The sequence below is a fragment of the Culex quinquefasciatus genome, chromosome 2, assembly GCF_015732765.1.
Source record: "Culex quinquefasciatus strain JHB chromosome 2, VPISU_Cqui_1.0_pri_paternal, whole genome shotgun sequence".
NCBI lineage: Eukaryota > Metazoa > Arthropoda > Insecta > Diptera > Culicidae > Culex > Culex quinquefasciatus.
Window position 1 is genome coordinate 110,443,404 of NC_051862.1, and position 72,089 is coordinate 110,515,492.

Below are 72,089 nucleotides of genomic sequence, written 5' to 3' on the forward strand. Positions count from 1 at the left end.
GAATTTACCGCAAACACCTTGGTTATCCGATGTGACGCTGCGTGAAACCCCGTTGAATCGACTCCGGAAAGTGTGGTGAACCGGTGGCCGTCGAAGTCCTTACCCGGTGATCGCGGAATTTTTGGTCGATCTCGCGATTTGGATCGGGCCAAAATAAAGAACAATAAGTGCTCCCGCGTGGCTAGTGCAGCTCGTCGTCGTTGCCGTCCGTATACACAACAACAGCGTTAGGTCGTCTCGACACCGTCATCGACGATCTGTGTGTTGTGCCGCGAAGAATTGTGGACGAAAGATAAATCGTGTAGTGCACAGTGGGTCGGAGAGAAAAAATATAGTGGAGCAATTCTCTACGATTTGAAAATTTTGAAAATATTGTTTTCGAAAAGATCGGAAAATTTCACAAATGTTTCATATTTTAACATTGAAAATCGGACCATTAGTTGCTGAGATATCGACATTGAAAAATGGTGGGCTGTTTGGGTGAGACTTAGAAAACATCAATTTTCCTGTTTTTAAACCTTTGCATTGCAATATCTCAGCAACTAAAGGTCGTATCAACAAAGTCCGAAGAAGCAAAATATAGAGAATTTTCTCAGCTTTTCAAAAATATTTTTTTTCAAAAGTGTGCAAACATGTGCACTAATTTTAAAAAATTAAAAACTGCGAATATTTTGAAAAAAGTTACATAAAAATTGCTATAACTTGAAAACGGTGCACTTTATCAAAATTTCACTAAAGTACTTTTTGATTGCAAATTCAATTTTACATCGAAAAATGAAGTTGAAAAATTTTTGCGACCAAAATTTCGATTTTTTGAAAAAATCAGTATTGATTAAAAAATTCATAACTCGGTCAATGATTTTTTGCACAACCTGGAAATTTCTGAAAAGTTGGCATTTTATGTCCTCTAAAGCATATAAAAAAATTTAAAAAAAAATAAAAATAGTGTTTTTTTGCAAATCAAGTTTTAGTCATAAAAAGTTAAATAAAAATATCACCATATTTTTTTTACCGTGTATCAATTTTTTCCAGTGTAGTCCGTATCCATACCTACAACTTTGCCGAAGACACCAAATCGATCAAAAAATTCCTTCAATAGATACAGAATTTTGAATTTTCAAGCATCATTTTTGTATGGACAGCTGCCAAATTTGTATGGAAAATTATATGGACAAACTAATGATGCAAAATGGCTTCTTTGGGCATACCGAAGGCACCAACAAAGTTTCAGTCGGATTAAAAAATACAAAAAAAATCGAATGACCGAAATCCTAGAGAACTGCTCAGTGGCAAAATAAAATCAGTGAAAAGTTAAAAAAAAAATACTTACAAATCAGTCAAATAGTAAGCACTGCGTGCGTGTACCAAACGAATTGGGGGTCCACGGCCTCGAAGTTGAGGCGCTGCAGGAGGTGTGCTGGAAGGGGAAGGACCACCGAGAGTACGGAAGTTATACTATGTGTTGGAGCGGCGGCGATACACACGAGCTAGGGACAGCTTTTATAGTGCTGGGCGAAATGTGGAAGTGCGTGATTGGGTGGTGGCCAGTCAACGACAGAATGTGCCGGTTGAGAATCAAGGGCCGATTCTTCAACTTGAGCATCATCAACGTGCACAGCCCGCACATGGGAAGCGACGCCGATGACAAGGACGCTTTCTACGAGCTTCTTAACCGCGGGTACAGGAAGTGTCCAAAACACGACGTCAAGATTGTCATCGGCGACTTGAATGCTCAAGTTGGCCAGGAGGAGGAGTTTACACCGGTTATTGGGAGGTTCAGCGCTCACCAGCAGACGAACGAGAACGGCCTACGACTTATCGATTTCGCTACCTCCCGAAACATGGCCATACGTAGTACCTTCTTCCAGCCCAGCGTCCTCTACAAGTACACCTGGATATCACCAAACGACACGGAGACGCAAATCGATCATGTTCTCATCGATGGTCGGCACTTCTCGAACACAATCGACGTCAGAACCTACCGTGGCGCGGACATCGACCCGGACCACTACCTGGTGGTGGCAAAGCCGCACCAACGCCTGTCTGAGGTCAACAAGTTCCGGTACCGTCGCCCGCAGCGGTATAATCTGGAGCGGCTCAAGGATCCCAGTACACAGGAAAAAAAAGTGTAAATTCACCCGGCACTGAAATCATGTTTTCGACGTAAATATGCTCAACGTAATTTTGAAATTCCATGTAAAACGATTCATTGCTTTCAAAGAGCCTTGCTGTAAAATGAGTTTGAATGTAATTGATGAATCTCATGTAAATTGATTTTGGTTTCTGCTAAATCAATAATTTGTAAATATAAAAAACATGTACATTTATTTCAGATGTTAAATTTTCTATTTGTAAACTCGTACAGCATTTAAATTTCAATTGCAAAGAATGCGTTGCGAATGACAGTTCAAACGGAGGACAAAAACAAATCAGTTCACACAGCTAAAAAAGTAGTAATCCAGCTGCGTGTAAAAGGCCTGGGTGTAAAATAAATATTGCATTATTGTATGCAATTTTATACGATTTTACACCCTGAAATATGTAGCCCATCAGTATGGGAAACCTACTTGACCGAAATGTCAAGCTCATATATGCGTTTATCCTTAAAGCTTTTCATCGGTCTGATGGCCGAGTGGGCTAAGGCGCCAGTCCTTACTGTTGGTGCTGGGTTTGAATCCCGTCGGTTGCAACTTTTTTTTTGTGATTGCAAAACATGTACATGCAGTGTGTAATATTAAGTGTTTATTGTGACGAAAGTGATGTGCATGCTTTTGCATGCGATTTTACCATCGGATTTTTTGCTGTGCAGAGTTGAGATGTTTTGTGAGCGGTGAAGCGGAAGTGTTTTCACAACAAATGCTGGAATTTGCTCAGGTTTGTTGCAATATTAATAAATAATGTAAACAAGTAGTAATTCGAGTGACACTTTTCTTTAGGCTCATCAACACTGTTAATACGAAATGCATCCCGTTCAATTACATTACACAGATTAAAAAACGGTAAATTAACATCATTTATGATGTACCAAAAGTGCACGTCATTAATGATGCGAATTTACATCAAATTCATTGTAAATTTAAATGCCTTCCGATTTAATTGTGCTGAACAAATAGCGCTTCAGAAAATGTAAATTTCCGATGAAATCTACGTAAATTTACCGAATACAAAAATTTTTTTTTGCCCCGTTGAATCTAGAATCTGATGTAATTTTCAAACGTTTTTGTAATTCATGGTTCAAATAGATAAAATTCTAGCTTCTCGAGCCGTTGATACCTTTCTTCAAGGAAGTCGCCAAGAACCTCGCAGTGAACTCGGCGTTGTCCACAGTGATTTTGTTTGATGTTTAATTATTTTTATATTAAACTAAAAAATGTAGATTCCCGGTCCTAACTTGGTCTCAGCACCTAAGAGGACTTAATAAAAATAAGTTTGTGAAAAAAATAGATAAAATTCTAGCTCATTTTGGACAAAGTTTGTCTGCCAATAATAAACCACGTATTGATCAATAATAAAGTTAATATGTCTGTACTGCTAAACAACACAAAACGTTTGAAAATTACAACAAATAATAGAATCAACGGAGCACTGAACATTTCTTTTCAACAGCAAAAAAAAACTTAACTGTCTACCTTACGCAAGTTTTTATTAAGGAGGTGATTTTACAATACGGAATGTACTCACCTGTAAATTACTTCGAAAAGGGCGAACCGCGAGTCCAGCTTCCAGCTCTGGACATAGGGTATTTTAACCATTAGTGGACCCCCTAGTAGAGCCGAAGCACATTTTTCACAAATTTTCAATATTTTAAGCACTTTTTCATAACCCTTTGTACAAAACAAAGAAATCTGAAGTCTTTTGAACAATTTTGGCTATTTGTTTCATCAGTTATTTGTTTTTGAGCAGAAAAATAGCCAATTGAAAAAAAAGTTTTTTTTGCCTGTATAATATCTCAAACGTTCGGCACTACGAGGCGTAAGAACCGCGGGGAAACCTGCAGGGACTTTCTTTGCATTAAGAGCTATCCAAGGTGTGGTAGACTGCGAGGAGCAGTAACCAGCTCGGAGCTCGAAATAAAGTAGACAAGTCGCCTTGATGTTCCAGCCGAAAAGACTCCCTTTTTGTTTATTTGAACTCGGGTATTTATACTAGTCAAATTTGTTGCATCACATGTAATTTGAGTGGTGACACTTACGTGCTACAGTATAGACTTCTGGAGTTGGCTTGTACTGGGTTGAACCCTTGCGCTGGCTCAGCAGGAGTCAGCGTCCCGGCCAATTGTCGATGAACCGAAATATGGTTCCAAAAGGCTATACGCAAGCATCAGCAATTATGCTTGCGCCAAGTGGTTCTAACTGTGTGTGGGCTCTACAGCCAGGCAGGGTTTGTGTTTTGAAAGACAAAACCTGGTCTTGTTGTGCGAGGTCCGGGCATGGTAATAAAAATGGAAATTAAGTGTGAATGGGTATGTTGGGAATGCAGTGGTGTTCAGACTATTACACCTTCCCCCTTTAAAAGAATAGTTTTATGAAGTAAAATTATTCTTTGCCATTCTCCAGTAGCCATTTACAATTTATTTGATATATTTATGAATTTTTGTTGTTGTGTGTTTGCTTTGTTACATTGTGTTTTGTTACATTGTGTATGTGTATGTGTATGTGTATGTTGTTTTGTATCCGAATTTTTCACTTCCGCAGTCTATTGCTAGGAAAAATTTACCTGTATTGTTGATGCTAGGCTCGGTGGTTTATTTGATTATTCTATTTTTGTGCACTATTGTTTTCTTTTTTGTTATAGGTTCTTCTAATTCGCAATTCGGATCTCTGATTTGTGTGATTCTAAATGGACCTTGATAAAATGAATCTAGTTTTCTCCTATTTTCATTTTTTAGATAAACCAGATCGCCTATTTGTATGTGGATAGGATTAATTTTTTTATTACAAATTTGAGTTTTTTCTTGTTTTTGCTGTTCTAATATTGACTTTGTTAAATTTTGGCTCTTTTGTAATCTAAATTTCAACTCATTGTGGTATGCTTCTAAATTGTAGACTGGATCTAGATTTCTTTGATTATTGCTATGTGGTAAGTTTGCTTTAACACCGAACACTAATTCATAAGGTGTGTACCCATGAATAGTATGTGGAGTTGTGTTGTAATTAAATTGATAATATTTCAACCAATCATCCCAATCCGATTGATGCTCGTTAACGAAACATCGTAGGTATTCGTTTAAACACCTATGATTTCTTTCAAGAGCACCAATGGTTTGTGGGTGATAGGCAGTTGCAAAAGTTTGTTTTATTTTCAATTGTTTGCAAATCTGACTAAGAACTTCGTTATTATATTCGGTACCTTGGTCGGTTTTGATTTCCAAAAAATTTCCATAAATTAAGATGAAGTTATCTACTATAGCTCTTGCTGTAGTATTAGCTTCTTTGTTTTGTATTGGTGCAAGAACTATATATTTAGTTAGTTCGCACTGAATTGTTATTGCATATCTGTTGCCGTTGTTGGTTTTTGGTAGGGGTCCTACTGTATCTATTGTAATGATTTCAAAAGGTTTACTCGGAGTTGTTGTTATTATTTGTGGTTCTTTAGTATGTTGTACAATTTTATTTCTTTTACACAGTTCGCAGGCCTGAACGAAAAGTGTAATAGAACGTTTCATTGCTTTCCACCGGTACAGGTCTCGGATCTGTAGGTACATTTTAGTTTGTCCTACGTGTCCTCCTGTCGGTGTATTGTGGAAATTTCGTAAGATTTCTTGAATTTTATTTTTGTTATCTACATACATTGGTGGTTTGTATATTAATATTTGTAGACTTTGCAAAGTTTTATTAGCTACAATTTTAAATGTAGAAGTTGTTACTTTTTTGAAAATTTCATCTTCCGTTGAAAGAGATATTCGATCGATTCTCATTTTCTTTAATTCTTTTTCAAGCCTTGAAAGAGTCATCTCTAAAGTTGGACTTTCATTTTCTGGCTGAAATGGGATTTTCATCATTATTTTTTTGTTTTTATAGATCTGTAAGGTGTTATTGACAACACGTAAAGCGCATAATTTTCTCGTGTCATTTATGTTTTCAACTGTATAAGCCGCTTGATAGGTGATACTAGTATCAACCTGCGTGCTTTGCATGCTTTTCGTTTTCTGCATTGATCTCGTGTTTACTACGAGCATTTGCATATTTTGTAGTTGTTCACTTGTTATAACTATTCGTGAGAGCGCGTCCGCACCCACGTTTTCCTTACCAGCTATATATATTACATCGAAATTGAATTCTCCTAAATCCAAACGCATTTGTGTCAATTTGGATGTTGGGTCTTTCATTCCGTATAAATGTACAAGTGGTCTGTGATCAGTTCTGATTACAAACCTATTTCCGTAAAGATATGGTTTGAAGTAGTTAATTGCCCAGTGGATTGCTGTTAGTTCTTTGAGAATAACAGACTTATTTTTCTCACCAGGTGTAAAAGTTCTGCTAGCGTAGGCTATCGGTCGATCGCCTTCACTAGTGATTTGGGATAAAATTGCTCCACAACCGACGTTAGAAGCATCCGTTGTGAGAATAAAAGTTTTGGCAAAATCAGGGTATTGTAAAATTTTTGGTGAAAGTAGTTTGTGTTTCAGTGTGTCGAAGGCGAGTTGACACTGAACAGACCAGTCAAATTTGCAATTCTTTTTACATAACTGGTTTAAAGGGTGAGCAATTGTTGAAAAATTTTCAACGAATTTTCTATAGTAGTTACAAAATGCGACGAATCTTCGAACTTCGTCAGCATTCTGCGGCACTGGATATTTAACCAGTGATTCATATTTAGAATCATCTGGGAGTATTCCTTTATCTGTGACTTTGTGTCCCAGATAAGTTACTTCAGATTTAAAAAATTTACATTTTGAAGGATTAAGCTTCAAATTGTAATGTCGCAATCTTTCAAAAACAGTAGTTAAATTTTTAATGTGATGTCTCATTGAGCATCCTATGACAATAATATCGTCAATATAAATAAAAGCTACTTCAGGAGTGAGACCTGCCATTGCAATGGTCATCATCCTTTGAAAACTATTTGGGCTAATGTTCAAACCAAACGGTAATCTTAAAAATTGGAAGTGCCCAGTATCCGTGGAGAATGCAGTAAATTTTCTACATTCCTCCTCTAAAGAATCTGGTGAAATCCAGATGTCAAGTCTAGGGTGCTAAAATATTTAGCTCTTCCTAGCTGGTCTAAAATCGTATCTATTCTCGGCAATGGAAATTTATCTGCCAATATTTTTTTTTTAACTGACGGAAATCAACGACTAATCTCCATTTCTTAGAACCATCACTTGATTTTTTGGGCACCAATAAAATTGGTGAATTATAATTCGATACAGATGGTTCAATAATTTTGTCATTTATCATTTTTTTAACTTGTTCCTCAATTATGGGTTTTTGTGAATGTATAGTTTTATAATTAGGGATATATACTGGACTAGGGTCAGTGAGGTTAATTTTTTGTTCATAGAAATTATTTGTGGTTAGTTTTTCGTCGGGTAAGCAGAAAATATCCGAAAATTTTGTGATTAATTGTTTTAAAGGGTCGTGTGTATAGTTTGGAATTTCATCAAAATTTATTTCTTCAATTATGTCTTCAACTCTGTTTTGGTTGTTTAGGATCAATAATTCAAAATTCCTTAATTATTTTCTGACGTACATTCAATTTTGCAGTCCATAACCAGTAGGGTGCCCAGAATATGGGCAAATGTTTCAAAACCTCGCTCCACAATCCGAAAACTGATCCCTAGGGTATTCTAAGCCTCTGTGCAAAATTTGAGCGAAATCGGTCAACATTAACCCATTGATACTCGGGCATGAAGTTTGTATGGGAAAAATCGTCAAAATGTATGGAGAAACGGCACAGTTTCGTAATTCTCCCTGTAGGTGGCGTTGCAAGTGTCCAAAATTTGCCAAACGTGATATTCTTATGTGAAATTTAATGCCCAACAACTTTGTAGAAGAGTGCAAGACGATCCGAGTTAACCCCAAAAAGTTATTAGCATTTTAGTGAAGTGGTCTCCAACCGACATGGCCAAAGGGCCTAATCCGGTATTGCCACTAAGGAAAGCAAGCATAAAATTGTAATTTTGGGATATTTTTTGTCAAACAAAGAAAACAAAATCAACAAAGTATGAATTAGACTAAATCGATCCAGCTGAATCCGAATTTAAAGGATAATAGGCGGAATTTTCAAAGAGACGCAAGACATTCAAGATGGCGGCCAAGATGGCGGCTGTATAGAAAAGCCTAAACACAAAGGGTATTGCGACCTGCAATCGACTACTCAAATTTAACTAATCTTGGGGCTCTAAACACGATTAAGACCACTACAGACTTCCAAACAGACAATGTTATTCAAACTACCCAAGTAACATTTTTAAACCAACTAGCCACCACCAAGTTTTATTAGGGGTTTATTGTAGCATCTTGATTGCCTAATAGTTTTATTTGGGCATTCACCGCAACCAACAAGCAAGAGCTAATTAATAGGTTCTAACAGGGTTTTATGCCTCGGACATAAAACCGGGTGGAAATAAAAGCCGACTGGCTTTCAATAAGGTTTTATGAAAGTTTTAACAGAGGCTTGAAAACCAGATGGCAATGCCATGCCAAACGGTTTTATCGCATGCTTTGTTAAAACCTAGGGTGTTGTAGCTGTCAAGTGCCATTAGGCATGTAAAAAGCTCACTTAAAACCATAAGTTCCTTAAAGAGCATTTATCGCGGCCAAATAGCAGTGCATAAATATGGCGCTAGACGCGTGTTCTGATTGAATATGATTGACCGCCATCTTGATTGAAAAAATAGAAAACTGAAAAATTTGATTTAAATTTGATGAAAACACACATTTATGCTGAATTTCTGGTATGATTTATATAGCGATAGATGTTTAAAAATATTTTGAACATTTTTTTCAAAGAATTGCAATAAAATATTTTTTAACATTAAACACTATGATTACAAAATATTGATTTTTGATGAAGCGAGTTGAATTTTTTGGCTCTATCTCCCCTACATTTATCAATAAAATTTCAACCGCAGCTGAATTTGAGCCATCAATTGTGAGAAATAAGCTTTCAAATTATTTGGATTACCTCTAATATTTATTATTTATCATCGCCATTTTTGACAACCATCTCCATCATTTCATTTGGCAAGACGAAGACTTATTTTTTGCCAAAATAAAACCTATTTGGCATAAGACGTTTAAAGACGTATGAAATGTCATTTTTCCATAACTCCTGACTAGGTTTTAACAAAGGTTTTATCAAGGCTTTGAGGATGTTGTTAGGATTCAGTTGTAAAGCCTTGAACTCCTATGTAGGTTTTATAAATAGGCCGTAACAACCTTTTGCGGAGGTCCTTTTGGGTTTTAAGTGGGGTTTATCAAGGTTCTGGGGAGTTTGTTACGACTAAGGGGTTTTAATGTTGGTTTTGGCTGATAGGTTTTATAGCGGTTGTGACAGCTTTGATAAAGCCTAAAATGTTACTTGGGTAAGATGGTGGCCAAGATGGCGGCTGTATACAAAATCCTATAGATAATGAAATACGAAAATACTAAAATACTAAAATACTAAAATACTAAAATACTAAAATACTAAAATACTAAAATACTAAAATACTAAAATACTAAAATACTAAAATACTAAAATACTAAAATACTAAAATACTAAAATACTAAAATACTAAAATACTAAAATACTAAAATACTAAAATACTAAAATACTAAAATACTAAAATACTAAAATACTAAAATACTAAAATACTAAAATACTAAAATACTAAAATACTAAAATACTAAAATACTAAAATACTAAAATACTAAAATACTAAAATACTAAAATACTAAAATACTAAAATACTAAAATACTAAAATACTAAAATACTAAAATACTAAAATACTAAAATACTAAAATACTAAAATACTAAAATACTAAAATACTAAAATACTAAAATACTAAAATACTAAAATACTAAAATACTAAAATACTAAAATACTAAAATACTAAAATACTAAAATACTAAAATACTAAAATACTAAAATACTAAAATACTAAAATACTAAAATACTAAAATACTAAAATACTAAAATACTAAAATACTAAAATACTAAAATACTAAAATACTAAAATACTAAAATACTAAAATACTAAAATACTAAAATACTAAAATACTAAAATACTAAAATACTAAAATACTAAAATACTAAAATACTAAAATACTAAAATACTAAAATACTAAAATACTAAAATACTAAAATACTAAAATACTAAAATACTAAAATACTAAAATACTAAAATACTAAAATACTAAAAACTAAAAACTATAACACACTGAAATCCCGATGATTTGAAACCAACTGTTGTCAAACGAAAGGGGTCACTTTTAGTTTGTCACGCTCTTCACACAGTGCTTACAATTACTACCATTTTGTTTGATAGTATGTGTGAGTCCCGTGAAAAAGTGACCGTTCGTCACTTTTAGTTCGACTTTGTCAAACCAACGGGGTAAAAACTAAAAAAGTGTCAATCGAAAAAGTAACCAACCACCGGGGATTGAGTGTACTCAAATATTTAAATACTTAAATACTGAAATACTAAAACATTAAAATATTAAAATACCAAATTAGTAAAAAAACTAAAAACTAAAAACAATTCATTTCAAATAATTTCATCAATATTTGTGAAGCCAAATTAGAATTTTCTATCATTTTGAGCAACTTTTGTTCTACGAAAAACATCACTTCTCTTGTTTTATCTTTTTCTTGTTTCGTTTTAAGTATTTTAATTTAAATTTTTTTTAGGTTTATGTTTGTTTAAGGTAGTATTTCGCCTTTTCTACCACCTCCTATCATTACATTTTGCCTATTTATTTTTTTCATGTTTTTACAGTAACTTTTTTTTATTTATTTTTTGCATGTTTTCAACATTTTCTGCTTTGTAATGGCACCATAATCATTTAAATTGTAAATAAATGTTAAGAGGCATAGTCTGGGGCACTAGAAAAAATACTGCATTCTTCTTTTTACTTAAAGTCTAGGAAATGTTAGTAAAAAACACAACCAAAGCATTTTAAAAATACATTTTTAAAAACATTGACGAAGTCACTCACAATAATCAAGTACTTCCAACCCACACAGTATTTAAAATTTAAGGGCTCTTCTTTCCAATGCTTTTTAAAGATCAAAAATTTGTTGAACAATGGATTTTTGGCGATTTTTTAAATCGAAGCCCGTCTAAAGGCGGGGTTGGGTTGTAGAGGGATAACCTTGTCTGTTTGGAAGTGTGTGGTCTTAATCGTGTTCAGAGCCCCTAGATTAGTTAAATTTGAGTAGTCGTTTGCAGGTCACATAATACCCTTTGTGTTTAGGGTTTTCTATACAGCCGCCATCTTGGTTTGAATAACATTGTCTGTTTGGAAGTCTGTAGTGGTCTTAATCGTGTACAGCGCCCCAAGATTAGTTAAATTTGAGTAGTCGTTTGCAGGTCACATAATACCCTTTGTGTTTAGCATTTTCTATACAGCCGCCATCTTGGCCGCCATCTTGGTTTGAATAACATTGTCTGTTTAGAAGTCTGTAGTGGTCTTAATCGTGTACAGAGAACAAAGAAATCTGAAGTCTTTTGAACAATTTTGGCTATTTGTTTCATCAGTTATTTGTTTTTGAGCAGAAAAATAGCCAATTGAAAAAAAAGTTTTTTTTGCCTGTATAATATCTCAAACGTTCGGCACTACGAGGCGTAAGAACCGCGGGGAAACCTGCAGGGACTTTCTTTGCATTAAGAGCTATCCAAGGTGTGGTAGACTGCGAGGAGCAGTAACCAGCTCGGAGCTCGAAATAAAGTAGACAAGTCGCCTTGATGTTCCAGCCGAAAAGACTCCTTTTTGTTTATTTGAACTCGGGTATTTATACTAGTCAAATTTGTTGCATCACATGTAATTTGAGTGGTGACACTTACGTGCTACAGTATAGACTTCTGGAGTTGGCTTGTACTGGGTTGAACCCTTGCGCTGGCTCAGCAGGAGTCAGCGTCCCGGCCAATTGTCGATGAACCGAAATATGGTTCCAAAAGGCTATACGCAAGCATCAGCAATTATGCTTGCGCCAAGTGGTTCTAACTGTGTGTGGGCTCTACAGCCAGGCAGGGTTTGTGTTTTGAAAGACAAAACCTGGTCTTGTTGTGCGAGGTCCGGGCATGGTAATAAAAATGGAAATTAAGTGTGAATGGGTATGTTGGGAATGCAGTGGTGTTCAGACTATTACACCTTCCCCCTTTAAAAGAATAGTTTTATGAAGTAAAATTATTCTTTGCCATTCTCCAGTAGCCATTTACAATTTATTTGATATATTTATGAATTTTTGTTGTTGTGTGTTTGCTTTGTTACATTGTGTTTTGTTACATTGTGTATGTGTATGTGTATGTGTATGTTGTTTTGTATCCGAATTTTTCACTTCCGCAGTCTATTGCTAGGAAAAATTTACCTGTATTGTTGATGCTAGGCTCGGTGGTTTATTTGATTATTCTATTTTTGTGCACTATTGTTTTCTTTTTGTTATAGGTTCTTCTAATTCGCAATTCGGATCTCTGATTTGTGTGATTCTAAATGGACCTTGATAAAATGAATCTAGTTTTCTCCTATTTTCATTTTTAGATAAACCAGATCGCCTATTTGTATGTGGATAGGATTAATTTTTTTATTACAAATTTGAGTTTTTTCTTGTTTTTGCTGTTCTAATATTGACTTTGTTAAATTTTGGCTCTTTTGTAATCTAAATTTCAACTCATTGTGGTATGCTTCTAAATTGTAGACTGGATCTAGATTTCTTTGATTATTGCTATGTGGTAAGTTTGCTTTAACACCGAACACTAATTCATAAGGTGTGTACCCATGAATAGTATGTGGAGTTGTGTTGTAATTAAATTGATAATATTTCAACCAATCATCCCAATCCGATTGATGCTCGTTAACGAAACATCGTAGGTATTCGTTTAAACACCTATGATTTCTTTCAAGAGCACCAATGGTTTGTGGGTGATAGGCAGTTGCAAAAGTTTGTTTTATTTTCAATTGTTTGCAAATCTGACTAAGAACTTCGTTATTATATTCGGTACCTTGGTCGGTTTTGATTTCCAAAAAATTTCCATAAATTAAGATGAAGTTATCTACTATAGCTCTTGCTGTAGTATTAGCTTCTTTGTTTTGTATTGGTGCAAGAACTATATATTTAGTTAGTTCGCACTGAATTGTTATTGCATATCTGTTGCCGTTGTTGGTTTTTGGTAGGGGTCCTACTGTATCTATTGTAATGATTTCAAAAGGTTTACTCGGAGTTGTTGTTATTATTTGTGGTTCTTTAGTATGTTGTACAATTTTATTTCTTTTACACAGTTCGCAGGCCTGAACGAAAAGTGTAATAGAACGTTTCATTGCTTTCCACCGGTACAGGTCTCGGATCTGTAGGTACATTTTAGTTTGTCCTACGTGTCCTCCTGTCGGTGTATTGTGGAAATTTCGTAAGATTTCTTGAATTTTATTTTTGTTATCTACATACATTGGTGGTTTGTATATTAATATTTGTAGACTTTGCAAAGTTTTATTAGCTACAATTTTAAATGTAGAAGTTGTTACTTTTTTGAAAATTTCATCTTCCGTTGAAAGAGATATTCGATCGATTCTCATTTTCTTTAATTCTTTTTCAAGCCTTGAAAGAGTCATCTCTAAAGTTGGACTTTCATTTTCTGGCTGAAATGGGATTTTCATCATTATTTTTTTGTTTTTATAGATCTGTAAGGTGTTATTGACAACACGTAAAGCGCATAATTTTCTCGTGTCATTTATGTTTTCAACTGTATAAGCCGCTTGATAGGTGATACTAGTATCAACCTGCGTGCTTTGCATGCTTTTCGTTTTCTGCATTGATCTCGTGTTTACTACGAGCATTTGCATATTTTGTAGTTGTTCACTTGTTATAACTATTCGTGAGAGCGCGTCCGCACCCACGTTTTCCTTACCAGCTATATATATTACATCGAAATTGAATTCTCCTAAATCCAAACGCATTTGTGTCAATTTGGATGTTGGGTCTTTCATTCCGTATAAATGTACAAGTGGTCTGTGATCAGTTCTGATTACAAACCTATTTCCGTAAAGATATGGTTTGAAGTAGTTAATTGCCCAGTGGATTGCTGTTAGTTCTTTGAGAATAACAGACTTATTTTTCTCACCAGGTGTAAAAGTTCTGCTAGCGTAGGCTATCGGTCGATCGCCTTCACTAGTGATTTGGGATAAAATTGCTCCACAACCGACGTTAGAAGCATCCGTTGTGAGAATAAAAGTTTTGGCAAAATCAGGGTATTGTAAAATTTTTGGTGAAAGTAGTTTGTGTTTCAGTGTGTCGAAGGCGAGTTGACACTGAACAGACCAGTCAAATTTGCAATTCTTTTTACATAACTGGTTTAAAGGGTGAGCAATTGTTGAAAAATTTTCAACGAATTTTCTATAGTAGTTACAAAATGCGACGAATCTTCGAACTTCGTCAGCATTCTGCGGCACTGGATATTTAACCAGTGATTCATATTTAGAATCATCTGGGAGTATTCCTTTATCTGTGACTTTGTGTCCCAGATAAGTTACTTCAGATTTAAAAAATTTACATTTTGAAGGATTAAGCTTCAAATTGTAATGTCGCAATCTTTCAAAAACAGTAGTTAAATTTTTAATGTGATGTCTCATTGAGCATCCTATGACAATAATATCGTCAATATAAATAAAAGCTACTTCAGGAGTGAGACCTGCCATTGCAATGGTCATCATCCTTTGAAAACTATTTGGGCTAATGTTCAAACCAAACGGTAATCTTAAAAATTGGAAGTGCCCAGTATCCGTGGAGAATGCAGTAAATTTTCTACATTCCTCCTCTAAAGAATCTGGTGAAATCCAGATGTCAAGTCTAGGGTGCTAAAATATTTAGCTCTTCCTAGCTGGTCTAAAATCGTATCTATTCTCGGCAATGGAAATTTATCTGCCAATATTTTTTTTTTAACTGACGGAAATCAACGACTAATCTCCATTTCTTAGAACCATCACTTGATTTTTGGGCACCAATAAAATTGGTGAATTATAATTCGATACAGATGGTTCAATAATTTTGTCATTTATCATTTTTTTAACTTGTTCCTCAATTATGGGTTTTTGTGAATGTATAGTTTTATAATTAGGGATATATACTGGACTAGGGTCAGTGAGGTTAATTTTTGTTCATAGAAATTATTTGTGGTTAGTTTTTCGTCGGGTAAGCAGAAAATATCCGAAAATTTTGTGATTAATTGTTTTAAAGGGTCGTGTGTATAGTTTGGAATTTCATCAAAATTTATTTCTTCAATTATGTCTTCAACTCTGTTTTGGTTGTTTAGGATCAATAATTCAAAATTCCTTAATTATTTTCTGACGTACATTCAATTTTGCAGTCCATAACCAGTAGGGTGCCCAGAATATGGGCAAATGTTTCAAAACCTCGCTCCACAATCCGAAAACTGATCCCTAGGGTATTCTAAGCCTCTGTGCAAAATTTGAGCGAAATCGGTCAACATTAACCCATTGATACTCGGGCATGAAGTTTGTATGGGAAAAATCGTCAAAATGTATGGAGAAACGGCACAGTTTCGTAATTCTCCCTGTAGGTGGCGTTGCAAGTGTCCAAAATTTGCCAAACGTGATATTCTTATGTGAAATTTAATGCCCAACAACTTTGTAGAAGAGTGCAAGACGATCCGAGTTAACCCCAAAAAGTTATTAGCATTTTAGTGAAGTGGTCTCCAACCGACATGGCCAAAGGGCCTAATCCGGTATTGCCACTAAGGAAAGCAAGCATAAAATTGTAATTTTGGGATATTTTTTTGTCAAACAAAGAAAACAAAATCAACAAAGTATGAATTAGACTAAATCGATCCAGCTGAATCCGAATTTAAAGGATAATAGGCGGAATTTTCAAAGAGACGCAAGACATTCAAGATGGCGGCCAAGATGGCGGCTGTATAGAAAAGCCTAAACACAAAGGGTATTGCGACCTGCAATCGACTACTCAAATTTAACTAATCTTGGGGCTCTAAACACGATTAAGACCACTACAGACTTCCAAACAGACAATGTTATTCAAACTACCCAAGTAACATTTTTAAACCAACTAGCCACCACCAAGTTTTATTAGGGGTTTATTGTAGCATCTTGATTGCCTAATAGTTTTATTTGGGCATTCACCGCAACCAACAAGCAAGAGCTAATTAATAGGTTCTAACAGGGTTTTATGCCTCGGACATAAAACCGGGTGGAAATAAAAGCCGACTGGCTTTCAATAAGGTTTTATGAAAGTTTTAACAGAGGCTTGAAAACCAGATGGCAATGCCATGCCAAACGGTTTTATCGCATGCTTTGTTAAAACCTAGGGTGTTGTAGCTGTCAAGTGCCATTAGGCATGTAAAAAGCTCACTTAAAACCATAAGTTCCTTAAAGAGCATTTATCGCGGCCAAATAGCAGTGCATAAATATGGCGCTAGACGCGTGTTCTGATTGAATATGATTGACCGCCATCTTGATTGAAAAAATAGAAAACTGAAAAATTTGATTTAAATTTGATGAAAACACACATTTATGCTGAATTTCTGGTATGATTTATATAGCGATAGATGTTTAAAAATATTTTGAACATTTTTTTCAAAGAATTGCAATAAAATATTTTTTAACATTAAACACTATGATTACAAAATATTGATTTTTGATGAAGCGAGTTGAATTTTTTGGCTCTATCTCCCCTACATTTATCAATAAAATTTCAACCGCAGCTGAATTTGAGCCATCAATTGTGAGAAATAAGCTTTCAAATTATTTGGATTACCTCTAATATTTATTATTTATCATCGCCATTTTTGACAACCATCTCCATCATTTCATTTGGCAAGACGAAGACTTATTTTTTGCCAAAATAAAACCTATTTGGCATAAGACGTTTAAAGACGTATGAAATGTCATTTTTCCATAACTCCTGACTAGGTTTTAACAAAGGTTTTATCAAGGCTTTGAGGATGTTGTTAGGATTCAGTTGTAAAGCCTTGAACTCCTATGTAGGTTTTATAAATAGGCCGTAACAACCTTTTGCGGAGGTCCTTTTGGGTTTTAAGTGGGGTTTATCAAGGTTCTGGGGAGTTTGTTACGACTAAGGGGTTTTAATGTTGGTTTTGGCTGATAGGTTTTATAGCGGTTGTGACAGCTTTGATAAAGCCTAAAATGTTACTTGGGTAAGATGGTGGCCAAGATGGCGGCTGTATACAAAATCCTATAGATAATGAAATACGAAAATACTAAAATACTAAAATACTAAAATACTAAAATACTAAAATACTAAAATACTAAAATACTAAAATACTAAAATACTAAAATACTAAAATACTAAAATACTAAAATACTAAAATACTAAAATACTAAAATACTAAAATACTAAAATACTAAAATACTAAAATACTAAAATACTAAAATACTAAAATACTAAAATACTAAAATACTAAAATACTAAAATACTAAAATACTAAAATACTAAAATACTAAAATACTAAAATACTAAAATACTAAAATACTAAAATACTAAAATACTAAAATACTAAAATACTAAAATACTAAAATACTAAAATACTAAAATACTAAAATACTAAAATACTAAAATACTAAAATACTAAAATACTAAAATACTAAAATACTAAAATACTAAAATACTAAAATACTAAAATACTAAAATACTAAAATACTAAAATACTAAAATACTAAAATACTAAAATACTAAAATACTAAAATACTAAAATACTAAAATACTAAAATACTAAAATACTAAAATACTAAAATACTAAAATACTAAAATACTAAAATACTAAAATACTAAAATACTAAAATACTAAAATACTAAAATACTAAAATACTAAAATACTAAAATACTAAAATACTAAAATACTAAAATACTAAAATACTAAAATACTAAAAAACTAAAAAACTATAACACACTGAAATCCCGATGATTTGAAACCAACTGTTGTCAAACGAAAGGGGTCACTTTTTAGTTTGTCACGCTCTTCACACAGTGCTTACAATTACTACCATTTTGTTTGATAGTATGTGTGAGTCCCGTGAAAAAAGTGACCGTTCGTCACTTTTTAGTTCGACTTTGTCAAACCAACGGGGTAAAAACTAAAAAAGTGTCAATCGAAAAAGTAACCAACCACCGGGGATTGAGTGTACTCAAATATTTAAATACTTAAATACTGAAATACTAAAACATTAAAATATTAAAATACCAAATTAGTAAAAAAAACTAAAAACTAAAAACAATTCATTTCAAATAATTTCATCAATATTTGTGAAGCCAAATTAGAATTTTCTATCATTTTGAGCAACTTTTGTTCTACGAAAAACATCACTTCTCTTGTTTTATCTTTTTCTTGTTTCGTTTTAAGTATTTTAATTTAAATTTTTTAGGTTTATGTTTGTTTAAGGTAGTATTTCGCCTTTTCTACCACCTCCTATCATTACATTTTGCCTATTTATTTTTTCATGTTTTTACAGTAACTTTTTTATTTATTTTTGCATGTTTTCAACATTTTCTGCTTTGTAATGGCACCATAATCATTTAAATTGTAAATAAATGTTAAGAGGCATAGTCTGGGGCACTAGAAAAATACTGCATTCTTCTTTTACTTAAAGTCTAGGAAATGTTAGTAAAAACACAACCAAAGCATTTTAAAAATACATTTTTAAAAACATTGACGAAGTCACTCACAATAATCAAGTACTTCCAACCCACACAGTATTTAAAATTTAAGGGCTCTTCTTTCCAATGCTTTTTAAAGATCAAAAATTTGTTGAACAATGGATTTTTGGCGATTTTTTAAATCGAAGCCCGTCTAAAGGCGGGGTTGGGTTGTAGAGGGATAACCTTGTCTGTTTGGAAGTGTGTGGTCTTAATCGTGTTCAGAGCCCCTAGATTAGTTAAATTTGAGTAGTCGTTTGCAGGTCACATAATACCCTTTGTGTTTAGGGTTTTCTATACAGCCGCCATCTTGGTTTGAATAACATTGTCTGTTTGGAAGTCTGTAGTGGTCTTAATCGTGTACAGCGCCCCAAGATTAGTTAAATTTGAGTAGTCGTTTGCAGGTCACATAATACCCTTTGTGTTTAGCATTTTCTATACAGCCGCCATCTTGGCCGCCATCTTGGTTTGAATAACATTGTCTGTTTAGAAGTCTGTAGTGGTCTTAATCGTGTACAGAGCCCCAAGATTAGTTAAATTTGAGTAGTCGTTTGCAGGTCACATAATACCCTTTGTGTTTAGGGTTTTCTATACAGCCGCCATCTTGGTTTGAATAACCTTGTCTGTTTGGAAGTCTGTAGTGGTCTTAATCGTGTTCAGAGCCCCAAGATTAGTTAAATTTGAGTAGTCGTTTGCAGGTCACATAATACCCTTTGTGTTTAGGGTTTTCTATACAGCCGCCATCTTGGTTTGAATAACATTGTCTGTTTGGAAGTCTGTAGTGGTCTTAATCGTGTTTAGAGCCCCTAGATTAGTTAAATTTGAGTAGTCGTTTGCAGGTCGCATAATACCCTTTGTGTTTAGGGTTTTCTATACAGCCGCCATCTTGGTTTGAATAACATTGTCTGTTTGGAAGTCTGTAGTGGTCTTAATCGTGTACAGCGCCCCAAGATTAGTTAAATTTGAGTAGTCGTTTGCAGGTCACATAATACCCTTTGTGTTTAGCATTTTCTATACAGCCGCCATCTTGGCCGCCATCTTGGTTTGAATAACATTGTCTGTTTAGAAGTCTGTAGTGGTCTTAATCGTGTACAGAGCCCCAAGATTAGTTAAATTTGAGTAGTCGTTTGCAGGTCACATAATACCCTTTGTGTTTAGGGTTTTCTATACAGCCGCCATCTTGGTTTGAATAACCTTGTCTGTTTGGAAGTCTGTAGTGGTCTTAATCGTGTTCAGAGCCCCAAGATTAGTTAAATTTGAGTAGTCGTTTGCAGGTCACATAATACCCTTTGTGTTTAGGGTTTTCTATACAGCCGCCATCTTGGTTTGAATAACATTGTCTGTTTGGAAGTCTGTAGTGGTCTTAATCGTGTTTAGAGCCCCTAGATTAGTTAAATTTGAGTAGTCGTTTGCAGGTCGCATAATACCCTTTGTGTTTAGGGTTTTCTATACAGCCGCCATCTTGGTTTGAATAACATTGTCTGTTTGGAAGTCTGTAGTGGTCTTAATCGTGTACAGCGCCCCAAGATTAGTTAAATTTGAGTAGTCGTTTGCAGGTCACATAATACCCTTTGTGTTTAGCATTTTCTATACAGCCGCCATCTTGGCCGCCATCTTGGTTTGAATAACATTGTCTGTTTAGAAGTCTGTAGTGGTCTTAATCGTGTACAGAGCCCCAAGATTAGTTAAATTTGAGTAGTCGTTTGCAGGTCACATAATACCCTTTGTGTTTAGGGTTTTCTATACAGCCGCCATCTTGGTTTGAATAACCTTGTCTGTTTGGAAGTCTGTAGTGGTCTTAATCGTGTTCAGAGCCCCAAGATTAGTTAAATTTGAGTAGTCGTTTGCAGGTCGCAATACCCTTTGTGTTTAGGCTTTTCTATACAGCCGCCAACTTGGCCGCCATCTTGAATGTCTTGCGTCTCTTTGAAAATTCCGCCTATCAACCTTTAAATTCGGATTCAGCTGGATCGATTTAGTCTAATTCATACTTTGTTGATTTTGTTTTCTTTGTTTGACAAAAAATATCCCAAAATTACAATTTTATGCTTGCTTTCCTTAGTGGCAATACCGGATTAGGCCCTTTGGCCATGTCGGTTGGAGACCACTTCACTAAAATGCTAATAACTTTTTGGGGTTAACTCGGATCGTCTTGCACTCTTCTACAAAGTTGTTGGGCATTAAATTTCACATAAGAATATCACGTTTGGCAAATTTTGGACACTTGCAACGCCACCTACAGGGAGAATTACGAAACTGTGCCGTTTCTCCATACATTTTGACGATTTTTCCCATACAAACTTCATGCCCGAGTATCAATAGGTTAATGTTGACCGATTTCGCTCAAATTTTGCACAGAGGCTTAGAATACCCTAGGGATCAGTTTTCGGCTTGTGGAGCTGGGGGTCATTTTTTCTGGGCACCCTAGCGCACACACACAAACACACACTGCGACTCCACACCGATCGCAGTTGCAGTACACAGGCCAAGGTTCACCACACGAAGGGCTCTGCAGCATCACGCCAGGAGGCAGGCCGTTGGAACCACCTGCACCTGCACAGCGAGTCGCACGGCCAGCTATCATCCACTTGCGGAATTCTGGTAGTAACCTTTTGAAAATCCACACCACACCACACCACACCAGCTTGATAAAAGGAAGATTGTAAAATATTGTCAGTAAATGTTTAAATGTGCAGTATTTGTTGTTCTGTGTTTACACTTTGAATATATAATATTTCATGTTTATTGAGCGTCCAGGTTGGTGTCTTTCAGATTTAGGAGTTTTGTTATTTATTAAATTATTTATTTATCTGAGAGAGAGAAGTGCTCGTGTGCGGTTCGGTCTAGCTTGTTCGTTCGCTCGTGGTGAAAGCTGGTTTTTCAAAGTGAAAAGCGTTGAAAATCGGTTCAACATTTTTGTCACGTGAAGTACAGTTTGCTTTTTCGTACGGATAAGTGGAGTTTTTCGAGAAAACGTTAAATTGCTGTGAAATCGAAGCGTTTGAATTCCAGAAGGAATTGGTTTGACGTGGACGGCCATGTTTTCTTTTCTTCCACCAAGCCAGAGCATCTCGCGAGAGCTGTGTTTTTGACAGAGAGAGAGAGGCTCGTTGCCTCGTGGTGTAGTGTTGGTGCAGTAAGGTCTTGGTTGTGTTTGTGTTTTGCTCTCAGAGAGCGTCTGGGAGTGGGAGTTTGCGTGTGAGCTGTTTGGTTCGCCGATGACATGTCTTGTTCGGCGCGCGCATCTTGCGGTGGTGTTGTGAGTGTATGTGTAGGGGGGTTTGTGCGGCGGCTGAGTTTGGGTAGCTGTGGAGTGAGTGTCCAAATGAAGAGAGGCAGCTCCTTTCTCGGTGTTTCTTTTGGTGGCTGCATTTGCAGGTGCGAAAGCGAGACTGCGATGAGAGCCCAGCGCCTGCTAAGAGGTGCTGGACGAATGTTCAACGCTCGTCCGTCGCGCGAAGAGGAGGAGGCAGCGTCGATCGAGCAACGGAAGGGATTTTTCGTAGCAAGCTGTGACCGGGGACGATGCAAATATTTGGATTGTTCTCAACGCGGGGAGTTGCGGAAATGTGATGCACAAGGTCTTCACGACGCACCGAGCGATTTGTGCTGAAAAGCATAGATTTTTCCGGGTCTTACAGACTTGCGGCCAGGGCAACCTTTGAAGCAGCAGCATGCAGAACCGGGTGAGCAAGTTCCAATAAGAATATTCTTTTGACATGTGTGAATGAGTATGCGTGTGTGAGTGAGAAACTGGGCCAAAACAACTTATCTAGATAACTTTTAATTAGGGGAGCGGTGCCATGTTTTGAGTACTGACAAATATAAAAACAGGGTTTTCTGCTGCTTTTTTGTTGTTGCTTGTAATGTTGAAATAATCGATGTTTCTATTGTTTCGGCCCAATTGACAATGTTTGTGTGAGTGTATCCCTTTATTTTTGTTTTTATTGCAAGGTTTGATATAAGGTTTGATACAAAAAACGCGTTACGCGTACAAATTATTCAACAAATACCGTCGTTAGGTTTTCCGTAAATCACAATTATCTTTTTATTGAATAATCTTTAATATGTCATAAAAATCTCATGTTTTTATGATCTTATGTTTGATTAACTTTTTTTTAACGAATTTAAGTTTACTGGTATAATAAGTTGTGTGTAAGAGTTGGTATGAATGAGCTTGATATATATTAATCAATTTATTTTCCAGGTTTTTCAGGATAAGTTCATAACTAAGGATAAAAATACGCGCGCTAAATCGAACAAATTCTTCGTAAAATTTTGTCAAATCAATTGCGTCATTTATTTATTAATTGTTTGTGATTTTAAAATTTCTATAGAATCGTTTATTGAAAGACACGCTGACATTTAGGATAGATTGTGAGTAGCGGGACCTCGCGGTTACTCTGCAACGTGTTTTTCGGAGCCTTTTATTTTATATTTTACTTTTCTTAAGTCCTTCTTTCATCATCGTTGATTGGAAGGCACGCCGCCGGTTTTGTTCGTTTAAGTTATTGTTTTCATTTCATTACAATCGGTTACGTGGAGTCCTTTTTTCTTTTCGTTTATATTCGTTGATCGTAATAATTTATTCCATCTGGCAGTTTTAGTATTAACTCATCAAACTATCGATTTTATGAAGCGTAAGCGTCTTTTATTTACTATTTTTGAAATTTGCTCGCGGTATCTAAACTGTACAAACAGTAAAAATATATTGATAAGTCCAGCCCATAGCACTACTGCTCGGTTGGCACGCGTTCGATTAAAAAACATTTTAAATAATCAATTATTTATCTTTCCGCAGCCGGCTGCCTACGATTTAAAATTTTCAACCGATAAACAAAATGCTCATGGTCACATCACTGCCACTCGTGAATCCTGACCTCATACCCATCTACTAACCCCCTCAAAACTCATGTGATACTTTGTCGGAGAAGCAGTCGATTGGGCGGTCTCTATCACTCAAGTATCGGACTAACATTCCCATCCACTTCCCCGTGACTCTACCACTGGTCGTGGCCAGCGCCGGTATTGATCAGCATGATAGGGGCCTTTGAGAAGTTGCGAAGCGAGGAAAGATAGCACCCACTTATCTTCCACGGCTCGTGGATGTAACTTCTGGAGGTCCTGGTCAATAACGGAGTAGCAACTGCGGGTGGGCACCTATGCTTATGCTTATGCTATGCTTTATTAAATTATTTATTTATCTATTTGCTATCTATTATTTATTACCTATTTATTATTCAAAATTAGCATGCAATTAAATTACCAAAATAGTCGACTTTAGGGAAAAAGGCCTTTTTTTTATATTTTGCATCTGAGACACCAACCCATATGAATTTTGTTATCCCCACCCCTGCGAACACCATCATCACCCCGTACGTCAGTGTCATCGAGCTGTCACCGATCCCTGTGGCAAAACAGGAAACAGTTCTGGAGGGAACAGCTAGGCGGCGCATAAATACGGGCGCAGACGATGGTGTCGGGCTCTTTTGCTTTTTCGGTCCGGAGTGGTGAAGACCAGTGATCGCCCCGCTTGATCGTCCGTCACCACACGACACGGGAAGAAGTGCCACGACAAATTAAAATCGACTAGCCTAAAAGTACGGATCGGAGTGTGACGGCACCACGGACGGTTAGAAGGACACCACAACACGTTAAAAATTCCTAACCGAGTTAGGTCCCTCCGGTCATCTCGTACGGATCCGAGCGAGCGTGGTGCAAAGACAGAACCTGCAGTGAAGTGAAGTGAAGTGGTCGGGACTGGCCGCACGAAGCACTGCGGTGCTGAGTGCCAAGTGGTACAACGTCGAATCTGTTGGCCAGCCCCCGAGTCAAAGACTCCCCCAGTGGTACACCCTCCGGACCCGCGAACTTGACCCTCCGCTACACAAAGGGTCCGCGATCACGTTCTTTGGCGGTCTCCTTCTGAGGCCAAGCCGACACCACCACGTGGCCCTCTGGGGCGAAGCCAAGAAGAAGACGCCCTCTCGGCGGTCCAACCGGACCCGCCGTTCGTTCCCTCCTGTTCCGGAACCCGACCAGCAGCAGCAGCCAAGACAGCGACGCAACAAGCCGGCCACCGAGCATCAGGATCCCAACGATAAAACGCATGCATGGAAGTAACGTACACAAATACACATTAAAACAAATTCCCCCGTCTTTCCCTTAATTTATTAACCCTCAAAAGTTCTTAAAATTATTGAAAGTCTTAAAATCTAAATAAAAAGTTAAAATGTGGTCTCAATCAAGCTGTGTTTGTCCTATTTATTTAAAATCTTAAATATTAGTCTTTGGTTGAAAATTAGTGTGGTTCACGTGAGTATGAAATGTTTGTCTTTGTGTGAGAAATCTCCGGGTAGATACGTGTGCCGCCCTATGGAGCAATCCCCCTAAGGGACTCCACGAGGGGCGCGACATTGGCCTTATTGAATTAATTTTAGCAGTTAATATACAGTATGTAAAAAAAGTATTTACACCCCTTGGGCACTATGCACATTTTGTGATGAAACATGTAAACAATTTAATGTTGACATAAACCTAGTACTACGTTTTGTTCAGAAACTCATGCCGAACATTTTGCTGCAAAAAGCTCATGAAAAGATGTTTTCTATAAAAGTTATATAACAAATACTATTACAAAAATAAAAAGGTGCAAAAAAGTTTGTACACCTTTCGAAAAATTAACATAAATAAAGTTATTTGTTGACAAATCACCATAAATCCAGTCTCCCAACTCCAAATAGGCATCCTTGACTGATTAAAAATAATTTGGATTGAATATAAAGTTTACTAATTACTTAGTATAAAAGTTTATATAACTCTGAAATTCTATATAAAACTTATGTAAACTTAATTTTGCAAACTTTCAATTTAACTAAATGTCAATATATTACCATAGAATTGCTAAATAAACATTTTGGAGTGGGTATAACACCGTTTTGGGGTCTTTGTATCGCTAGAATAGATTTTTCGTTGGAATTTCGTACCAACCCGGAATTACGTCGTCGAAAAATCCGCCGGCATCCGAACCGGTCCACAATTCACAAGTTAACCTATGTGGCATCGGAAAGGGCATAAAATTTCCGATCTTTTGATACCCATACATCTAGGTTTTCTATAAAACCCACGTTTTTAAATACCTGGGCAAAAAGTAAGTTTGATCCACGAGAACAAAAATTACGAAATTCCATACATTTTTGGCAGATTGCTCAAACGAAACCATAACAACGTTTTTGCCTAGGTATTTAAAAACGTGGGTTTTATAGAAAACCTAGATGTCTGGTATCAAAAGATCGGAAATTTTATGCCCTTTCCGATGCCACATAGGGTGACTTGTTAATTGTGGACCGGTTCGAATGCCGGTGGATTTTCCGACGACGTAATTCCGGGTTGGTACGAAATTCCAACGAAAATCTATTCTAGCGATACAAAGACCCCAAAACGGTGTTATACCCACTCCAGAATGTTTATTTAGCAATTCTATGGTAATATATTGACATTTTGTTAAATTGAAAGTTTGCAAAATTAAGTTTAGATAAGTTTTATTTAGAATTTCCAGATTTATATAAACTTTTATACTAAGTAATTAGTAAACTTTATATTCAATCCAAATTATTTTTTTAATCAGTCAAGGATGCCTATTTGGAGTTGGGAGACTGGATTTATGGTGATTTGTCAACAAATAACTTTATTTATGTTAATTTTTCGAAAGGTGTACAAACTTTTTTTGCATCTTTTTATTTTTGTAATAGTATTTGTTATATAACTTTTATAGAAAACATCTTTTCATGAGCTTTTTGCAGCAAAATGTTCGGCATGAGTTTCTGAACAAAACGTAGTACTAGGTTTATGTCAACATTAAATTGTTTACATGTTTCATCACAAAATGTGCATAGTGCCCAAGGGGTGTAAATACTTTTTTTACATACTGTATTAAGGAATTAAATACCTCACGTCATTTGACATCTGACAGCGCCTCACCTGCATTCTAAACATTGGTTTGGTTTGTTTCTCTTTCGCGCGCTCAACTGTCAAGTTTGTATGAATTCCGTGAAGCGTTGGAAAAAAAAAGTGGTGATGGATAAAGTGAAATTAACGGAGAATGCAGAAAAGATGTGATCCGCTGGTAGAGTAGATGCTGCCGGCGAAAGAGATTATTTTGCATTCATCATTTGAATCATTATTTTTCTTCCAGAACGATGGCTTTGCTGAGGGGAACGGAGAATTATTCTTTAAGCACGAACCCAACCTCTCCGCGCCCGGATCGCACACAATCTACGCCAAAATCCCGCCCAACCTGCATGAACATCCCTGCGAGTGTCCCTGCTGGACGATGCCCATCAGCCGGCTGTTGACCGAGGTGACCGGCCTAGATTCGAGCGAGGCGGACGGCCTGCCGCAGAAGATTTGTGTCGTGTGCATTTCCTACCTCAAGCACGCGTACACGTTTCCGACAATGTGGCCGCACTGCTGGCCGCCCGGTATCTAGTCACACGATAAACGAATAACGGTTCCTGGACCTCTGGACGGTCCCATTGAACCGGTTGTGATAAAGCCGGCGGTGAAACGACCGGAAATGAACGACGTTTGCCAGTGAATGATGACGGCGGGGCCGGATGGGCGGGCGGTGCCCTTTCAGAAGAACCTGGACAAGCAGCAGCTGATGCAGACGTGTTGCTTAATGGGAATGGGTGGACGCAGGAGAATTTTTTTTATGGCAGAGTTGTTGCGGATGATTACGGTGGAACCTATGCTGAGGATTCTGAACCGGGCTGGAGAACAAAACGGTGCTGCTTCCCGAAGGATTGAAAGGGCAAACCGAAGTTTCTTCTCCATATTGTTTCTTAGGACTAGACAAAATCAAAATGAAGCGGAATAATATTCTTTAGTGTTGTGTCGATATTACGTTGCGTGGTGAAAATTCATTTTTATTATCACAAATAAAAATAAGATTTGGTTGTTGTTTTTTGTGTTCGCTTTTCATTACCAAAATAATTTTACCGAAAACTCTGCTCTCGCAGGCATCTTCCGTCCTGACCACTTCTCTGGAACACGTACGTAATTTTACATCGTTACATGATTCGCCACAATTGGCTCTTGGTCCTGGCCCATCCTCATATTCCGGGTCTTCCGGTCACAAAATGTACGTCCGCTGGATCATCTTCGATGGATTCTTCGTTGATGTTCAGGAGCAGTCGCTCTTCCTAGACGAAATCCATGAAATCGGTGCTGTAAATGTTGGGAAAGCAGGGTTGGAGGCCAGTTTGCACTCGAAAACAGACACGGCGATTTGTCGAAGCCCCGTGAATTCATTTGCGATCATCCAATGGGGACGAGTCAGCTAATTTTCCAGAGTTAATCATGCCGATGGAAATGATGTTGGACGTTGTCTGCCTGGATCCGGTTGACCACGTTCAGGAGGCAGGTTAGGATCTGGAACGCCACAGTTCCAAGTGAACTGGCATTATTGTACTTTCCGATGCAGTAAAAGCGATGTACACACAACAACAAATATCCCGCGCAATGTCAAGCTGCCAAATCAATGTGATGTAAAAAGAGGTGGCGTTGTTTTGATCGTAAACAAAAGTTAATTTTGCCTTAATTTGTTAATTTTGACCGTTAATTAATTAAATTATTTAATTTCTTACTATTGTCCCGCCCCTCGGGACTCCATGTGCTCGTCTCTTATAATTAACCCCAGAATAGTTAATTACTATCATGGTCCAGAAGCTGACCCGCTGCCGTTCACGGGTCACAGCAGCCGAAAACGATCATTGCGTGACCAACAAAAACAAACTGTTTGTCGACTGCATCCAGGCCCGTGATACTGACGTAGCTTGCTGAAGCCGCCACCAAATGTTTGGTGGCGCTGTTTCGGGAATAACATTTCAGAGGGTCACAAATCAAAATATAATAAGTCTTATTTAATTTTTTGGAAAATAATCCTGTAGCAGCTCATATTGATCCTTTTCATTAAAATAAACCATAAATGCCGCCACCAACAATATATGTTTAGCATCAGGTCTCAGGCAAAGCTTCCCAGCAGGTGTCTTTTTCAAATCCTCTGGAATGTCTTCCACAAATTCTTATTTGGCCAATAAACTTACAGATCATCATAATGTTAATTTAAATCTACAATTTGAGGCGGTTGAGCTCAACCATGTTGTTGGGAAACCTTAAGAGCGAGTCCACGAACAGGGCATAGCCCATTGTTAGGGACGTTGTGGGGCTTTACAAAAAAGCATGTTTTTGAGTCAAACAAACCAACTTCTATGGTAACCCGTGGTTTGAAAGTGTTGGTAAATTTTCGACAAGAAAGCCAAAACAGCTGTTCTTAGACATAAAAGTTCAAATTTAGAAACTAATTTTGTTGTTTTGTGTCTATTCCTACTGAAACAAATTAAAAAATACAGTGGACTCTCTGGCTGTCGATCTTCTCGTTATCAATATTGCTCCAGCTGTCAATAAATTTGTCAGTCCCTTCAAATAGATTGCTTTGATTTTCCATTCTATAATTTGATAACCCCCGTTCTCGACGGTCCCTTCAATATCGACAGCAAGAGAGTCCACTGTATTCAAATATTGTGCAAAAACATTGCTAAAATCACTTCTCAATTCACCCCATGTGTCTCGATTTGCCCCGGATAATGGTACACATTTAATTTCATTTTAACTAACGAAACAAAAATAAAGAAAAAAATATTTTCGTCCTTTCGATTTTGCGCCCTTTTTGTCATGTTACTCCCCATAATTTTGACACTAGACACCAAAACTTTGGTACTTTTTAGGCTTCAGTGACATTGTATGCAGATGACAGCCGAAGCATCCCCGTGACTGCATCGCACCCAGTCGATTTGATGTCTGGAAGATCGCCGAGTTCACAAGGAGTCTGCCAAAAAGCGAACTGGTTTGACTCGGACAGTGGCGGTGAAGCAGAACGAACGTGCCTACGCAGTCGACCATCAACAGTAGTTCCTGCTGTTCGGCACCCTCGATGTCTCAACGCAGATCATCTAGATGGTGACGCCGCAACAGGAACTTAAGGGGGGAGATGTTGCATACGCAAGAAATGGACATCCCTCGTCAGCTAGACTCACTGGTGGTAGTGAAGCTACCACACAGATGATGTCACAAGAGCTCGACATCCACCAAAAGAGCTTCAGCCACCATCGCGCGCAGCCAGCGCGTTTGGCGCAGCTAGTTTTAATTCGTTGTACTGTTTAGTTATTTGTTAAATAAATGTAGTTTTAATGTGTAATTACTGTCTTTGTGCCTCGGCCATCACCACCTCGTTCACCCAAGTCGAGGACACAAAATATGGGTATCAAAAGATTTGAAATGTTATGCCCTTTCCGATGCCACATAGGTTGACTTGTGAATCGTGGACCGGTTTGGATGCCGGCGGATTTTCCGAAGACGTAATTCCGGGTTGGTACGAAATTCCAACGAAAAATCTATTCTATCGATACAAAGACCCCAAAACGGTGATATACCCACTCCAAAATGTTTATTTAGCAATTCTATGGTTATATATTGACATTTAGTTGAATTGAAAGTTTGCAAAATTAAGTTTAGATAAGTTTTATATAGAATTTGCAGAGTTATATAAACTATTATACTAAGTAGTTAGTACACTTTATATTCAATCCAAATTATTTTTTTAATCAGTCAAGGATGCCTATTTGGAGTTGGGAGACTGGATTTATGGTGATTTGTCAACAAATAACATTATTTATGTTAATTTTTCAAAAGGTGTACAAATTTGTTTGCACTTTTTTTTATTTCTGTAATAGTATTTGTTATATAACTTCTTATGTAAATCATCTTTTCATAAGCTTTCAATAGCAAAATGTTCGGCATGAGTTTCTGAACAAAACGTAGTACTAATTTCTGTCAAACTTTAAACTGTTTACAAGTTTCATCACAAAATGTGATAAGTGCCCTTACTTTACTTTTACTGCTCGTACAACCTCCGGGTCATGAGCTGTCTCCAGATGCGCTGCCACTGAACTCGGTCTTGGGCTGCTACTCTCCAATTCCGACTCGGAACTCCCACACTTCTCAGATCTTCCTCCACTTGGTCTAACCACCTCGCACGTTGCGCCCCCCTCCGCCGCGTTCCAACCGGCTCCGAATTAAACACCAACTTCACCGGATTGATAGTCCGGTTCGGTTGGCGCGTATCCAGCGCGTCCGGCATTCTTGCGACGTGTCCGGCCCACCGGATTCGGCCAGCCTTAGCGACCTTCCGAATACTTGGCTTGCCATAGAGTTGCGCCAGCTCGTGGTTCATCCTTCTCCTCCATACAGTGTTCTCACGCACGCCGCCAAAGATCGTCCTAAGCACTCGTCGTTCGAAAACTTCAAGCGCTTGTAGGTCCTCCTCGAGCATCGTCCACGTCTCGTGCCCGTAGAGAACGACCGGTCTTATCAGCGTTTCGTACATGGTACACTTTGTACGCCGGGAAAGATGACCAGACTGTAGGGTCTTGTGGAGTCCATAGTAGGCACGACTACCGGTGATGATGCGCCTTCGAATTTCTCTGCTGCAGTTGTTGTCCGACGTAACCAACGATCCGAGGTACACAAACTCCTCCACAACCTCGAACTCGTCGCCGTCGATCGTCACGCTCGATCCTATGCGAGCCCTAAGGGACTCGGTTCCTCCTGCCAGCAGATACTTCGTTTTCGCAACATTCACCTTCAATCCAACCTTATCCGCTTCCCGCTTCAATTCGGTGTACCGCCTGGCCACATCCTCGAACGTTCTGCCGACAATGTCCATATCGTCGGCATAGCAGATGAACTGGTTGGACCGGTTGATGATCGTGCCCCGCATGTTGAAGCCCGCCCGCCTCATGACACCTTCAAGCCCAATGTTGAAACAGAGGCCGGAGATACCGTCGCCTTGTCGCAGTCCCTTGCGCGATTCGATCGGGTCGGACATCGCCCCCGAAATCTTCACGCTGCACCGTGCCCCGTCCATCGTTGATTTCACCAGTCTGATCAGCTTCCCGGGAAAGCCGTTCTCGTACATGATCTTCCATAGCTCTTCGCGATCGATCGAGTCGTACGCGGCTTTGAAATCAATGAACAGGTGGTGCGTCGGGATCTGGTACTCGCGACACTTTTGGAGGATTTGGCGTAGCAAAAAGATTTGGTCCGTCGTCGATTTCCCCTCCACGAAACCGGCTTGGTACGTCCCAACGAAATCCTTTGCTCGCTCCGACAGACGACAGAAGATGATCTGAGACAGCACTTTGTAGGCCGCGTTGAGAATAGTGATGGCTCGATAGTTCTCACATTCCAACTTGTCCCCCTTCTTGTAGACCGGGCATATTACTCCCTCTTTCCACTCCTCCGGTAGCTGTTCTGTGTCCCAGACCTTGACTATCAGCCAGTGTAGACAGGCCGCCAGCTTGTCCGGGCCCATCTTGATGACTTCAGCACCGATACCATCCTTACCCGCTGCTTTGTTGTTCTTCAGCTTCTTGATGGCATCCTTAACTTCCCTCATCGTGGGTGCTGGCTCGTCCTCGCCGTCCACCATACCGCTGACGTCGTTTCCCCCGTCGCCCTGGTACTCCGCCTCTGGGCCGTTCAGGTGCTCGTCGAAGTGCTGCTTCCACCTTTCGATCACCTCACGCTCGTCCGTCAAGATGCCTCCGTCCTTATCCCGGCACATTTCGGCTCGCGGCATGAAGCCAGTCCGGGATTGACTGAGTTTCTTGTAGAACTTACGTGTTTCGTTGGAGCGATACAGCTGTTCCATGTCCTGGCACTCCAACTCTTCCAGGCGGCGCTTCTTGTCCCGAAAGAGATGGGTTTGCTGTCTTCGCAACTGTTTGTACGACTCCTTGTTCCCACGGGTGTTGTGCAGCAGCCACTTGTCCCGCGCTGCTTTCTTCTCATCCCAAATCGCCTGACATTCCTCGTCGAACCAGCCGTTCCGTCGAACTCGGTCCACGTACCCGATGGCGCTCGATGCCGCTGCGTTGATGGCTGCTTCCATATGGCTCCAGCAGGCCTCCAGAGGGGCTTCAGCGAGCTCACCCTCGTCAGGCAACGCAGCTTCGAGTTCCCGCGCGTACTGGGTAGCGACCTCAGGATCCTTGAGACGCTCCAGATTATACCGCTGCGGGCGACGGTACCGGATCTTGTTGACCTCAGACAGGCGTTGGCGCAGCTTTGCCACCACCACACGGAGAAAAAAGAGTTCCCAAAATCGTGAACAAGCGTTCATGAAAATGGGAACCTCGAACAAAGTGTTCAAATTCCATGGTACGATTTTGAAAAACGTACCATGAAATTTGAACACTTTGTTCGCGGTTCCTATTTTCATGAACGCTTGTTCACAATTTTGGGAACTCTTTTTTCTCCGTGCAGGTAGTGGTCCGAGTCGATGTCCGCGCCACGGTAGGTTCTGACGTCGATTATGTCCGAGAAGTGCCGACCATCGATGAGAACATGGTCGATTTGAGTCTCCGTGTCGTTTGGTGATCTCCAGGTGTACTTGTATAGGGAGGTGTGCTGGAAGAAGGTACTACGTATGGCCATGTTTCGGGAGGTAGCGAAATCGATGAGTCGTAGGCCGTTCTCGTTCGTCTGCTGGTGGGCGCTGAACCTCCCAATAACCGGTCTGAACTCCTCCTCCTGGCCGACTTGAGCGTTTAAGTCGCCGATGACAATCTTGACGTCGTGTTTTGGACACTTCCTGTACTCGCGGTCAAGAAGCTCGTAGAAAGCGTCCTTGTCATCGGCGTCGCTTCCCATGTGCGGGCTGTGCACGTTGATGATGCTCAGGTTGAAGAATCGGCCCTTGATTCGCAACCGGCACATTCTGTCATTGACTGGCCACCAACCAATCACGCGCTTCGCCATTTCGCCCAGCACGATAAAAGCTGTCCCCAGCTCGTGTGTATCGCCGCCGCTCCAATACATAGTATACCCACCGAGCTCTCGGTGGTCCTTCCCCGTCCAGCACACCTCCTGCAGCGCCACGACTTCGAGACCGCGGACCCGCAATTCGTTATGAAGAATGCGGTCGCTCCCATCGAAGTTGAGAGACCTGCAGTTCCACGTCCCGAGTTTCCAATCCCTGGATCCCCGAAAATCGGGTCGGCGATTGGATCGGCTCGCATCTGGAGCTCTCTGCACTTGGTTTTTACGGCGGGTGCGTGTAGCCATCACCAACCCCCTGTCTCGCCGGAGGACCGTCGTACCAGGACTGTTTAGAGTCCCACCCTGGCGCTGGGACTTTTAATCAGCCGCCCCTAACCTGGGGAACAGACGCTGTTTCGAGCCGCCCCTAACCTGGGGAACAGACGCTCGAGGGGGGGGGGGTCCTAACTCTATTTGCAGTAAGCCGCCCCTAAAGTGGAGAACAGACGCTTACCTCGACGATGGAGCAGGACACCGGTTTCTTTGAGCCGCCCCTAACCTGGGGAACAGACGCTCAAAGAAGGTGGGGGGGGGGGGTCGACCACTTCTATGGAGCCGCCCCTTACGCTGGGAACAGCCGCTCACAGTTGGAAGGGATCGAAAACCCTGGTGTTATAGGCCGCTCCTGACCTGGAGTACAGACGCCCAAAACGTTGTTGGAGGGGCGGGGGGCGGGGGGCGGGAGGGGTAGTGCTTCGCGGTTGATGAATTGCACTTTACTTTTCAAATTATTTTTCACTTTGAAAATTTTCAAAAACTTTTCGCCGACTTTTTTGTTTGCACCTTAGTGCCAATCCGACCCACTGTGCACTCTTCGAAAAATCTTCCACACTTCCTTTTAGGTAGCACACCACACAGATCACCGACAAGACGGGCCGACGTGCATTGTACACAAAGAACGACGACGACGACGACGATGAACTCGCACTGGCCACGCGAGGAGCACTTTTTTAACTCTTTTGTTTGGCCCGATCAGGCCGCGTGATCGAACAAAATTAATAAAAATTAGCCGATTCCGCAGTCGTCGCGCGCGTACTCTGTTGGCAACCGGTTCACGACAGGTTCCGGGATAGATCCACAAAACTTCAGGCCGCAGTACACCGGGTAACCACGGTTTTTCGCGATATTATTCGGCGCGCTGGTCGGAAGGTAAACACCGCACTTGCACGTACACACTCTAATAGTGCCCAAGGGGTGTAAATACTTTTTTTTACATACTGTTTATCTTACAAAATATTTTAAAACGATTTTTTCAAAAAAAAAAACGAAACTATTGGCACTACGCCCCCCGGGGCATGGCCTTCCTCTAACGTGGGATTTCTGCTCCAGCGCCTCTGACGAGACAGGAGAAACCGGGACCGACGTTTTACTTCACCATCCGATAGAAGCTCAGTGGATAAGGCGGGAATCGAACCCGCGTCTCATAGCATCATCGGGATCGGCAGCCGAAGCCGCTACCCCTGCGCCACGAGACCCAAACTGTTGAAGTTTATTAAAAAAAATATTTTGCTGAATACTTGAATCATTTCGGGACATTTTTAAATATTTCAAAAATATTTGAAGTAAACACATTCTAAACGGCCACAGCTAAAAAAGTAGACGTCCAGCTGCGTGTAAAAGGTCTGGGTGTAAAATAAATGTTGCATTATTTTATGCAATTTTATGTGAGAAACCTACTTGACCGAAATGTCAAGCTCATATATGCTTTTCAACGGTCTGATGGCCGAGTGGGCTAAGGCGCCAGTCCTTACTGTTGGTGCTTGGTTTGAATCTGGTCGATTGCAACTTTTTTGTGTGTTTGCAAAAATTGTACATGCAGTGTGTATTTTAACGAAGGTTATGTTCATGCTTTTGCATGCGATTTTACCATTGGATTTTTTTCTGTGTGTAAGAAATTCAATAATTGAGTCACTTTGTACAACAACCCATGTTTTTTTCGTTCATTTCACATTTTTACAAAATTGATAATTATTTTTTTTGTCCCATTTTTCCACTTTAATAATTGATTCTGAAAAAATCAATATAGAAATGACAAAAAATAAAATCACACATGAAGAATGTTTGAATTTGAAACAAAAACATTCACAGCAAAAAATCACATCACCTTTGTGAGAAAAAACACTTAATATTACATCTATGAAAGTACTCTATAAAACGTGTAATATTACACAAATCCCATTTTGGGCCCAGGGATAGATATCGAGTTGGTTCTTCCGATTAGAATTGTCATTTTAAACATAAACAAAACGATTTTTCGTTCAATTTAATTTATTGCCAACAAAATTTTCACCATTTCTTCGGAATAAGGTCATTTTTAGTAAAAAAAAAAATGGACAGATTCTCGACGCGACCAGCCCGGATTCCCAACGTCCCAAATTCTTCGAGCAGCATCCGGTGAGAGCTCGGGTGTGAACTACGGCCTGGAGTGGCCGAGGTGCGGGTATTCCAGAACGGCCTGAGTGAGGCGCGCATCCTCTTCTTGGCTAATCTTTTGTCCGTGCCGACAACCAGCTCAACCAGGCCAGCTCGGGATCGAGCACCTTCTTAATGGCCATCCCTCGTTCCGTGCTGAGGACCGGATGCTCGAAAACAGCTCGGCGCATTTTACGTGGGCAAACCTTTTTTGCGGCCAACCCTCGTTCCGTGGTGAGGACCGGATGAGGAACTCCCGGTGTTGATTGTTGAAAATTGATCTGTGGAAGAAAAATAAAAAAAAAAACATCAAATAGTTTACAAAACTAAACGTGTTGCTGGATTTGAAAAAAATGATTGAAACCTTAACTAACTTTTAGGCGCGCATCTTCAACGTGGCCACTCGGCTTCGTGGCCAACCTTCGATCCGTGTCGGACCGGATCGGACCGGATTATCGAAAACAGCTCGGCGTCGATGTGGCGCGCACATTTTACGTGGGCAAACCTTTATTGCGGCCAACCCTCGTTCCGTGGTGAGGACCGGATGAGGAACTCCCGGTGTTGATTGTTGAAAATTGATCTGTGGAAGAAAAATAAAAAAAACATCAAATAGTTTACAAAACTAAACGTGTTGCTGGATTTGAAAAAAATGATTGAAACCTTAACTAACTTTTAGGCGCGCATCTTCTGCGTGGCCACTCGGCTTCGTGGCCAACCTTCGATCCGTGTCGGACCGGATCGGACCGGATTATCGAAAACAGCTCGGCGTCGATGTGGCGCGCACATTTTACGTGGGCAAACCTTTATTGCGGCCAACCCTCGTTCCGTGCTGAGGACCGGATGAGGAACTCCCGGTGTTCCGTCTAGGTGACAGATGATGATTAGCGAACCGGCCCAACCTGTTCGACCGTTCCGTCCAGCAGGAAACTGTGGAAGAAAAGAAAAAGGTCATTTAGTTCCACTATTAGTAATCAATGCTTAGCAATGAATGTTATTGTTTATGAAAGTGGCCATCCATAAATCACGTAGGAGAGGGATGGGGGACGGTCCTCCGGCGAGACAGGGGGTTGGTGATGGCTACACGCACCCGCCGTAAAAATCAAGTGCAGAGAGCTCCAGATGCGAGCCGATCCAATCGCCGACCCGATTTTCGGGGATCCAGGGATTGGAAACTCGGGACGTGGAACTGCTGGTCTCTCAACTTCGATGGGAGCGACCGCATTCTTCACAACGAATTGCGGGTCCGCGGTCTCGAAGTCGTGGCGCTGCAGGAGGTGTGCTGGACGGGGAAGGACCACCGAGAACTCGGTGGGTATACTATGTATTGGAGCGGCGGCGATACACACGAGCTGGGGACAGCTTTTATCGTGCTGGGCGAAATGGCGAAGCGCGTGATTGGTTGGTGGCCAGTCAACGACAGAATGTGCCGGTTGAGAATCAAGGGCCGATTCTTCAACCTGAGCATCATAAACGTGCACAGCCCGCACATGGGAAGCGACGCCGATGACAAGGACGCTTTCTACGAGCTTCTTGACCGCGAGTACAGGAAGTGTCCAAAACACGACGTCAAGATTGTCATCGGCGACTTGAACGCTCAAGTTGGCCAGGAGGAGGAGTTTAGACCGGTTATTGGGAGGTTCAGCGCTCACCAGCAGACGAACGAGAACGGCCTACGACTCATCGATTTCGCTACCTCCCGAAAATGGCCATACGTAGTACCTTCTTCCAGCACACCTCCCTATACAAGTACACCTGGAGATCACCAAACGACACGGAGACTCAAATCGACCATGTTCTCATCGATGGTCGGCACTTCTCGGACATAATCGACGTCAGAACCTACCGTGGCGCGGACATCGACTCGGACCACTACCTGGTGGTGGCAAAGCTGCGCCAACGCCTGTCTGAGGTCAACAAGATCCGGTACCGTCGCCCGCAGCGGTATAATCTGGAGCGGCTCAAGGACCATGAGGTCGCTACCCAGTACGCGCGGGAACTCGAAGCTGCGTTGCCTGACGAGGGTGAGCTTGCCGAAGCCCCTCTGGAGGCCTGCTGGAGCCATATGGAAGCAGCCATCAACGCAGCGGCATCGAGCGCCATCGGGTACGTGGACCGAGTTCGACGGAACGGCTGGTTCGACGAGGAATGTCAGGCGATTTGGGACGAGAAGAAAGCAGCGCGGGACAAGTGGCTGCTGCGCAACACTCGTGGGAACAAGGAGTCGTACAAACAGTTGCGAGGACAGCAAACCCATCTCTTTCGGGATAAGAAGCGCCGCCTGGAAGAGTTGGAGTTCCAGGATATGGAGCAGCTGTATCGCTCCAACGAAACGCGTAAGTTCTACAAGAAACTCAGTCAATCCCGGACTGGCTTCATGCCGCGAGCCGAAATGTGCCGGGATAAAGACGGAGGAATCTTGACGGACGAGCGTGAGGTGATCGAAAGGTGGAAGCAGCACTTCGACGAGCACCTGAACGGCCCAGAGGCGGAGTACCAGGGCGACGGGAGAAACGACGTCAGCGGTATGGTGGACGGCGAGGACGAGCCAGCACCCACGATGAGGGAGGTTAAGGATGCCATCAAGAAGCTGAAGAACAACAAAGCAGCGGGTAAGGATGGTATCGGTGCTGAACTCATCAAGATGGGCCCGGACAAACTGGCGGCCTGTCTACACCGGCTGATAGTCAAGGTCTGGGACACAGAACAGCTACCGGAGGAGTGGAAAGAGGGAGTAATATGCCCGATCTACAAGAAGGGGGACAAGTTGGAATGTGAGAACTATCGAGCCATCACTATTCTCAACGCGGCCTACAAAGTGCTGTCTCAGATCATCTTCTGTCGTCTGTCGGAGCGTGCAAAGGATTTCGTTGGGCCGTACCAAGCCGGTTTTGTGGAGGGGAAATCGACGACGGACCAAATCTTTTTGCTACGCCAAATCCTCCAAAAGTGTCACGAGTACCAGATCCCGACGCACCACCTGTTCATCGATTTCAAAGCCGCGTACGACTCGGTCGATCGCGAAGAGCTATGGAAGATCATGTACGAGAACGGCTTTCCCGGGAAGCTGATCAGACTGGTGAAATCGACGATGGACGGGGCACGGTGCAGCGTGAAGATTTCGGGGGCGATGTCCGACCCGATCGAATCGCGCAAGGGACTGCGACAAGGTGACGGTATCTCCGGCCTCTGTTTCAACATTGGGCTTGAAGGTGTAATGAGGCGGGCGGGCTTCAACATGCGGGGCACGATTATCAACCGATCCAGCCAATTCATCTGCTATGCCGACGACATGGACATTGTCGGCAGGACGTTCGAGGAGGTGGCCAGGCGGTACACCGAATTGAAGCGGGAAGCAGAAAAGGTTGGATTGAAGGTGAATGTGGCGAAGACGAAATATCTGCTGGCAGGAGGAACCGAGTCCCTTAGGGCTCGCGTAGGACCAAGCGTGACGATCGACGGCGACGAGTTCGAGGTCGTGGAGGAGTTTGTGTACCTCGGTTCGTTGGTAACGTCTGACAACAACTGCAGCAGAGAAATTCGGAGGCGCATCATCACCGGTAGTCGTGCCTACTATGGACTCCACAAGACCCTACGGTCTGGTCATCTTTCCCGGCGTACAAAGTGTACCATGTACGAAACGCTGATAAGACCGGTCGTTCTCTACGGGCACGAGTCATGGACGATGCTCGAGGAGGACCTGCAAGCACTTGAAGTTTTCGAACGGCGAGTGCTTAGGACGATCTTTGGCGGCGTGCGTGAGAACACTGTATGGAGGAGAAGGATGAACCACGAGCTGGCGCAACTCTACGACAAGCCAAGCATTCGGAAAGTCGCCAAGGCTGGCCGGATCAGGTGGGACGGACACGTCGCGAGAATGCCGGACACGCTGGATGCGCGCCAACCGAACCAGACTATCAATCCGGTGAAGTTGGTGTTCAACTCGGAGCCGTCTGGAACGCGGCGGAGGGGGGCGCAACGTGCAAGGTGGTTAGACCAAGTGGAGGAAGATCTGAGAAGTGTGGGAGTTCCGTGTTGGAATTGGAGAGTAGCAGCCCAAGTCCGAGTTCAGTGGCAGCGCATCTGGAGACAGCTCATGACCCGGGGGTTGTCTGAGCAGTAAAAGTAAGTAAGGGATGGGGGAATAGGATTAGCACTTGTCCACCCCTGATTTTTTTTTATTATGAACGATCCACCTTGGGGGAGGGGTTGGAGGTTGATGATGTTTTTTAGTTTGGTTACGTTACCTTGAGCTTTTTTTTATATTCTGTTGCAGCGACTCGCGAAGAGCAGTTCCCGGCGTCGATGGTCAACAACCAACGCGTGATGTCCGAGGACCTGCTGTCCTGCTCAGGTGATCCGGATGTCGTGATGAAACTGCAAACGAAATAAAAATGAAATTTTGTATGACAGAAGATTGAAAAGTGTTTTTGTTTACGTCTACACCTGAGGGAATTTGGCTTTGTTTTTGGGAGGGTGTTTTTTGTATTAGTTTAACCTACCTGTTGCTTTTTTGTTGAAGCGGCTCTCACGTCCCGGCGGACAGGTCGCAGGGCAGGTCGCACGACATGTCTTAGAGCAGGTTTCAGGGCAGGACTTGCTGTTGTGCTCCAACGTTTTGTCAAGTTCCGTCCGGCAGTAAGCTGTGGAAAAGTTAAAATTAATAAGTTTCAGCAAAAACATCTTTCGAGCCGGTCAAAGGCGGCGTGTTCAATCTCTTTAACAAGCAAGGAGACGTGATGAAATTTGAGGTTAGTTTCCGGAAAAGGGTGCAATTTCGTTTGTTCCACCAATCTTACCTTGATTTTCACGTGAGCTGAAGAAATAATCGCAGCAAAACTGTTATCTGCAAAGAGATTTCAAAAAACAATTTTGAACAGTCAAAAATCATGGATGGAGACGTTAAATTTTACAAAAAAAATAGTACTTACAAAATCCAAATTCCTCCAAGCAGCTGCAAGTGAAATTTCCAAATGACATTAAGAAATTTTCTTCATCTGGTCTGCGATTAGGGTACGTTATCCATTAGTGGACCCCTTTCCTATAGTGGACCCTCAAAGGGTTTTTGATGAAAAATTCAATAAAATCACAATTTCAAGCGTGTTGTTTTCTACAAATCATTTATTTGGCATGTTTAGCATCATTTAAATCAATGTTGACTGATATTGATTTGTCCTTTTCAGCAAAATAAGTGTTTTGAGTTCGACATCTGAAATCAGCCATGGCCACTAGCATTTTCACAACAAAACTGCATTTATATTTTATGATTAAATTGAATATCCAATCACTTTTTGACTGATTATTTAACATCAGCAAGTCAAAATAATGTAAGTTTAAGGAACTTTACTAAAATAAAGCGAAGAACTGCTCATTTTCGAGCAAAAATTACTGGGGTCCAATATAGGACAACGAAAATCCAAACTTTTCCAAAAGTGGACCCCTGTTAATTAAACCTTCAAAAATGAAGAAAACTGTATATTTAAGCAAAAGTTTCTCTTAAACATACAACAAATGCTTGTTGTTATCAACCTAAACGCATTTTTTTTCAATTATGAGTATAAATATAGCTGTTTCATGTTAAAAGTACAAAAAATGCTGAAGCCGTAAAAAAATATAATTAATCAAAACTATAGTCAATTATACTTAATTGAAGCATAATAATTGCAGTTTGAAATGATATTTTATAATAATAAATCAATAACTAAACATTTTTTTAAATAAACATGCGTGGTTTTATCAGCAAATCTATTGTTTAGTTTCGGTCAACCATTTATGTAATTAATATGGAAAAAATGTGCATCAAAATTACTTTTTTAAAATTATTTTTATGTTTACAGTGGTTTTTGAAACGTTTTCTCTGATCTTTTTTGGAAATAAATATGTTTAAATGTCTGTTAGGGTTTTTTGTTGTTTAAAGCCAAATTTGTTAACAAAACATATTTTTTATGACGAAAACTGAGCAAAATCTATTTTTTATTCATTATATCTATTATTAGACCTACACCATGCATCAAAACATCAAATATCGGTTAATCTTGGTATAAAAATAACAGTTTGCCTATAGTGGACCCGGGTCCACAATCGGATTATGGACCCGGGTCCACTATAGGAAAAGGGGGTCCATAACAGGCAAAAAAAACTTTTTTTTCAAATGGCTATTTTTCTGCTCAGAAACAAAAAAAACTGATGAAACAAATACTCAAAATTGTTCAAAATACTCCAGATTCCATTATTTCGTACAAAGGGTTATGAAAAAGTGTTTAAAATATTGAAAATTTGTGAAAAATGTGCTTCGGCTCTACTAGGGGGTCCACTAATGGTTAAAATACCCTAGAACTGTCAAAGTCAACTACACGAAATTTCGATAATATTACACAAAAATAGACAGCGAATGTTGTACACAACATTGAGAGCAATATTGCATCAAATTTTTAACAATATTACACGTTTCGGGAGTAATAGCTGTTTGCCGTTTTTATAAAGTAGGGTTGTTTATTGCTTCTCAACAGGCACTTATTTTGCCCCAATGATGAACTTAAAACTAAATTTACATGCGTAACAAAGATCTTAACAAGGACACAAACTTAAAACGCAACGTAGTACGAGACACATCTAAGCTAAACACACTGGACACTTTGTTAAACGCTCTTTTAAGTCCGTTGATGGCACCATTCGCGCTGTAGTTGGTGCGACGAAACGGAACTTCGAGAGCTGGCGTGTGGCGTAGTTGACGGGTAGGCACTCGGAGCTGAATCTGGTTACGCAGGTCAGGGCAATCAATCCGGCCGAGTAGGACATCAGCAGAAGTCATTGCACGAGCTAGGTCTCGTCGTAGCTGGAGTGTATCAAGGTCGATCAAACGGCAGCGTTGTTCGTACGGCGGAAGTTGCAAGGGATTTGTCCACGGCAGCTGCCTGAGGGCATATCGCACAAACCTTCGTTGGATGCTTTCGAGGCGGCAAACAGCGTTGTTATAGTGCGGGGACCACACTGTCGAACAGTACTCTAGAGTGGAGCGGACCAGCGAGCAGTACAGGGTCTTTAGACAATAAATGTCAGTGAACTTGCGCGTCATGCGGATTACCAATCCTAGTTGTCGGGAGGCTTTGGCGATTAGGTATGACAGATGTTGCTTGAAAGTGAGTTGCGTGTCCAAGATGACTCCCAAATCTTTCACGTGAGTGACCCGTTCGACAGAAGTATCATTAATACGGTAGTCGAAGGTTACTGTGAAGTGTCTCCGACTGAACGTGATCGATTGGCATTTTCCAGGGTTGAGGATCATGCGGTTCACATCGCACCAACCAGCAAACCTGTCAAGATCGCGCTGCAATGCTTCGGCGTCGTTCGAGTTGTCGATTCGAGCAAAAAGCTTGAGGTCATCCGCGTAAACGAGGCGAGGTCCAGTGACGGTGTAATTAACGTCGTTAAAGTAAAACAGGAATACCACCGGACCGAGGTGGCTTCCTTGCGCGATACCCGATGTGGCGTCGATGATATCGGAAAGTGCGTCTCCGATTCTCACCCTCAGCGAACGTCCCGTTAGATAAGACTTGAACCAGGCCAATAGGCTTCCTCGGAAACCCAATCTCTCAAGCTTAGCAACAGCGATGCGATGGTTAATTTTGGCGAAGGCGGCTGACAGATCTGTGTAGATGGCATCGGTTTGAGAGTGGGCGTCGAAGCTGTTGATGATCGATTCGGTGAAGCAGAGGAGATTGGTTGCTGTTGATCGCTTAGGAAAGAACCCGTGTTGTTCATCAGCAAGGTCTTGGCGGCAATGCGAGAAAACCGGATCAATCACAACCAATTCCAGCAACTTTGAGGTGGCACACAAGGCGGAAATCCCACGGTAGTTCTCCACGTTAGTTCGATCGCCTTTTTTGTGCACTGGAAACATGTAAGCTTGCTTCCAGGCAACAGGGAACAGGTGTAAAAGTGGTGCCGATAGGCTGGAGGAGCAACGTTTCAGCAGGGTAGACGGTATCCCGTCCGGTCCTGGTGAGCAAGAGTGTTTTAGTTTGGCTGCAGCGGCTTGTATGGTACCTTCATCAATCTCGATCGAAGCCAGTAGTTCATCCCGACGTGGAACGTTTTCTGCGGCGGCTCGAACTTCCTCATCAGTAATAGGCTCCGCACAGAATACACCGGCAAACTTCTTCGCGAAAAGGTGGCAAATTTTGTCTGCATCATCTCCTTCTTCGTCAGCCAACCGCATTGAAGTCGGCAATCCAGATTCTCTACGGCTCTCGTTGACGAATTTCCAGAATTTCTTCGGGTCGGTTTTCAATTTCTTCTCCTGGCGCTGGTAGTTTGCAAAGCACCTGCGACTCAATCGTTGATAGCTGTGATTAATCCGAAGATAGTAGTCGCGTAAGTGTACAGATCCGTTGGAAACCTTAAAGGCAGCTCTTTTCTGGGTCTTGAGGAGGCGAAGTTCTTGGGTTTGCCAGGGAAGGTGATGGGAAACCACCTTCCGAATCTTCGGCACAAACTGTTCAATCAGTCTGCCCAGAATAGATGTGTACGTGTCGACTGCTAAATCAATGTCTACAGGGTCCAGAACGCTGCTCCACTCGATACCACGTAGGGCGCGGGACAAACTCTCGAAGTCGGCGTGCCGAATAAATGTGTAATTTTACTATTAAAAAAAATACATTTCGATGTTTTACATGCAAGCATTTTACTACTATTTTTGCTGTGTTGCTAAGGGCCATCCATAAACCACGTGGAACCTTTTTTGAAATCTCAGACCCCTCCTCTCCCCTCGGGACAACTTTCATACATAACAATATTTTTTTTGTATGGAGAGTGGAAAATTGCTGATCCCCCGCCCCTAAGGTGTCCACGTGGTTTATGGATGGTCCCTAAACTAAAAAAAAAAAAAAACAACTAAATAATCTCTGATCTTTGTTCATCTATTTTCTTCGATAGCATTCACAATCCAGAAAAACTTGATGGTGGACAGTGGGTTATTACGGCAATCAATAGCGCAGGCGAAGAAAAAGTAAAACATAAAGTAATTTTCAAGGGAAAAGAACACTGCGAATATGTACCCGGTATTTATCACGCTGATTTAAAAGTTTCACATGGAAACGACGAATTAGTATCCATGGGAAGATCAAGGTCAGCATCTCGGGCAGCGTCTGTTTTCTCACTAAAATCACATTTAAATGACAATGTTCTGCCGATCGCTGAAAATGAATTAGAACAAGCATTGTTGAAAGAAACAACTCTAGAAGAAGGAACTGACGGTCAAAAACCCAAAAAAACACAAAAGAAAGAATGGCGGTCTAAGTTGTCTTCGCTATATAATAAAGATAAAACTTCGGTGTCTCAAGAATTGCAAAAACCGAAAACATCGGACAGCAAACAAAAGCTACATTTCGAAGCCCAATTGAAAAACATGACCGTTGGGGAAGGAAGGTCGGTAAAATTAGTTTGCTCATGCTCGGGTCCATCCCCATCATTGAAATGGTACAAAAACAACATTCCACTTGTTTGGTCCAAAAATGTAAAAAATGACTCAAAGCTGGGAGTTGGTGCAATTACAATTAAAATAGCATCTGAGAGTGATTCCGGTGTGTATAAATGCGTTGCAAGTAACAACTTTGATGAAGTAGAGACCTCTTGTATTTTAACTGTATATCAAATTTCTGAAGATCAATATGAAATTCCAAAGTTTACTAGGAACGTGCGAGGTAAGAAAGACAATAAAACGCTTTGATTTGAGAAAACTATGAACAACAATCATTCAATACTTTACTTTTATCGACTCCACCAGGTTCAACAATTTTACACGATGCGTTTTAAACATTTTTTTGACAAAGAACTTTGTCCTATAGTTTCTATATGCGGTGTCAATCCAAAATTTTCGCGAAGCAAAAACGTTATGTCAGGAATTCCCCTCTCTGCAAAATTTGCCTCTTTTTGGTGCACACTGCACAGTGGGAAAAAAGGGCCCAAAAAATTACCGCAACATGATTTCGCGCAAACCATCGATTGCTATACACCAAAAGCTTCGTTTTTGCACCAGGAACAATAATCCGATGAAAAATCGCACTGCACGGACCGGTGGCCGGAGTACAGGCCACCGGAAGATCCGGATTTTTGGAAAAAGTGTCAGATTATTCCAATTGTGAACTTATAAGCTTGTTCTACCATGAATAGTCATGCACAACAATACTAGAATAATATTAAATACCATAGGACCCATCGGAACCGGTTCCACCGATCTCCGGAGGCCACATCCGGAACCGCATTAGGAAATAGCGTAAACTAGTCATGCGACGTATCAAACTTCTTGATTTTGGATGGAGAGTATCCTTAAAATGTATTTTTACTTCCGGTGACCTGTTCCCAGGTTCTCCGGTGGCCACATCCGAGGATCATTTTTGGCAAATTCCTGAAACCACTATTGCGACATATCAAACTTCATGTTTTTAAGAGAGAAGTGTATAACTCATGTCCCCATCCAAAATCAAGAAGTTTGATGCGTCGCATGACTAGTTTACGCTGTTTCCTAATGCGGTTCCGGATGTGGCCACCGGAGATCGGTGGAACCGGTTCCGATGGATCCTTTGGTATTTAATATTATTCTAGGATTGTTTTGCATGACTATTCATGGTAGAAGAAAGCTTATAAGTTCACAATTGGAATATTCTGACACTTTTTCCAAAAATCCGGATCTTCCGGTGGCCTGTGCTCCGGCCACCGGTCCGTGCAGTGCAATTTTTCATCGGATTATTGTTCCTGGTGCAAAAACGAAGCTTTTGGTGTATAGCAATCGATGGTTTGCGCGAAATCATGTTGCGGTAATTTTTTGGGCCCTTTTTTCCCACTGTGCACTGGTTGGTTGAACAAACGTTTCCCAATCACTCAATCGAGAGACGTGAGTTGATGTATCTACACGGAAAGAAGGTGCTTTTCAAATCTTACTAAAATTCAGTTTAAAATCCTAATTGTTTTTTCAACCACCATTTTTTTAGTTAGAAATCCTAAAAAAGGTTCCTGGATTTGATTTGAGATTTCATGGTGTTTTAGGGTCAGTCAACTAGTTTTTTTAAATTGTTTTCAAAATTTTCCATTGGAAGCCTGGTTTTTTCACAAATTCTTTTAACAAGTTTAGCTAACTTTGCCACTATTCTTGGTTGGTTAGAATAGCTAGTTTTTCTACTATCGTCGGTTCGTTCTAGATTTCGAAAATGAATGTTTTCGAGCAGTCGTCCAGTAACATTTGCAACGAAATCGAATAAAAAATGTTGTCGATTTCGTCAACATAGCATTCATGATTTGAATGCGCCTAAATGTTTGCAATTTGGATAGCATAGATATTTTGCTTTTCAAATCGGTCGTTATTTCTCAAATTAATTTTAAAACAATAAAACTGGGAAAAATAAACTCAACTGTTTTAATTTATGAATTATTATAATTACATTCAAATTTCAATGAAAGAAAAAAACTTTATCGGATGATTACTTGGCATCGGATGGTTTGGAATTGTATTCCTCAGTATCGGAGGGTCGGTTCGCTTGTCGTGTCGGTCGATGACGACGACGGCGACTAGCTGGATGAAGGAGTGCCCGATACTCCACTGCTGCTGCTGCTGATGCTTTGAATCTGCTGATCGTCCTTATTGGTTACGCTCTCTGGCTAACGGTGCTTTCCGTTGCCGAACCATCGGTGGAAGGACCAAAGCTGGTTAGTTTTGACGGATTTTTTTCATATCAACGGCCGCGTGGCCGCTGTTGACAATTTCAAGCACTTCCTGACCGGCAATCGCCAACAGGCGGCTATATCCTCGACCACTAGCGTGCACAGGGTGGGGCAACATGGGGCAACTGCCCCACCATCCTCAGAAGTTTGTTTTGGTCAGGGGGTGTCCATACACGACGTAATATTCAAAACGTCCATATTATTGCCCCACCTTCCTCAAGGAGCTGGACACGCTACTGTCCTCGACCGTAGCTTGCTAAAGCAGTACCGTAAGCTCGTTGGATGAGTCCAGATAGAAAGCTCGTTATTCAGCGGAACAAATCATTCCTCGTGGACCGCACAGATAGAAAAGGCTCGCAGGTCCATCAAAGTTTCCGGCGGTACGGAATTCAGCTGTGACAACTTCTGTACGTTGGAACTGGATTCGGTTGCTTCGGTAGAGGCTCCTGATTGTGCGACAGCCGCAGGTACAGGTTCGACCTTGGACGGAACACTAAACCTGGGGTCAATATTGGCGGCGGCAGGTTCTTCCTCCGCTGCTTCTGGAGATTGTTCCGGCTCGAGACTGAACCGGCCCTCTGGATGGGCACCCTCAGTTGACGTTGGTTGAGGCGTTATGGGAGTTCCTTTGGAAGTTGATAATAAGGCTTTATCACTGAAGGTGCCATGGCTTGGTGCAGACTTTGTCTGCTTCAACAAACCGCCCATCGCAGCAACCTCGGGCGTTGCAAACTCAGCTGCGGTCAGATCGTCAACGCGCTCAACCTTATCCCGGGTTATCAAGCTATCCGGACTGCAACACGCGCGGTGGCTGTGTACTTCCCTTCGCTTTTCAACGTACCGCGAGTTCAAGGAAAAGCTTTTTTTTTAAATTTATATTTATTTTGATTTTCTCTTCCATGTACATTCATTCAGTTAAAATATTATTGAGTGTCCAATCACAATCGATGACTTTTCACCTCAATTTTAAATACTAGCAACTTTCATTTATTCATGAAATATTGTAGCTTTCGCTATTCAGTGATTTCAAATGTAGGAGGTCCTACATGTACAAAAGAGAAAAGGGATACCTTAAAACTAACTTATAAACTATATAAAGAGCGGATCAATGCAGCTGAAGACTGCAATGATTTTTGTCGAAATGCATCAATTATCTTATTGGACATAACATCCAAAGTGTCAACTTCGGCTAATTGATGAAGTTCACTGGTGCTGAACCAGGGAGGAAGTTTCAGAATCATTTTCAGAATTTTGTTCTGAATCCTCTGAAGTTTTTTCTTCCTGGTTAAGCAACAGCTTGTCCAGATCGGCACAGCATAAAGCATGGCAGGTCTGAAAATTTGTTTATAAATTAACAGTTTATATTTGAGACAAAGTCTAGAATTCCTGTTTATAAGTGGATACAAACATTTAATATATTTGTTACATTTAACTTGGATACTTTGAATGTGATCCTTGTAAGTAAGGTTTTTGTCAAAAGCAAGTCCAAGATATTTCACTTGATCCTCCCACTTTAAATTTACCTCATTCATCTTTATAATGTGATGACTTTTTGGTTTAAGAAAATCAACCCTTGGTTTGTGAGGGAAAATAATAATTGTTTATATGATACTATCCCGGATAAACGAAAACTATATCGATTGTAGTGTGGAACTTAAAAAAACCTTATGAGATATGGTCACCATTTGTAATAATGTTATTTGGCTGACCTTGATGACTATTTGTCAAATGGTTACCATAAGTAATAGAGTTAATTTAATGTTTGTAATGGTCAACAATTTTCTTGATGATTTTAGAAAACTATTTGAGGATGTTTACTCAAATGGTTACCCTAAATCATAAGGTAACTTTGAAGTTCAAATGGTTCATATTGATTCACGAGTATTATATAGAAACCATTTGAAAAATAGTTACAATTTGAAAAAAGCGTTTATCAAATTTGAATAAGTTTTGTTTTCAAATGAAAGAATTAAACTTTTTTGTCTATAGCTTCATAAGGGGTTGGGTTGGTACTGGAGTTTGATTTGGGCAACTTCCGGAACAAGATTTTGTTTGACTAAAATGCCGAAAAGTGTACGATCTACTCAACGATGGTGGGGCTGATAAAAGCGAAGAATTACAACTTTGGCGGAGAGTTTGTGAACCATACGGTAAAGGCAGTGAAGTGTTCGTCGTACTGCGGCACCAGTAGTACCAAATTAGGTGGACATCATTTGGCTTACTTGGCCCTAGATTTCACCCACTTTTGAGCTGCCAAAGAAAGCCAATCCGAAGTTTACCAATTTTAATTGACAGAATCTATACCAACAAAAAGAGAAAACAAACGGAAGAGCTCAAGAACAAAAAGGCTCGAAAATGTCGGTTCCTTTTGATGCGCTACAATTCCTTTGAGTTTCGTTGACGATTTAATTTTAAGCATATCATGTTTTTGATAATTGTTGCTTCATTTCAATTGTATGAACGAATCATTTTTCGACAGTTGATAATTTTGGATTTACGGCATAGGCGTCATCCATAAAGTATGTCACGCTAAAATCGGCCAAAATTAACCCCCCCTCCCCCCTATGTCACACTTTGTCACGCTGGCTCTGACCCCCCCTCAGAAAGTACGTCACGTTTTGTCGGAACCCCCCTCCGCACTATCTTGTTTTTTGCACAATTTTACACAGTAAAAAAATCATGGTAATATTACATCTGGGAAGAGGTACATCTTTTATGTCAGAAAAAAAAATGTGTAATTTTACCTCTGAAAATGAGTAATTTTACCACTTTTCTGGTGTAATGACACTTTTTGAGTCTAAATTGAGGTGTGTAACCTTAGTCTCTAATATAACTTAGTCTCTAATATAACACTGGGATTTCTTTCATTTTTATTCCTTTAGCACAGAACGACAACATTTTTACTTTTCACTCCAAAATATATATTCTAAGATTTTTCTTAATCATCTTTTAACATTTTCACTGTGCTTCAGAGTGCCCCGTGGCACGTCGGTAGAATTGCAACTCTCAACTCTAACTGCTAATTTCAACTCCCACTCTCAACTCTCTCCTAATTTCAACTCCCTCCTAATTTCAACTACCCTGATTCTAAATCTAACTTAGGCTTTTATACTCCGAAGCGTTTTTAGTCAAGACGCATGCGCAATATGTTTACCACGCTTCTCTACGGGAGTAGCTCAGCCACGTGCGTTTTGACTACACCGCGTTGATCTTGAAATCTTTCTGCTCGAAATTTCTCAGCAGGGATCCTGGCATAGTTCATGACCTTTCTGTTTTCGCTTTGTGCTTTTCCTTCCATCCTCCTACTGTGTTTATTTATGTCTTAACCTACGTGCTCCTAGAAATATGACACTTGACTCGTGTCAACATGTGTTAATGAGTGCATCTGAAGATGTTGCACTTCGTCTGATTGTAAAGACCAATGTACTTCTGACAAATTCTTTCCTGTTGGTCGAACTAAAAATCTAAATTTATATTCTGGATAACTGAGTGTCGCTACATACCCTTACACTACCCAGCTAGATGTTTGTCTGCTAAGATAATCATCTACTGTAAGCCTAACGCTGGTTCTTGATAAGTATTGATTTTGAAAAATATGTTTTTGAATATCTGAGTACTAAATATAATTGTTGTTCACGTTTTGTTGCCTCCTCTGCGTTGATATAATTGATAAGATAGCTGGCTAGATAATTCGTCGATGTTGTTCTCCACTTGACTTTTGGTTTGAAACTTGAAAACATTCAATAAACCACATAGATTGAGACATTTGACTTTGTTGATTTTACTATAGTGGATCAATTCTGCCAAACATTATTTGATACATTTTCCTTCTTGTCCTTTCCTTGATGCTTTTTCTTAATGCATAGAGATCTGCGTCAGTCCTTCTTAGTTTTCTGCAGTCAATAAAATTTTCGTGGACTTCAATCGAAACTTTTCATTCCATTCCATAAGATCTGAGTGTAGTGTACAGATCAAGTTTCATCATTTTGCCATACTTTTTTCTTTCCATTAGATCCGAGAATTGTATTTGGATCTCTTGCCTTAATTGTCAGTCTCTGATATAATTTTTCCGGTTGAGAAGTTTCTGCTTCTGACTGAACAAACAGAAACTATTCCATGTAATATAATTGAGCATCATAATCATTCTTTATATTGTATCATATATTTCACTCCATCAATGTTATGTTCCACCGTTTTTTTTTAAAACAACTCATCTCCTGTCTCAATTTCTGCAATTTATGAATGCAAAACTGTTCCAATAATTTGTTGATGCCAAATGTGCTGTTCTTAATGTTCTGGTTGATGTTGCTGCTGACGCTGTATCCGAATGTTAACGTTTGATGATATTTGTGTTCGTGTTGGTGAGATTTTACATATTTGTGTAGTGTCGTGTTACAGATTTGTTTTTTTGAATAATTTCTTAAGTGCCTATCAATTTAATAATTCTTTGTTTAAAGTTGATATTAATTATTGTAGCAAAGTATATTATAATCATAATTTCCTAAGCCTATCCTGCATCTTCTGCTCATTGTTTTTTTTTTTTTAAATTTATTCGGATGCTTTTTTTTTACTCTAATAATATTAAATCTACACTGGCATTGGCTAAAAAGTTTTTTCAAAATATTAGTTTATATACTTACTCCGATTACTCTCATGTTTTTTTTTTTTTACTTCAATTCATCAATAATATTTAAGTTTAAGGTACGTTGTGAAGATTTTGTTTGCAAAATCGTCTTCCCCTCTTTTTTCCAGGTATAATTAGGCTTGTTTGAATAAGGACCTAAAATGTTTCCTAAAATGAAACTAAATACATACTTTAATCATGTGATGTGGGATAATCTATTTATGTTTTCTCGACCCACACTGCATTTTTTTCACACACAAACACATGTATTCTGGGCTGCAGTCCCTTGTCCAATCACGCATCAAAATATCATTTATCCATCTCAATTATACTGTGATATCTGTCGTAAATTTCCTTTCTTTTATGTTTTGAAGCAACTACGTTTTCTACAGCTTTGTCGTGCACATTTTTAAAATTTGCTTTCATTTCCTTTATGTAATCATCGTAATTCAACTCTCTTTCAGAAATGTTATAAACTGTATTTGGAATTCTCGCTAATCGTCCGTACAATAATTCAAATGGTGTAAATCCAGTAGACGAATTAATCGTTGTATTATACTGGAAAGTGAAAAATGGAATTAATTGATCCCATGTTTGCGGATTCCCAACAATAAAGTTTCGCAAATAGATTTTCAGTTCTCTATTTGATCGTTCTACTAAATTTGCTTGTGGATGATATGCACTTGTATTTATCTTCTTTATTTTCAAAATTTTGCATACATTTTTCAATAAATTACTCATAAAATTCGCTCCTTGATCGGTAACTACCTCTAGTGGAGCACCATAGCGACAAATAAAATGTTCCACAAATGCTTTAGCGACAGTTGAGCTTTCCTGATCAGGCAATACAGCAACTGTTAAAAATCTTGAATCACTAAACCATAACGATTATTGTCGTCAGATGGGGTTAATATTACAATATCCATAAATACTTTTTGGAAAGGTTCCGTTGATGTCGTTGTTATTTTCATAGGAATCTTATTTTTGGGCCAAATCTTGTTCTTTTGGCACAGTTCACATTGTCTTACATAGTTTTCAATATCTCTACGCATGTTGTCCCACGTGAAAAGTGGACTTATACGTTGAAGCATTCTTTTACCTCCCACGTGACCTCCAAGGGGGGCATCATGAAATTCTTTCAAAACCGTTTCTCTATCTTCTACTTTTACAAACATTCTGTCTTCATTAGATGCATATAGTGTAAAACATTTACCAAACTTTCCTGCCATAAATCTAAGAATATTGACATCGGGAAGTTGCTGTAAATTTCTAAATGAAATAATTTGAATATTTTTAGCTGATTTGGCAAAATCAGGACATTTAACAAAACTTTCTAACAAACCCTCAAATAATTCTTCTCTATTAGTTACTGAACGTTTTGATCCATTCAAAATAAAACCCCACAATTTGTTATCTGGAAATGAAAAAATTCTTCCATTTATATTGTCCTTCATACCATGTGGTAGATCCACCAATTCACATAACTCTTTGAACGCAGTCTTACTATTAATAATGACAAAATTAGCATCTGTATTATTCTCGTTGATCATTGTTTTTGTAAATTTAAGTAAACTAAAATTAATTTCATCTTTGTTTTGAGCATCGAAAAAGTCATCCAATGTAAACTTTTTCCATGAATCATCATCCTTTTTGTCCACAATATCGATAGCCTGTAAGGAATCAATAGTTTTGTCTAAATCATCATCATTGTCTGAATGATTATCAGTTTGATTATCAGTAGTATCATTTGAATTCTGTTGTAATAAAGATTGATTATTTTGAACAGGTTTTGAGTTATCTATTAAATTTGAATTTTGACGTGTTTGTTGTCTAGTAACAACAGCAATCAAATTATTATTTGAACTTTCCGAAACATTTTCAATGTTTGCATTTGAATTTTCTTCGTGCTTAATACGAGAAAGAAAATCAGCAACAACATTCTCTTTTCCCTGTTTATATCGGATATCACATCCAATACCTTGAATTTTTAATCTTAATTTGGAAAGAGTCGGTGAGGTCTCTTTTAGTCTCCAAATTGCAATCAACGGCCTATGATCAGTATAAACAATAAACTGTTGGTTAAAAATATAATGCTTAAAATATTCAACTGCCCAAACTATAGCGAGTAATTCTTTTTCAATAACGTGATACTTCTTTTCAGAAACACTTAATGCTCTACTAGCATAAGCGATTGGGTTATCATTTGTTTTAGCATTTGATAACACTGCTCCAACAGCATAATCACTAGCATCTGTTGTAATAACAAAGGTATCCTTATAATTCGGACGTACTAAAATTGGTTCTGAAATTAGGCAGTGTTTTAAATCATGAAACGCTTTTTCACACTCTTCAGTCCATTTAAATTTGACATCCTTTTTCAATAAATTATTCAAATGTTTGCGTTTATCTGCCATATTCGGAATAAACTTGCCGTAAAAATTGATTGTTCCCAGAAATGAACGAACATCCTTAACATTTTGAGGACGTTTTAATTCTTTGATTGTTTTGATGTTATCATCTGTAGGCATAATTCCATGCTTATCAATCGTATGACCCAGGTAATTAATCTGTGTCTTCAGAATGGTACATTTTGATGTTTCTACCTTCAAATTATTTTGGTATAACGCTTCTAGAATTTTGAATAAATTTTCGTTATGTTCTTCAATAGTTTTTCCAAACACAATAATATCATCTAGATAAACAAAAGCTTTAATTGGTTGAATTGAATATAAGATAATATTCATTAATTTTTGAAATGTTGCTGGGCTATTTCTAAGACCCATAGGCATTCTTAAAAATTCATAATGTCCTTTTGAAGTTGAAAATGCAGTTTTAGCTGCATCTCTAGGGTTTATAGGTATCTGATAAAAACCTGACTTTAAATCAATTGAAGAAAAATATTGTGCATCGCCAATGTTATCCAAAATTTCATTAATCAATGGAATCGGGAAAACAAAAGGTTTTGTTATCATGTTTAGTGATCTGAAATCTACAACAATTCTATATTTCTGTTTGCCGTCAGCTCCAACCTTTTTAGGTATACATAAAACAGGAGCATTCCACGGGCTTTTACTAGGTTTAATAATACCCAGTTTGAGCATTTCATCAATTTGCTCATCAATGTGCACTTTTGTTGCTTCAGGCATTCTATATTGCCTCTTATTAATGGGAATATTCGTTGTGGTTTCTATTTCATGAATTGCTGCATCAGTAAAAGTCAATTCATCTCCTTCAATAAAAAATAATTTGTTAAATTTTTCAATCATAGAAACAATTTTCTCAAAATTATGTTTATTCAAATGTTCTAGATTTACTATATCAATTATTTTCTGAATTCTTTCCCTGCCTTTAATGCTTTTTAAATTTTTGAATTCCGTTACATCGCCATCTTTATCAATGTCTAAATTTAATTCTGTTGGCATACAAGGTTGATCATCTAATTTATTTTCAAATCCATCACATGTTTCATCAGAGTGTTCAATATTTTCGCAAAACGCAACATTATTTAATATTTCTCCTTCATACTTGACTTCTTGGTCTTTTTGAAAACCACTGGTATCATTTTGATATTGAATAGCGTTTGATTCATTATTTTCATAATTATTTTTCTTATAGATTTGATTTGATTCAACATTATTCGATTTATAATATATTTTTGGCTTTTGTAAAACAATAAATTTAAAGTTTTTATCGATGAAGAGAGTGTGCTTCTTTAAAAATTCTGCACCAATTATACCAGGCACAGACAAATTCTTCATAACATAGAATTTTGTGTTATAAATTGTTTTACCGATTAATAAATCAATAATTACCGATCCTATCATTTCAGTTAATGTATTACCAATGCCAGTTAAAGTAATTTTGTCCTTAAAATTAACATGAGTGTAACCAATTTGATTCAAAATATTACTACTTATTACATTGACACTAGCACCTGTATCAAGTAAATAGTAAATAGAATGCAATGGATTTTGTTTAGATGAAATTCTTAATCTAAATTGAAGATAAGGAGTTAAAATTATTCTTAGTACTTCATGGGGAGGATTGTAGAATTCTCTCTGAGAAGTCAAATTGAAATTATTACGAAAAATATTGTTTCGTTTTCTATAATACCTAGGAGCACGATAATTGTAGCGTCTGTTATATATATTCGCATTTTGTCGGGTGTTTCGGACGCCAAAATGATCGAAAACCCCATCATTCAGTTTTTTCGCTGTGTATAAAATTGTTTAAAATTATTCCTGAATCGGTTTTGATGATATCTTTTGTTTGAGTAGTTATATTGATTTTGATAGTTATTCCATCGATTTTGATGGGTTGAGAAGTTACGATTATCATTCACGTCTTGCTTTTGATTTGAATATTCATTTTTAATGTTTTGTGAATTTATTCTTTGTTTGTCCTTGTACAAATTTTCAAATTCCTCATTACTTATTCGTTTTTCTTCAAGAATACTCAAAAAATCTCTAAAGTTTTGCATTGTTAAATTTCTTGCAGTTTGTTGCAAATAAGTATTCTTTAGTCCCGCAATGAAATGAATTCTTAGATTTTTCATTGCAAAGCTATCAACATTTTTATCGATTTCTAAATCGAATAGAATTTCTAGTGCCCTATTCTTGTATGCTTTAAAGGTTTCATGTTCGTACTGCGAAAGATTATCGATCCGTTTGAAAATGTTTAAAAAAGACTTTTTATCACCAAATTCATGTAACAAATTCTTTTCAATTTCTTCCCAAGTAAGTTTTAAAATAGTTTTAGTAAATGGTTTAGCTTTACCTTTTAATTTCAGTTGTATTACATTAATCAAAGGTGTAAGAGAAACTCCTTTTGGAATTTTATTATAAAAATAATTAATTTGATCAAGGAAAGTATTTAAATCTTCTGATGTACCATAAAAATCTGGAATACACTTAATCGCAGAATCCATTGGAAACTCGGTATCCTCCATCACATTCAATTTTAAATCTATCAAATGCTCTTTTTGATTTAGTTTTCTTGCAAAATATTCAAGAGTTAACTGAAATGATTTGACAGTTTCATTAAAATTGTTCACAATCTTGTCATATTCTTTAGGAATTGAACTCTCTCGTAACTCAATCAATTTATCTTTGTAAGAATTGGCTGCCACTTTTGCTTCTTTAATTTTTAAAACAATGTCTTCCTGTGCATTAGGAATATTATTGGAAAGAAAATTAATTTCCGTAGCAAAATAATCATCTAGTTTCTTTAAATTTTCCATGTTGAAAGAATTTAACAGTTTCACTTTTCAAAATAACATTTAATGAAAAAAAATAATACCCGTGAACAAAATTATCCACTTCAATTTAATTACAAAAATAGTAAAATATTACAACTTACCCATTTTTCTTTGCTGGTTTTCTGGATGTTCTCCATGGCTGGCGGTTCGATGAAAAATATTTTGATAATCGTGATTTTAAGCTTCACTCGTCACAAAACTGAAGTTGCTTTCCATGGTTTTGGCTGGCGTTTGAGCTGCCATCTTCACTCGTCACTAAAAGTTTCCTTTGGCATTGGCTAGCGGTTCGACACTGGTTTTTTCACTTGTCCGAAAATAACGTTCCTGTTTCAAATTGAAACTTTGCCGCTGTCACCACATGTGTAACCTTGTGTAAGCTTAGTCTCTAATATAACACTGGGATTTCTTTCATTTTTATTCCTTTAGCACAGAACGACAACATTTTTACTTTTCACTCCAAAATATATATTCTAAGATTTTTCTTAATCATCTTTTAACATTTTCACTGTGCTTCAGAGTGCCCCGTGGCACGTCGGTAGAATTGCAACTCTCAACTCTAACTGCTAATTTCAACTCCCACTCTCAACTCTCTCCTAATTTCAACTCCTCCTAATTTCAACTACCCTGATTCTAAATCTAACTTAGGCTTTTATACTCCGAAGCGTTTTTAGTCAAGACGCATGCGCAATATGTTTACCACGCTTCTCTACGGGAGTAGCTCAGCCACGTGCGTTTTGACTACACCGCGTTGATCTTGAAATCTTTCTGCTCGAAATTTCTCAGCAGGGATCCTGGCATAGTTCATGACCTTTCTGTTTTCGCTTTGTGCTTTTCCTTCCATCCTCCTACTGTGTTTATTTATGTCTTAACCTACGTGCTCCTAGAAATATGACACTTGACTCGTGTCAACATGTGTTAATGAGTGCATCTGAAGATGTTGCACTTCGTCTGATTGTAAAGACCAATGTACTTCTGACAAATTCTTTCCTGTTGGTCGAACTAAAAATCTAAATTTATATTCTGATTAACTGAGGGTCGCTACAGAGGTAAATTTACATCAATAAATCTGTAAAATTCAACATTCAGAAATCACAGCTTCGAAATTTACACATTTTTTTACTGTGTGGCATGATTTATAAAAAGGATGATTCTGAAATTCGGAATATATTCGAGAATTTTTTTAATTTTTACAGGTTGCGTTTGGATTTTTTAAATATTGTTCAATGTTGTAGTGATAAAAATCACCATCACAGTTTTTTGAAGCATATTAAATCTATCATCAAAAACTCTGTTTCTTAAAGCCTTGAATCGTGTTTGATTTAAAAGTAAAATTTTTAAAGCTATATTTCAAAAATATCAATATTAAAGAAAAGTCTAGCGTGACGTCACAGTCTCACGTATCCCCCTCTCCCCTTGTCACACTTTGTCACACTTGCGACAACCCCCTCCCCCTAGAGCGTGACGTACTTTATGGATGATGCCATATTTGGAGAGCAGGTAACAAGCGTAGCGAGAGAAGAGAAACGAAAGAGCGCGCCAGGCAGAGTATTATTACTCTGCTTTGCGCGCTCTCTCGTTGCTCTTCTCTCGCTATGCTCGTTACCTGCACTTCGTCGCCGTCGTGCTAACTTGTCGTACGTGCATTTTGGGCCAAATTGAGTTAAGAACGCCATTTTGTGCAGCTCACAATGCCTCATCTTTTGACCTTTACAGATCCCCAAAATTCGATTTCAATCCTGAGATATTCAATGAAAACCAAAACAGCTCCGAAAATTTTTGTCACTCTACATATAAAAGAAGTTTCAATCCTGTCGTGCTATCTTGTCACTCCCTGAAAATTGATGTAAGTGCGACAAAGGGCAAAGGGATTTCAGGTCAGGATGCGTTTGACGCACGTACAAGTTAGACTACCGTAAACATTTTAATTATAACTCGGGACTCCAGCAACCAACTTCAACCAAACTTCGGGGCAATGCACAGAATGGTCAGCAAAACAAAACGTGTTCGTTATTGTTTACATTGCGTGATTTCGTTTTTGTTTATTCAAGGTCAAACATTAAAACGCGTTTTTCTCGGAACGTCAAAATGGCGGGTGCGACATGATAGCACGACGACGTCGACTTGTTGAAGGCAGGCGCAGGCAAAAACAGTCTGAAGTGAAACGTTTGTGCGGCTGGTTGTTGTCTACGATTTGTGCGCAGGTATAATTTTCAAACAAATCATTTGATTTACCAGATACTTTGTCTATATTTTTCTTGTTGATAATTCCAGCGCCGTGGAGTGGGAATATGCTACCTGACATATGGCGTAGCGGAGTGCATCAAGCTTTCATAGCATGCTAAGAACAATTTGATGTTTTTTTCTGGGAAAACCGTTGATTCCGGAGACATCGGATTGTTTGCTGATGCGCCAGCTCTAGGTACAACGAATCCGTTTTCTGTCTTCGGAAAAAGTGTTCTCCAGACCATTCCCCTTAGGCCTGACCATACCAGAAGTTGGCGCGTGATTTTACAAGACCTGTAGGAGCGTTTGAACAAAAAGTTCCAATTTCCCATAGTAATTCCCATGTAAACTTTAACCCTGATGCGCGCAGCCAGTTTACAACCAAATGAGCTGATATTTAGCATGAAAGTCCCTATGGGCATGCCTTACAAGGGGAACCATACTAAAACTTGATCGGAGAACTTTTTGAAAAACGTACCCACCCTAATACCCATATTGATGGGCTTTGCTTTGATATGATATTGGCCACTTCAAAGGTTTCCCCTTGGGGATATCCGGAACCGGTTCCGGAGTGACCAGTGGCTAGAAAAATATTTTGGAAGAACATTTTTGCAATTTGCTGACAAAATTAAGAATTTTGATACCCATATTGACCGGCTTGCTCAGATATGATATTGACCACTTCGAAGATATCCCCGGCGGCTTTGCACTGATATGATATTGGACAATCCGAAGATTTCCCCGGAGGGAAATCCGAAACCGGTTCCGGAGTGGCCAGTGGCCAGATAAACATTTTGGAAGACCATTTTTTAGATGTATTGACAAAATGAAGAATTTGGATACCCATATTGATGGGCTTTGCTCTGCTATGATATTGGACAATTCAATGATTTCCCCGGGGGAAATCTGGAACCGGTTCCGGAATGGCCAGTGGCCAGATAAACATTTTGGAAGTCCATTTTTGAAATGTTCTGATAAAATGAAGAATTTTGATACCCATATTGATGGGTTTTGCTCTGATATGATATTGGCCACCTCATAGGTTCCCTGGGGAAAAATCCGTAACCGGTTCCGAAGTGGCCAGCGGCCAGAAAAATATTTTGGAAGACCATTTTTGAGATGTGTTGACAAACTGAAGAATTTCAATTCTATATTGATGGGCTTTGCCCTGATATGATATTGGCCACTACAAAGATTTCCCAGGGGGATATCCGGAACCGGTTCCGGAGTGGCCAGTGGCCAGAAAAACATTTTGGAAGATCTTTGAAATTTTGTGACAAAATGAAAAATTTTGAAACCCATATTGATGGGCTTTGCTCTGAAATTATATTGGCCACTTCAAAGATTTTCCCGGGGGGAATCCGGAACCGGTTCCGAAATGGTCAGTGGCCAGAAAAATATTTTAGAAGACCATTTTCGAAAATTGCTGACAAAATGAAGAATTTTGATACCCATATTGATGGACTTTGCTCTGATATGATATTGGCCACTTCGAAGATTTCCCCGGTGGAAATCCGGAACCGGTTCCGGAGTGGCCAGTGGCCAGAAAAACATTTTGGAAGACCATTTTTGATATGTTCTGATAAAATGAAGAATTTGGATACCCATATTGATGGGCTTTGCTCTGATATTATATTGGCCACTTCGAAGATTCCCCAGGGGGGATATCCGGAACCGGTTCTGGAGTGGCTAGTGGCCAGAAAAACATTTTAGAAGACCATTTTTGAAATTTTGCGACAAAATAAAAAATTTTGATACCCATATTGATGGGCTTGCTCTGATATCATATTGGCCACTTTGAAGATTTCTCCGGGGGGAATCCGGAACCGGTTTCGGAGTGGCCAGTTGCCAGAAAATCCTTTTTAGAAGACCATTTTTGAGATGTGTTGACAAAATGAAAATTTTGATACCCATATTGATGGGCTTTGCTCTGATATGATATTGGCCACTTCATAGGTTCTCCGGAGGTACCCAGAACCGGTTCCGAAGTGGCCAGGGTCCAAGAACTGACCTCAAATTAACTTTTCTGAGTTGGTCATTCAAAATCATGAAGTTTGAACCCATATTGCCTATGTTTGATCGGATTGGATACGGGTTAATATCAAAATACCAAAAGTACGTCGTTTATCGACCACCCAGTTTCTTTGGATGACCCCCAAAAAATTTCATATTTTCACCAAACATTCTCCAAGATGTGTACAACAATTGATTGAAAGGGTTTTACGATATCTTCAATCAAAAAATTATAAAAAACAAACCTTACCCGACAAACTTCGTTCTGCCTTTTTTCGTTTGTTGACGTTGAAGCGACCCTCGCCTTACCAGAAAAATTCACAGTAGATTTTCTCTGTTAAAAACGAAAATATTAGGAAAAGGCGAATCAGGAGAGTTGTAAGAAAAAGGAAGACAAATAAAAATCAATTAGGAGCGTAGGACGGGAAAACCCGACAACACTTTTATGACCCACTTAAGTGGCACGCGCAGAAAGGTGCCCGACGAGAAACAAACAAATAACAATATCTGTGAAAAAGGACAGGCACGACTGGAAAATAAATAAAGATTACATTATCTATGGGTTAAGTCATAAAAGGACCGCGACTAATTTCTGAGAAAAAATCTGAGAATTAGAGCGCGGTGGAAAGAAATAGAATATTTATATTAGGATTTTAAGAGTGAGAGAAATAAAATAGGGGAAGGTGGGGCAAGACGACCATATGGGGCAAGAGGAACAATCGCTCCTACGGCCGTAATTTGTACAATTTTGATTGTTTCCAGTATGAGGAATTGTTGCTAGCAATGCAATTAGCTGATTCTACTACCACATAACCGCCAAAATGACGTAAACGCCACGGGGCATAAGATTTAATGAAGTTTTTTTCGAAACCTTTGTTTTCTTATAATATTTGGAAAGTACAAAATAAGGCTTAGGGTTCGTTTTAAGGCTCATTTTATCAAAATGCTATTTTTCCTAGATCAGTAGTGTCCCTACAAATGACATGCACCTATTACAAAGTATGATTTAACTTTTGGTTATTTTTGTTGAGAGCTTTTAAAAATCTTGTTCAGGTGGGGCAAGTGTACCATATGGATTTTTAGTATGGAAAAAATTACGAATTGCTGCAACAACATATTTTATTGGGAAATAAATACATGAAAGTACTTAAAAACTGATAAACAATCGTTAAAAAAAATTGTACATACAAAGTATAGTGATATTATGAAAATTTACTATTTATCATCGAAGTAGTATTTTTTTCGTAAAAACGATAAAATTTTTAGTAAAATATTATTATTTAATCTAAAAATGGAAGAAACCATTCAAATACATTCTAATCCTATGTATCTAAGTGATAACAGTTTAATTGTTAGCAAATTACCATATTTTTCATGCATTGTTCCTCTTGCCCCAACGGGTTGCTCGTCTTGCCCCACTAGTTGAGTAGAACGTACGGCAAATCAAAAATTTTAAAATCAATTTTTCACATTAAAAAACAGGATTTTTTAAAAACTTGTTTAAACAAAGTCTTAGTCAAGACCTAGAATAAGATGATTATAATAAAATTCGACAGATTTTTTAACTTTTTAATGGGTTATAACGAGCATTTCCTTAGCTTGTTACACTTGCCCCACTTTCCCCTAGGCCAGGATATTATGTATAACTTGGAAGGATTTTTAGAGTGGGGGGAAAAATAAATAAAATAAGAAAAAAAGAGAGTTATATATTGTAGAATTCTGGGAATTAAGGAAACTTTTCATTATATCAAGAAAAATACAGGTTGGAGTGGGGGTTGTAAATGAGACAAAATATATTATATAAGTTAGAGGAAGAATTTTTGGAGTGAAACCGAAAAGGACGGATATATTATGCAACATCAAAAACTAGAGTGGGGGTAAAAATATAAGATATTAAATAATTAAGTAAATAACTAGATTTAGTATAAAAGCCAAGCTGAAATCAAATAAAAGTCAGTCAGTAAATGAGACAGTAAATCAGACAGTGAAAGAGAGTGAAAGTGTTTGATCCGAAATATCCAGTCGAAGTGCCTTGGACTTAGCCGGCTGCACGCTTCAAAGTGGTGACAAGCGGAAAGTTTCACTCTGAAACTGGAACGTCATTTCTGCTGGCTTAACCAGTTAGAAAAGTTTTGTAATAGAAAAGTAAAGTGTTAGAAGTGTCACAAGAATCTTAAAATGATAATTTGGTAAGTACCATTTTTTCCATATTTTTACTAACACCTTTTTTATCGGGGACTTAGAGTTTTTCTGACCAACTCTAAACTTAAAAAAAAACTTGTGAATTTCTCTAATTTAGGAAACAGCCTGAAAGTCTGCAGAAAATAATTTACTTTTTTAAAAGTAAGAAAAATTTCCTTCCCTTAATCACGATGGAAGAATTAAGTAAATTGGACAACTATTTTTCGTTGGAAATAGCTAATTTATTGGAAGCTATTCCTAAATCTAAAGAAGAAATCGAACAGAAGACAACAGAAATAGCAGAAGCTGTTGAAAATTATAAGCAACTATTAATTGCTTCAAGGGATACTCTTCAACCTAAAGAGTTCAACAAAATTAACAATGGGTTCAAAGAAGATCACAAAAATCTTCAAGAAGCTCTTGAAGTTTTTGCTAAAAAACTAATTATAGTTTCTGATGATGAGGAGAAATATGGCGAGGTAGAAAATTTAAAAATTATTCCCGTCAGTTTAAAAATTCATAAGAACACTAAAAATCCAAATTCTTACGAATTTCCAATGGATTCAGCAATTAATTGCATTCCAAATTTTTTTGGACATGCAGAAGATTTAACTTCATTTATTGATCAAATTAATTATTTTTACAGTAAAATGCCAAAAGGAGTGTCTCATACCCCTTTGATCAATGTAATAAAACTGAAATTAAAAGGTAGAGCAAAATTTTTTGCAAATTCAATTTCAAATTTACCATGGGAAAAGGTTGAACAGAATATGATTGAAGAATTCAGTGTAAAAAAATCATCGGTAAATATTTTCAAAACAATTAGTACAATCTCACAAAAGCAATTTGAGAAATTTAAGTCATACAAAAACAGAGCTTTGGAAATTCTTGCAGACTTAGAGTCCGTAGAAGACTTCAATAAGAACAGTTTAGTTATGAAAAATTTTAAACTTCATTTCATAGCGGGTTTAAACAACATTGAATTACAGCGCACTGCGAGAAATATTGTGGAAACAGATTTTAGGCAATTTTTGAATACTCTCGAACATCATTACGTCAGTGATGAAGAATTTGAAGATCTTCAGAAACACGTACAGAAAATGAACATACAGACACCAACTGTGAAAACTAACTTCAGAAGCCAATTTAAACACTACAATAATAATAATAACGGTAATTTGGCGAATAATGCACCAGTTTTTCGAAATAATTATCAACAAAATTACCACAGGAATAATGATAACAGAAATGTTACGCAGGAAAATAATAGATTCCGGCATCAACAACAACATCGTGATTTTAACCAAAATCATTCAAACAATCGACCGAACCAAAATTTTAACGCTCATAGAGGAATTAGCTCTCAACAGAATAATATGTCTAATAATCCTAAAACATATTATCCACAACGAAAAAACTAATTTTTGGGGTTTTCGATAGATTTGGCGTCCGAAATACCCGGCAAAATGGAAAATTTAATAGACGCTCTGAATTCCGAGCTCGAAATCGTTTTAGGAGACGGAATTATAATCGGAATAATAATTGGAATAATAATAGTTTAAGAGAGCAAAGAGAATTTTACAACCCCCCTCACGAAATTCTCAAAATAATTTTAACTCCTTTTCTACAATTTAGATTAAGAATTGCTTCAAAACAAAACCCGTTTAATTTTATTCACTACTTGCTTGACACAGGTGCAAGTGTTAATATAATAAGAAGCAATGTTTTAAATGAAATAGGTTATTCTCATGTCAATTTTAAAGATAATATTTCTTTAACTGGCATCAATAATACGTGTAATGAAACAATGGGTTCAGTTATAATCGAATTGTTGATTGGTAACACAATTTTCAGTACAAAATTTTATGTTATGAAGAACTTACCTGTACCGGGAATTATTGGTGCAGAATTCTTGAAGAGACACACTCTTTTCATTGATAAAAATTTTAATTTCATTGTTTTACAAAAACCAAGATTATACTTTAATAATCATTATAACAAAAATGAGGAGAATCTTGCAGATATTAATTGTGAAGAAATATCTACTTCAGGTGATGATGAAAATAACGAGAATGAAGAAAACGCAAATATTATAGCTTATTGTGAAAATAATGCTCAAACGTACAGTATGTAAAAAAAAGTATTTACACCCCTTGGGCACTATGCACATTTTGTGATGAAACATGTAAACAATTTAATGTTGACATAAACCTAGTACTACGTTTTGTTCAGAAACTCATGCCGAACATTTTGCTGCAATAAGCTCATGAAAAGATGTTTTCTATAAAAAGTTATATAACGAATACTATTACAAAAATAAAAAAGGTGCAAAAAAAGTTTGTACACCTTTCGAAAAATTAACATAAATAAAGTTATTTGTTGACAAATCACCATAAATCCAGTCTCCCAACTCCAAATAGGCATCCTTGACTGATCAAAAAAATAATTTGGATTGAATATAAAGTTTACTAATTACTTAGTATAAAAGTTTATATAACTCTGGAAATTCTATATAAAACTTATGTAAACTTAATTTTGCAAACTTTCAATTTAACTAAATGTCAACATATTACCATAGAATTGCTACATAAACATTCTGGAGTGGGTATAACATCGTTTTGAGGGTCTTTGTATCGCTAGAATAGATTTTTCGTTGGAATTTCGTACCAACCCGGAATTACGTCGTCGGAAAATCCGCCGGCATCCGAACCGGTCCACGATTTACAAGTCAACCTATGTGGCATCGGAAAGGGCATAAAATTTCCGATCTTTTGATACCCAGACATCTAGGTTTTCTATAAAACCCACGTTTTTAAATACCTAGGCAAAAACGTTGTTATGGTTTCGTTTGAGCAATCTGCCAAAAATGTATGGAATTTCGTAATTTTTGTTCTCGTGGATCAAACTAACTTTTTGCCCAGGTATTTAAAAACGAGGGTTTTATAGAAAACCTAGATGTCTGGGTATCAAAAGATCGGAAATTTTATGCCCTTTCCGATTCCACATAGGTTGACTTGTGAATCGTGGACCGGTTCGGATGCCGGCGGATTTTCCGACGACGTAATTCCGGGTTGGTACGAAATTCCAACGAAAAATCTATTCTAGCGATACAAAGACCCTCAAAACGATGTTATACCCACTCCAGAATGTTTATGTAGCAATTTTATGGTAATATGTTGACATTTAGTTAAATTGAAAGTTTGCAAAATTAAGTTTACATAAGTTTTATATAGAATTTCCAGAGTTATATAAACTTTTATACTAAGTAATTAGTAAACTTTATATTCAATCCAAATTATTTTTTTGATCAGTCAAGGATGCCTATTTGGAGTTGGGAGACTGGATTTATGGTGATTTGTCAACAAATAACTTTATTTATGTTAATTTTTCGAAAGGTGTACAAACTTTTTTTGCACCTTTTTTATTTTTGTAATAGTATTCGTTATATAACTTTTTATAGAAAACATCTTTTCATGAGCTCATTGCAGCAAAATGTTCGGCATGAGTTTCTGAACAAAACGTAGTACTAGGTTTATGTCAACATTAAATTGTTTGCATGTTTCATCACAAAATGTGCATAGTGCCCAAGGGGTGTAAATACTTTTTTTACATACTGTATGAAATACATAATTCACCTCAAAATAATTTTGATGATGAATTATGCATGCCCAAGGAATTAAACTTGGATATTGACAAAGATTGTGACGTCATTGAATATAAAAAGTTCAAATATGTATGCGGCGAAGAAAGATTTAAAAAACTTTTAGAAACAATTAATTTAAAACATCTAAATAATGAAAATCATGACGCCATAGTTTTCATGATTCGAAAATTCAATAAATTATTTTTCCTCGAGGGCGATGAATTGACTTTTACAAATGCAGCAATTCACGAAATCGAAACAACAACAAACATACCAATTAATAAACGGCAATATAGAATGCCAGAATCTACGAAAACTCATATTGATGAACAGATCGAAGAAATGCTTAAATTAGGTATTATTCAACCTAGCAAAAGTCCTAGGTCGTGCGAGCTGTCAGTTATGGTCAAGGTACATAGAAAATTATGGTATGCCAGATATTGTAGTGATATCATGTAAATTCTATCATACTTTTTTATGTGTTTTAAAGGGGCTGAATTTATTAACTATGAATTTATTTATGGTCATATTAAAATGTTTTCAAAAAGTTGTTTTTTTTTTTTCTCCATCATTTCCAACTGATTGAATTTCGCAAATTTGAAACCACATTTAACGCAGATCACGGCCATCAAGAATCTGAAACAAATCCAGATTTGATTCACAAATTACAAAAGACTAAACAAAATTAAAATAACTCACAAAACAACGATTTTTTCAAATAATTTCTTTGGTCGGTTTAGAATTGTCAATCTGAAAAGCTCAAAGCTAACTCGAACCCGGTAAACACACGAAGCTTGACATATCAACAAAACAAAAAATCTGACAACTTCCAATTTAAAAGTATAAAAATTCAATAAGAGGCTAATAAAATTTAAAAAATACGTTGAAAAAATATATTTTGATTTGAAAATCTGCCATACCATGAACGTTTAAAGCCTTGAAACGCTGGTGCAATTTTGACAGTTTGAGCTGGTGTGAAAACGGCGACAGAGCTCGCACCACACAGCAAAAGTCCTTGGAATGCTCCTGTACTGTGCATCCCGAAGAAAGTGGGAGCTGATGGCAAGAAAAAATACAGAATCGTGGTTGATTTTAGAGCATTAAATCTTATAACGAAACCATTTGTTTTTCCGATTCCATTAATAAACGAGATTTTGGATAACATTGGTGATGCTCAATATTTTTCTTCGATTGATTTAAAATCAGGATTTTATCAAATACTCATTCATCCAAAAGATGCGGCTAAAACTCAAAAACAGTCCGGCAACTTTTCAAAAGCTAATGAATATTATTCTTTTTGAAATTCAACCAGTGAAGGCTTTTGTCTATCTGGATGACATTATTATATTTGGAAATACCATAAAAGAACATAACGATAATCTGTTCAAAATTTTAAATGCTTTAAGTCGTCATAATTTGAAAGTGGAACCGTCCAAATGTAGCATTTTGAAGACACAAATTAAATATTTGGGTCATACTATTGACAAACATGGAATTAGACCAACGGAAGATAATATAAATATTATTAAAAATTTAAAACGTCCTCAAAACATAAAAGATGTTCGTTCATTTCTTGGAACAGTTAACTTTTACGGAAAATTCATTCCAAATATGGCAGATAAACAAAACATTTAAATAATTTACTTAAAAAGGATGTCAAATTCAAATGGTCAGAGGATTGTGAAAAAGCATTTCATGATTTAAAACAATGCTTGATGACAGAACCAATTTTGGTTCGTCCAAATTATAATGATACATTTGTAATTACTACAGATGCTAGTGATTATGCTGTAGGGGCAGTATTGTCAAATGCCAAAACAAATGACAATCCAATTGCATACGCCAGTAGAGCATTAAGTATTTCTGAAAAGAAATATTATACAATTGAAAAAGAATTACTTGCTATTGTATGGGCTATTGAGTATTTTAAACACTATATTTTTAATCAACAGTTTATTGTCTATACTGACCATAGACCATTAATTGCAATTTGGAGATTAAAAGAAACCTCACCAACTCTTTCAAAATTAAGATTAAAAATTCAAGGAATTGGGTGTGACATTAGATACAAACAAGGCAAAGAAAATGTTGTTGCAGATTTTCTTTCTCGCATTAAACATGAAGATGTTGAGGAAATTAATTCAGAAAATAATTTAATTGCTGTCGTGACCAGACAACAGAAACGTCAACCAAAGTGTTCATCAAACCAAATTGGATATTCGAATAATCAAATTATAGATGATATCAACATAAATATAACAAATGATATCTCGCAAAATGAAGAGGATTTAAATGAAACTATCGACGTGTTACAAACAATCGACATTGGAAATGAAAAGGAAGATGATTCATGGAAAAAGTATTCTTTGGACGACTTTTTTGATGCTCAAAATAAGGATGAAATTGATTTTAAATTACTTAAATTTACAAAAACAATGCTAAACGAAAGTGATGCAGATGCCACATTCGTAATACTAAATAGTAAAACAGCATTTAAAGAATTATCACAATTAGTTGACCTACCACATGGTATGAAAGATTATTTGTATGATAATATTTTATCCATTCCGGAACACAAAATGTATGGTTTAATTATCAATGGCTCAGTTAAATCAGTAACAAACATTGAAGAACTTTTCAATGGATTAGTAAAAAGTTTTGAAAATTGTCCTGATTTCATAAAATCAGTTCGAAACATACAAATTGTTTCGTTTAGAAATTTGCAACACAATCCAGATGTAAACATTTTAAGATTTATAGCTGGAAAATATAACAAAATATTCACATTATATGCATCAAATGACACTAGAATGTTTGTTAAAATGGAAGACAGAGATACGGTGTTAACCCGTATAGGCCTGGGTGAAATTGGAATCACTAAAATGACCATAACTCAGCGAAAACTCAACCAATTTGCATACTTCTTTATTAGTTGGACTCGTTAGAATGTCTATTTTCCGAAAATGACCCGCAGAACCCGGAAATGTTCCGGTGGCCGGAGATATTCCGGTGGGTCACTGGGTCAAATGGGGTCAAAATGGCAATTTTTGGGACCCGTAAAGATTTTCAAACAGAAATCTTGGAAAAATACATTTTTCTTGTTATGATCATTGTTCTACCCACAGACAATGCTAACCATCAATTTTGAACCACCGGAATTGTTCCGGATTGGACGGGTAGGTTCCATACCGCGGGGAACCGGTCAGGGGCGGCCAATAATACAAATATTTTATCATGGCAATATGGGTGTCAAAGTTCACCATTTTCAAAATCTAGCTCATCTAGGATCCCCAAAACCATTTTTGGACCGATCTGGCCACTTTGGGACCGGTTCCCGGTACTCCGGCGAATCCCGGAATACGGCAAATTGCGGAATTATTTCAGAACAATTTTGGACCCAGCAATATGGGTGTCAAAGTTCACCATTTTCAGAATCTAGCTCATCTAGGATCTCCAAAACCATTTTTGGACCGATCTGGCCACTTTGGGACCGGTTCCCGGTACTCCGGCGAATCCCGGAATACGGCAAATTGCGGAATTATTTCAGAACAATTTTGGACCCAGCAATATGGGTGTCAAAGTACACCATTTTCAGAATCTAGCTCATCTAGGATCTCCAAAACCATTTTTGGAACGATCTGGCCACTTTGGGACCGGTTCCCGGTACTCCGGCGAATCCCGGAATACGGCAAATTGCGGAATTATTTCAGAACAATTTTCGACCCAGCAATATGGGTGTCAAAGTTCACCATTTTCAGAATCTAGCTCATCTAGGATCTCTAAAACCATTTTTGGACCGATCTGGCCACTTTGGGACCGGTTCCCGGTACTCCGGCGAATCCCGGAATACGGCAAATTGCGGAATTATTTCAGAACAATTTTGGACCCAGCAATATGGGTGTCAAAGTACACCATTTTCAGAATCTAGCTCATCTAGGATCTCCAAAACCATTTTTGGAACGATCTGGCCACTTTGGGACCGGTTCCCGGTACTCCGGCGAATCCCGGAATACGGCAAATTGCGGAATTATTTCAGAACAATTTTCGACCCAGCAATGTGGGTGTCAATGTTCACCATTTTCAAAATCTAGCTCATCTAGGATCCCCAAAACCATTTTTGGACCGATCTGGCCACTTTGGGACCGGTTCCCGGTACTCCGGCGAAACCCGGAATACGGCAAATTGCGGAATTATTTCAGAACAATTTTCGACCCAGCAATGTGGGTGTCAATGTTCACAATTTTCTAAATACAGCTCATC

General features: G+C 38.4%; 1 protein-coding gene and 1 long non-coding RNA gene across 2 annotated transcripts; one reads left to right on the top strand and one right to left on the bottom strand.

Annotated features, from left to right (window-relative positions):
- The first annotated feature begins 26,871 nt into the window (after positions 1 to 26,871).
- On the top strand, positions 26,872 to 27,723 carry LOC6043635. Its single transcript, XM_038251662.1, has 2 exons — positions 26,872 to 26,949; positions 27,019 to 27,723. Exons 1-2 carry the CDS (start codon positions 26,926 to 26,928, stop codon positions 27,310 to 27,312), a joined length of 318 nt encoding a protein of 105 aa, XP_038107590.1. The 5' UTR covers positions 26,872 to 26,925; the 3' UTR covers positions 27,313 to 27,723.
- Positions 27,724 to 40,440: 12,717 nt separating this feature from the next.
- Positions 40,441 to 41,177, bottom strand: LOC119766632. The gene is made up of 4 exons (XR_005277020.1): positions 41,105 to 41,177; positions 40,973 to 41,019; positions 40,676 to 40,816; positions 40,441 to 40,550 (listed from the first exon to the last, which is right to left on the bottom strand). It is a non-coding gene; the product is annotated as an uncharacterized LOC119766632 (long non-coding RNA).
- Positions 41,178 to 72,089: the final 30,912 nt, after the last annotated feature.

What these genes read in the sequence shown, in the direction of transcription:
- LOC6043635 (XM_038251662.1), top strand. Translation starts at nt 26,926, where the DNA reads ATGCAGAAAAGATGTGATCCGCTG. An exon ending in AGAAAAGATGTGATCCGCTG is followed by an intron (nt 26,950 to 27,018) that starts GTAGAGTAGATG and finishes TTTTTCTTCCAG; the next exon opens with AACGATGGCTTTGCTGAGGG.